The sequence below is a fragment of the Orcinus orca genome, chromosome 8 (genome assembly GCF_937001465.1).
Source record: "Orcinus orca chromosome 8, mOrcOrc1.1, whole genome shotgun sequence".
NCBI lineage: Eukaryota > Metazoa > Chordata > Mammalia > Artiodactyla > Delphinidae > Orcinus > Orcinus orca.
This window is the reverse complement of record NC_064566.1, coordinates 22276243-22327658: the sequence shown is the minus strand read 5'-3', so window position 1 is coordinate 22327658 and position 51416 is coordinate 22276243. Positions and strand designations below refer to the sequence as shown.

General features: G+C 39.7%; 1 protein-coding gene across 4 annotated transcripts; it reads right to left on the bottom strand.

The window, feature by feature from the left end:
- Window positions 1–6173: 6173 nt before the first annotated feature.
- TRAF6 (TNF receptor associated factor 6) lies at window positions 6174–34216 on the bottom strand. Of its 4 annotated transcripts, XM_033410889.2 has the most exons (9): window positions 33729–34215; window positions 31983–32039; window positions 29182–29388; window positions 27422–27742; window positions 23511–23661; window positions 22199–22357; window positions 20801–20872; window positions 11300–11377; window positions 6174–9953 (listed from the first exon to the last, which is right to left on the bottom strand). In XM_033410889.2, the coding sequence occupies exons 3-9, from the start codon at window positions 29214–29216 to the stop codon at window positions 9084–9086; spliced, it is 1686 nt and encodes a 561-aa protein (XP_033266780.1). In that variant the 5' UTR covers window positions 29217–29388; window positions 31983–32039; window positions 33729–34215; the 3' UTR covers window positions 6174–9083. The 4 variants fall into 4 exon arrangements, with proteins under 4 accessions (XP_033266780.1, XP_033266793.1, XP_004264064.2 ...); XM_033410902.2 differs by lacking the exon at window positions 29182–29388 and having other exon boundaries at window positions 33729–34216; XM_004264016.4 differs by lacking the exon at window positions 31983–32039.
- Window positions 34217–51416: the final 17200 nt, after the last annotated feature.

Here is a 51416-nt window from a genome sequence, read left to right as displayed (position 1 = left end):
GTTATGTTAATTTGTATTTTTCTATTTCATAGGAAAGATAACCCCAAAGGTTATGGCTTTATTAGCTTGTAAGACATTAACCAGTTTCTTCTGTAACCTAGCCATTTAATTCTAACATTCTTTTTTTGTTGTTTTGCAAATGCTTTTCCTGTTAGATTATATAAACTCTTTTTACCCAGATGCTCTTGGAATCAGCTTTACCATCTAATGGTTCCGTCATAAATTAATGAGCTGAACAAAACCTTTGACATAGTCTATATTTGAATGAGAGCCATGATTTTACCATCTTAACAATTATACTTTGATTTAGCTGGTAGACCTCAGATCATACTCTCTCCTTCCATCTCCTGTGAAGAGTCACCTGGAGAGCCTGTTTAGAATGCAGATTCCCCAGCCCACCGCTCAAAAAGTCTAATTCTGGGGGTTTGGCCAAGGCCCAATGATATGCATTTTAATAAGCACCCCAGAAGATTCTGAGGCTGATGGTCCTCAGACCCAGACACCTTGTGAAAGCCCCCAGTGAACTGCATGGTGGCGATGGTACTAATGCTGACTTGATTCCCACTGTTCAGCGAGGACAAAGATAACCGGGGTTAAAGGTTGAGGCCTTGGGATGTGCTAGAGTCCAATAGTCCATTTTCCTAAACTTCAACTTAGAGATAGCAGTTGATCTCCAATGTTCATCTACCCATTGGCTATATCAGAACAGGGGCAGAGGAGTGGGGGTGACCAGGAATCTGAACACATAAGTTGAGCCTCGAGAAATTGCTGATACTCAACTCTTTATCGACCTTACAAAAAAGGTGATTTTGTATGGGTCGACCTAATAATTCCTCAGGTGTTTCTAATTTGAAGCTAATTTGGCAACCAACCTGTGAATATGATAGTTGGGGGTGTAATTTCTAATATGGGGGAAAGTGCTTTGTAGCATTCATCAGACTCAAAGCAAAAAAAATTAAGGACTCTCTTCCCCTAAAAAGCCACAAAGTACAACTTTTTGCATATAATCTAGGGGAATTTATGGACTCCTTAAAAGTGCAAGGACTCCAGGCTAATCCTAGTTTACAGATTTCCTTCTGAAGGTTGCTTGCTTTAGGGATGAAGCTCTGCTGCCCCCTACTGCCAAATGAGGCTCCAGCTGGCTTTGCTCTACTCAGGCCGGTCTTTCAGTTTGGAGTTTTGTAGAAGCTAGAACCCGCTGTCATCCCACGCCAGTTGGAGCAGTCCAATTCTAGGCGGGAATGGGCCCCACAGATGTGTTTAACCATCAGTCACACACTGCAGTGAATTCTCGTCAGTGCAGGGTGCAGGGGCATTTTGTGCTTTGATGGAACACTATGCATTGTCTACTCCAAAGCACACCCTTCAGGGTTATGAGTCTCATTCTAAGGAAGCTACTTTACAGCTCTGTCCTGTAGATAACCTAGAGCAATGCAAAATGATTCTTATTTCTAGAAACGGAAATTATGTCCTGTGAGATTTGCTTGACTCCCCCTCCCCCGCCCCACACCAAGGAAGAAGCTGGGTTCGCTTCCATTTGGACATTCATGTAAATGTTCCTCGTCTCTAGGTGTGTCTGTTCTTTGGGTTCTCATTTGGACGGTTATAGCATCTGCCTGCTTCCCTCATTAAGAGTTAGAGAAAATCTTTAACACATGCTCATTTGATATCTGTATGAGAACCGTAATTTGACTTTTTTGAAAATTATCCAGGATCATATTAGAGATCTCTGATCCCCATCTGATTCCTTTCCTTGAAAGCTCATAGTCTGATTGAGAAGACACTCAGTGCTGCCAGTAACTCTTTGAGATATTAAGAAATCCTCCCCTCCTCTCCCTGTACCCCACCTGCCTCTTTCAGGTAGCATGCCACCTCTTTGCCTCAGGGGAGGGAGGTATATGGCAAAAGCAAAACAAAAGGCAACAACTGAGGATTTTGTAAATCTTTCTGGGTTTTGTTCTAGTAAAGCTTCAGCCCACAGAAGAGTTCAGAGGAGCAGTGGAGCAGGAGAGGACCTGAATCTTGGAGAAACAGGAAGTGGACTTTTCCTTCTACGGAACCATGGGGTTCCCTCAGGCTCAGAGAAGGAGAGGGAGGCAGGAGCATCAGGACCAGGCCCTGAGAGGCAAGGCTGCAGGGTTGGGGTGGATGGAACAAGAGCAAGGCACAGGCTGGAAGGCCCCGCTAAGCCCAGTGGACACGTGTGCGCGCGTGTGTGCATGCCTGTGTGTGGGAATGAATTTGGCCTCTAGCCTTCTGGGCTATTTAAAACCCTCAGATCTTGACTCATGAGGCAAGCTGCATTCTGTTAAAGTCGTTTGTGTTCTGGGGGCTACATTTTAAAAGTGAAGAAAGAACAGAAAATGTCAGAACGGATCAGGTGTAGTAAAAGCAAGTGTTTCAGAAACCTTTTGTGTCAGGTGAGTTGGTGTACATATTATTTATTCATTTATCTCTATCTAATTTACTGTGGGTAGTGAGAAAAAAAGATTGCAAAACTGATCCTAAAAGCATTAATAAACAGTCAATTTCTGTTCTATCGGTCTAGTTGTATTCAATAAACCTGCCTTCTTCCTCTTCTTTCACAATGGCTCCAAAGGAATTTCAGATTAGACTGGAAAAAATTTTACTTTCAGGCTCCGAACTAGTCTAAAGGGAAGGACTAGTTACCATCTTTAAGCACTTTTGGTGGGGCTTCGTCTACTTTAGCTAGACACCTCAAGAGAAAGGAGCAGCCGGGGGAAAGGAACCTGGGATTGAGACAAAGAGGCCAGACCTCCTCAGACAGAAGCTCACTATTTTTAAATCAACCCCTGCCTGCCAGTCAGGATAGAGCAGCCAGTGGGAAGGTGGGGTAAGGAGGGGAGGGATGATTTTTCAGGAGTTTGAGATCTACTTTTCAGCGCAGTTTTATTATTTATCTTTCAGCAGTATAAATTCTGTGAAGATCAGACTTGCTGACCCACTTTTGTATTAAAATGTACAAATCCCTACCCAGACCAAGCAAACATTCTGTGATTTTGCCTCATTTTCTGCCAAGGCTACAACTGTCACTTTATAAAGTAATCCTGTTCCTGCTGGTCCCTTAATTACAAAAGTTAATTTTGAAAATGTGACAACAGCATAACAGACATCCGTAAGAATGGACTAGAAGTAAGACGTGTTGTTAAACACAAATGAAGACCACACTTGAAAACTCTCTGAGCAGACACAACCAGTTTGGTCATACGAGAAAAGCTTAATTTAGCTTATTTTGCAAGACAAGCAAGGCTAACTTGACCTGAGTCACTTCTTGCTTATGCCTCTGAAAATCATAAGCAAAACTTAAATTGTTCCCCAAAATTGATATGAAGTAACCACTAACCAATTTCCTTTCATTTAAGAAAATTCTAATATTGTAACCAATGACTGTGAAGAATAAGCATTGTCTCCACACTAGATAAGCTGCATTATAACAATAGACAGGAGGGGTTAGGTGTGTCAGTCTGGCATTTGTTTTCATCTAAATTAATATTCAACAAGATCCCAATCAAGGAGCACTGTTTTGGTCATATCTTTGCAACCGCTACTAAGATGCTATCTACGGTAAAAACTCCAAGTGCCTTTGGAGATAAACGTGAATCTACATGCATCACCTGGGCTTAGAAAGAACAGAGCACACTCACCTGCTAAATGGAGAACAGAGACCCTGCTTAGCCCTTGGCCGACCCTGTAATTTCATCTCATCGACCTGACGGAGACCACCTGAGGCCGGGCTGGCAGGAGCAGGGCTGGTGCTGTGTGTGGTGTGGGTTGATGCTCGGGGAGCAGAGGAGGGTGTGGCAGTGCATCGGGATGACTGCGTTAAGCCCGGCCCTTCCACACAACCTGTTCTTAAACTGAACACTGATTTTCTATCTTTCTGTGTTGAATGTCTGCCTCCTCCCATCTTTGTATTCACCACCCCCCCACACACAAAATACATTATTTTCAGAGTTCAGATGGATTAGGAGAACACTCACAAATTCTGTGGCAATTGTAAGTTCTAAGCAACAGCGGGTTTTTGATAAGACACTTTGACCGTTTCCCATGCTTCAATTTTTCAAAAGTCAGAGTTCATTCCGTAGCTTGTCATACAGTTAGAGAATTATGAGAGCCTCCCCGGATTCACAGTGTATTTTTTCTTTCTTTTTAAAGTGTCTTTCTTAATAGATCCAAGCATTAATAAATGTTACCCATTACTTAATAATATCTAAATTTCAAATTCTAGTCCCCACTTTACAAGTAGATAAATGGACACAAAGAGAAGTGATTTGCCTGTGGTCAGTCAGGAATAAAATCTAAATCTCTTAGCTCCTAATTTACTGGTTTATACACTAAATTACCCTGCCTCTTCAAGCCCTCTGGGAACATAATCCTGGAACGCTGCATAAGCAAAATGGGGCCAAAATTGCACTCTCACCAGAGAAATTAATTGGATAATTAATCAAGTGTGGAAATAACATTAGAATATTCTGTATAATTGATCAAGGACTTTCAAATAATTCTATTATAAAAAACATCCCTTCAGGCAAAATAAATAAGATTGAAATTCAGCATGACAGATTTACAAGTTTAAACTAGCTTAAATTAAGGACTACAATTTTAGCTATAAAGCAAATATCATGTTTCCCGGAGGAGCTTAAGACAACTGAATTAAAGGTGTTCAATTATCTTAGCAGTGCGATTTTTAAAGAGAAACCAACCTTAATAAGTCTCATTAAAAGGAGCATCTCTGAAGTGGTAAGGCAAATGTAACAAAATGCTATTTGTGGATTCCAGTGGTAGATGGCCATGTTACAATTCTTGCAACAATTCTGCATGTTTGGAAAATTTCATAATAAAGTGCTGGGGGAAAAAAGCAAAATAAAAGTAACATTTATTTCTTATCACCGAAAACTCACATGACAAATAACCTGCCAAAAAGTGGTGCACCTCAACCAGTATTTTCACTAAATGTCCATTGTTAATATTTGAGTGTGTGCTGTGTGCCAGGCACTGTGCTAAGTCTGGGGTTTCAGCTATGGACAGAACCTTGCCCCTGCCCCTCAGTTGATGTTCCCCTCAGGGCCACCGATAGCATCTCTTCCTTGGAATACAGAAATCCATCTGCCCTTCTTCCCACTGGCATTCTATTTAGCTTTTATCCTGAAATCTATCTGGGAGAAAGCTGGGATAAATGCAATTCATCAGCAGAGGCAGGGAAGCTCTATCAAGAGGAGGTTCTCCCTTTGAGAGACCGCATCTTAGCGAAGCAACTGGGCATCTCCTTGCAGGTATTTGCCTTTGACTAAAAGTGACGGCTGTGATTGAACATCATGATCTGCAGAGATGCATCTGATTTGATTTCATCAGATCACCTTTTTGGATACTAGGAATTTGGAAGTGCCAACTCCATTCTAGACTCTACAATAGCGACTGTGAAACTAACTACAGCTTATCATATATATGCACCCGGGAATTTTTAAAAAATGTATTTCAAAGGAAAAACACAAATGACTATTGTCCCTTTTTCATTTCCTCAAGGCACTGCACTGCTTAGGTTCTATGGAACTAGGCATCACAAAAACACCTGATGGTATTTCTCATAAAACCGTGAGTAGAATTTAACTGAGGCAAAACAAGAACAGCAGTAACTGAATTAAGGAAAGCTATTTCAAAGCCTTAAGTTAGAAAAACCTCTCTAATAATTAAAAATGTTTTCTGGTCACCAGAGACTTGAGGATTCCCTGGATAAAGGAATGACAAGCAACTGCTCCTTTTTGGTGAGAATGTACTCTAACTGCATGCATAATTCATAAACATGCTCTTAGTTTACCTAAGACTTATGGTATAAAAACAGCAATGGGGGACAATTTTATAATTTTATACCTGCCACAAAAACTAAATGCTAGAGATCATTCAACATCTCTGTTAGTCCATCTTTAGGGGAAAAAACCCTCAATTTTCATCCTATTTCACTTTTTTCTATTCTATTTTTATTCCCCCCAATAAAAGTTTAATCATTTTGTAGTACAGCCAGAAACTGTCATTGCTGCAACCGCTAACGGACAGTAAAAAACTACCAAACTACCACAACATCCTGACTTTGTTTTCCAATAACAAAGGGTATGACCTGCAGCAAGTTTCATCCAACACTGGGTTGGACACCTCTGGGAAAAGAAAAAAACAATTTATTTTTAATTTAACAATGTCTAAAAGCAATGTCCAAAGATAAATGTTAAAAGGTTAATAAAACATAAATACACAGCTCAAATACTTGTTAGCCAACTGGGTGAAACCAGCATGTTTCAGAGTGAGGCAGGAGGTTTGAAAAATGAACGGAAGAGAGCCACTTTCCAGCTAAGAGTGGATTCTGAGTTGAAGTCACCAAAAGTTTATATATGGAGAGTTTGACCATTACTTTTACTCTATATTCACAATGAACAACCAGTATAAAATAAGTGGCAGGTTTATTACAAAATGCCAAATGTTGGGGGTTAAAAAAAAATGTTCAAATTAAAAGGAGACCCTAAATTGAAACTAAATTGAAGTATTATGTCAGCAAAAAAAATAAAGCAATTTTTCTACTGGCAAAATCCTCTTGTAGATATTGCCAACTTTCTGCTGGTTAGCACTTCATTTCTTAAAACAGAATTTTATGGTTGGCATGGACCTTAGAAATAGCTAAGTCAACTCCTTCAGGGAAACCTGAAGCTAAAAGTTGAAGTGAGGCAAAAAACTGTTTTTGTTTGGATTAAGGCTCCCAAGTTAGTAGAAAAAAATAACATAACCAAAGCAGGAAATGGCTCGCCTCAGTACCTAATGCACAGCCATGCTTTTAATAGAAATTTGACCAGGAAGCTTTTAAATGCTATTTCCTTCTCTGTGAGGGTTGAATGTTTTGTGGCAACATTTTTTTCTCCGAGAAAAGGACATGTTTACTGTAAAAAAATATAAAACATGTAAGAAAGCACAAAGAAGAAAATAAGTCATCAAAAAGAGTTTAGTATATTTCCTCCAGGCTTTTTTGTTTCTATACAAGAGTAACTGCCATTTATTTTTCACATGGAACTCGACAGCAATTTATTTCTGGAAAACCATCACAGGAACAGCAGCGGTGCTGGGCTCCTCACCTAGAGGGCCGTGCCGCAGTGATCCTCGGGAGCTGGCTGCAGAGCTCAGGGGCCACGGAGCACAAACTGTCAGCAAGCCAACTGTGAGCTAGCGACGGGCAGCTGCCGCTGATGGTGGCACTGGGAACAGGGTCCCTGTATGACCTTTTCTTTCCCCCACTTTACAGAATAAACCCACCAGAGCAGGAGCCTGGATGTGGGGTGGGTAAGGAGAGTAGACAGAAAAGTAAAGGGAAAGGTCAGAGTGGCACTTGCTGGGTCTGCCCGGAACCGAGACCATTCCTTTGCACGGTCTCTTGGCTTCCTCTTGAAATGAAGGCTGATCTTGAACACCAGCCAGGGGCTCTGATTTGGCCTCTCTGGAGTTGCAGGACTACCTCAGACAACTTTAAACAATCTTGTGTAAACAGCATGGTGTAGGGGTCCTCTCAGATTCTTCATAAGAGCCTGTACTAGTTGTGGGACTCCCTGAGAACTACATTTCACCATAATCTTTAGTATCTAAGGCTTTTAACAAGTATCTAGTGGCACAAAACCCATCCCTCCCTGTTAGGAACAACTGACCACTTCAATACATTCCACGTGATCCTCCTCAGGTATGAACTGTGGGACTAAAGCCACCCGCTCCAGCCAAGTTCTGATATAATCACTATGACTTCCAACCTTGGTTTGGTGACCTCTCAGGTACACCAATGATCTCCCAAGTATTAAGAAATTCTGCATTTAGGACAGCAATTTTCTTCCATTAATTGAACTAAACCAGAAGGTGTTCAAAAGAGCTGAAAATTTCTGGCTCAAATAGCTTTTCTCACCACCAATGAGCTGCCCTATTGGTTGACTAGTTGAGCCATTTAAAATTTTTGTTGGTGATTATGTGTGTGCATCTCCTTGTCCTACAACCATTAGGCAACAGAGAACATAGGTAGGGCTGTGGAATTCACTCTGCCTGGAATAGACAAAAGGGATTTATAGCATAACACCCAGCAGCTGGTTTCCACATGGTTCTCAGAGTTCTAAACTCTGGACAAGATGCTACTTTGTAGCCTCAAGTAAATAAGCAAGGTACAATGAAACAAGAATTATTCAACAAACAACATATCCACACTTAGTAAGCTTATATTTAGGGTTTAAACTAGTCCCTGAATATCCTTAAAAACACCCTGCAGGCGGAAAAAACAGGGTTAATGAGAACTTAAACTTTCCAAGGATTATGGTTCAAATCCTCTGAAATCTACAGGAGTTCAAATAAAATGAGAACTCAAGAATAATAATTATTCTCGCTGGCACCAGCGCGAGGTGGTAGTGATTCTCAAGCTTAATATATTGCATCTAACACTATAAGAATACATGGAAATTTTATGGAACGTCCATTATTATTAAAAGGTTTGAGCTTTACTACTCCTAACCTGGGTTTGACAATAAACCCCCCTGGAGCAAGAGCCCATGAAAATAAAACAGAGAGATATCCTACTAGACAAACAACTGCTGCCATAGGCCACAGGCACTTTGAGTGTAACCATTTTTAAAAGGCAGGGAACACGTACATTCCCGAGAAAACTGCTTCAGATATTTTTTTTTTTTTTTTTTTTTGCGATAACGCGGGCCTCTCACCGTTGTGGCCTCTCCCGTTGCGGAGCACAGGCTCCGGACGCGCAGGCTCAGCGGCCATGGCTCACGGGCCTAGCTGCTCTGTGGCATGTGGGATCTTCCCGGACCGGGGCACGAACCCATGTCCCCTGCATCGGCAGGTGGACTCTCAACCACTGCGCCACCAGGGAAGCCCTGCTTCAGATATTTTTAACAGGAAAGTGGCAAGTGACCTCTCTAACCACATTCACTGGTGGGTATACCTTCCCCATTGCTTTTTTTGTTTGTATGTTATTGAAAACAGGGCAAGTTTTCTCCAAATGTTTTTTCTGTTGTTTTGTTTCTTAAACAAATGAGGGGATGCTATATCCCCAAGTCAGTACTTCGTGGTTGAAAACCCTCCCTCCGAAGACTGCCCATGTCAAAGCGGGTGGAGACCTCACAGCGTACTAATAACGTGTCGTCCTTGATGAAGGTTCTTTGTCTTAGGGCTTCCAGATGCATAAAGGTCACATAGCCAAACCCTTTGGGGTTCCGTGGGATTGTGGGTCTCTGGAAGGCAAGCAGCTCTGGTTTGGCGTCCATTATCTCTTCATGGTTTTGCCTTACAGGTGCTTCAGACTGATCAAGGATGGTAAGGCGTATAGTACCCTGGAAGGGCCAAGGGAGGTGGCTGTCATACTCTCCTTGCATCGTGTGGACAAAGAGGGATATGTAGTTGGCACAGCGCTGTGCAGTTGGTAGCTGCAGGTGCAGGCGCATGCATAGTTTGTAGCCGGGTTTGCCTGTATAGAATCCGGGGCTGTGAATGACAACAGGTTTCTCCTCTTCTTGAGATTTCAAGTGCATCCCAAAATTGCCAATCTTCCAGATGTATATTCCATTGCACTGCTGTGCTTCTATTTCAGCAACTTTGTCCTCAAGGGTTCGAATAGTTCGTTTTAGCTCACTTACATACGCGCTCTGAGTTTCCATTTTTGCAGTCAGCTCCCGGATTTGATGGTCTTGTCTTACAAGGCGACCCTCTAACTGTTGAATGGTTTCTTGGAAATTCTGGACCTCTGAGTGACACCCAGAGGAAATCCGGGGCAGAGAGGCAGAATCACATGGCAGCATGCCACGCTGAGGTGCGGGAGCTATTGCAAGGCTTAAAGTCTGAACAGCCTGGGCCATCATTCTCATGTGCGACTGGGTATCCTCTTGCAGGTGGCGTGCCAAGTGATTCCTCTGCATCTGAAAATCATGCACAGGCCTTAGGTTAGGAACAGAGACGTGAGCACCAGGAAAGGGACCTAGCCAAGCCAAATAAAAGGTTTTTAAGCCATGTCATCACTTCCCTCAATCCCCTACAATCTTCTTTGATTTCATCAGATTCTCGATCCAGTAAGATGATCTTGCCTCCTAATTCCCTGAAAAACCGAGAGGCTATCTGCTGAATAATCGTTCAGGGACTCAGAAAAAAACCTCCCTCCTACCTGTAAAAGTATCAGGATCTATACTCATCCTTCTTTTCTGATTCAGAGCTGACTCTCCTCTTGTCCTAGATTAATGCTTCACCTGGGCTCTAACTGGCACCTGCCCCTTTTCAACACCTCAGAGATTCTGCTTAGCTATCCCCTTTCTCCTTTATTTTCAAACATTCTCTCCTCTTAACCCTTCCCCTCAGAACAGAATTAGTAGTCTTTCCTGTTTAAAAAAAGGGGCAAACCTCTCTATTGATCTTGTATCTCCCTCTAGCTAGTATCATTTTCTCCCTTCTCCTTTTATAACCAACAGGAGTCCACCTGCACTGCCTGCCCCCAATCCCTCACTTATTTTTACAAATCTGTTGCAAAGTGGAATCTTCCCTGTCTTCATACTCTTCTAAGATCATCAAGAATAGCCTGTTATATGAAAAAAAAATCATATAACAATTTTTATTGTAAGGGTAATTCATGTATATTACAGAAAAATAGGAAGTGTAGATGATCAAAAAGAAAATAAGTTACCTATTATCTCACCTAACTACCATTAACATTTTGATACATTTCCTTTAAGTCTTTGTCTCTACGCACACAAATACAGAATTTTCTCACAAAGTGTAACCATACTATACACTATTTGCTCATTTTATTTTTTTAATTATTAAACACATACTTACTGTAAAAAAGTCAGATAAAAAGGCACAGTGGAAAAGCCGAAGTGTAATCGCACTCTCCAGAAAGATCAACTTATCATAAACAATGCTCCCTCTCCGACATTTGACACAACTGATCGCTAAGTCTTGAAACTAATTTTGGAGATCATAACAATAACTTCTCCTTGCCTGTTTCATCAACGTCTGAGACTGTTCATTCATGGCTCCTTTCCTGTTCTACTTCTCTTTCCTGTACACTCTATATGATCCCAATCACACCTCCCATTATCATCACCAACTATTTCTCAAAATTAATATTCTGAGTCCCAATTTCTTGGAGCTTAAGACCACATAAACAATGTGTGTTGGCCATCTCCAATCCACTGGTATCCTCCACTACACTATATAACTTAATTTTCTTGATCTATATTCAAGAATTAAAAGGGAAAAAAAAAACCCTTACCTTTTCATGGCAACCAAAAGTACTGAATGTGCATGGAACTGGGGCTGTAGGACAGTCTAGATCATAATGATTAGGCATCTGAAAACCAAAACAAAGGTTGAAAAATATTTTACCCTGCATATCATAGTCTAGTTTGACAAGATCATACTTGAAATGAAGAGTTACACTTCATCTAAACAAAATCATATACTGTCAGTGGCTGACTTTGTTACAATGGCTGAGTGAATAGTTGCAACAGAAACCAGTTAGCCCACAAAGATTAAAATGATATTTACAGACATCCTCCAGCTGGATTTTAGCTTGGACAAACCACTCTCCCTGCCCCACTGTTGGTCCACCACTGGAAAAAATAATTAGGAACAATAAGATGTCACTGAAATACCTGTAGCTGATGAGATGATCAGATTGGCATTTGAAAAAGCCTGATTCAGTGTAAAATGATTGTGAGAGGATCAGCTTGGTACCTGGGAGAACAGCTCTGTGACTGGTAGGGTCTTGGTGCTCGGGTGGGTGTCAGGCCTGTGTCTCTGAGGTGGCAGAGCCAAGTTCAGGACACTGGTCCACCAGAGACCTCCTGGCTCCATGTCACATCAAATGGCGAAAGCTCTCCCAGGGATCTCCATCTCAATGCTAAGACCCAGCTCCACTCAATGACCAGCAAGCTACAGTGCTGGACACCCCATGCCAAACAACTAGCAAGACAGGAACACAACCCCACCCATTAGCAGAGAGGCTGCCTAAAATCATAATAAGGTCATAGGCACCCCAAAACACACCCCCAGATGCGGTCCTGCCCACCAGAAAGACAAGATCTAGCCTCATCCACCAGAACACAGGCACCAGTCCCCTCCACCAGGAAGCCTACACAACCCACTGAACCAAGTTTAGCCACTGGGGACAGACACCAAAAACAACGGGAACTACAAACCTGCAGCCTTCAAAAAGGAGACCCCAAACACAGTTAGTTAAGCAAAATGAGAAGACAGAGAAACACACAGCAGATGAAGGAGCAAGGTAAAAACCCACCAGACCAAACAAATGAAGAGGAAACAGGCAGTCTACCTGAAAAAGAATTCAGAGTAATGATAATAAAGATGATCCAAAATCTTAGAAATAGAATGGAGAAAATACAAGAAACGGTTAACAAAGACCTAGAAGAACTAAAGAGCAAACAAACAATGATAAACAACACAATAAATGAAATTAAAAATTCTCTAGAAGGAATCAATAGCAGAATAATTGAGGCAGAAGAACGGATAAGTGACCTGGAAGACAAAATAGTGGAAATAACTACTGCAGATCAGAATAAAGAAAAAAGAATGAAAAGAATTGAGGACGGTCTTAGAGACCTCTGGGACAATATTAAACACACCAACATTCGAATTACAGGGGTCCCAGAAGTAGAGAAAGAGACAGGGACTGAGAAGATATTTGAAGAGATTATAATTGAAAACTTTCCTAATATGGGAAAGGAAATAGTTAATCAAGTCCAGGAAGAGCAGAGAGTCCCATACAGGACAAATCCAAGGAGAAACACGCCAAGACACATATTCATCAAACTATCAAAAATTAAATACAAAGAAAAAATATTAAAAGCAGCAAGGGAAAAACAACAAATAACATACAAGGGAATCCCCATAAGGTTAACAGCTGATCTTTCAGCAGAAACACTGCAAGCCAGAAGGAAGTGGCAGGACATACTTGAAGTGCTGAAACGGAAAAACCTACAAACAAGATTACTCTACCCAGCAAGGATCTCATTCAGATTCGACAGAAATATTAAAACCTTTACAGACTAGCAAAAGCTAAGAGAATTCAGTCCCACCAAACCAGCTTTACAACAAATGCTAAAGGAACTTCTCTAGGCAGGAAACACAAGAGAAGGAAAAGACCTACAATAACAAACCCAAAACAATTAAGAAAATGGTAATAGGACCATACATATCGATAACTACCTTAAATGTAAATGGACTGAATACTCCAACCAAAAGACGAAGACTGGCTGAATGGATACAAAAAGAAGACCCGTCTATATGCTGTCTACAAGAGACCCACTTCAGACCTAGGGACACATACAGACTGAAAGTGAGGGGAGGGAAAAAGATATTCCATGCAAATGGAAATCAAAAGAAAGCTGGAGCAGCAATTCTCGTATCAGACAAAATAGACTTTAAAATAAAGACTGTTACGAGAGACAAAGAAGGACACTACATAAGGATCAAGGTATCAATCCAAGAAGAAGATATAACAACTGTAAATATTTATGCACCCAACACAGGAGCACCTCAATACATAAGGCAAATGCTAAGAGCCATTAAAGAGGAAACTGGCAGTAACACAATCATAGAAGGGGACTTTAACACCCCACTTTCACCAATGGACAGATCATCCAAAATGAAAATAAATAAGGAAACACAAGCTTTAAATGACACATTAAACAAGATGGACTTAATTGATATTTATAGGACATTCCATTCAAAGACAACAGAATACACTTTCTTCTCAAGTGCTCATGGAACATTCTCCAGGATAGATCATTATCTTGGGTCACAAATCAAGCCTTGGTAAATTTAAGAAAATTGAAATCATATCAAGTATCTTTTCGGACCACAGCACTATAAGACTAGATATCAATTACAGGAAAAAAATCTGTAAAAAATACAAACACATGGAGGCTAAACAATACACTACTTAATAACCAACCAATCACTAAAGAAATCAAAGAGGAAATCAAAAAATACCTAGAATCAAACGACAATGAAAACACGATGACCCAAAACCTATGGGATGCAGCAAAAGCAATTCTGAGAGGGAAGTTTATAACAATACAATCCTTCCTCAAGAAACATCTCAAATAAACAACCTAACCTTACATCTAAAGCAATTAGAGAAAGAAGAACAAAAAAACCCCAAAGTCAGCAGAAGGAAAGAAATCATAAAGATCAGACCAGAAATAAATGAAAAAGAAATGAAGGAAACAATAGCAAAGATCAATAAAACTAAAAGCTGGTTCTTTGAGAAAATAAACGAAATTGATAAACCATTAGCCAGACTCATCAAGAAAAAAAGGGAGAAGACTCAAATCAATAGAGTTAGAAATTAAAAAGAAATAACAGCTGACACTGTAGAAATACAAAGGATCATGAGAGATTACTACAAGCAACTATATGCCAATAAAATGGACAACCTGGAAGAAATGGACAAATTCTTAGAAAAGCACAACCTTCCGAGACTGAACCACGAAGAAATAGAAATTATAAACAGACCAATCACAAGCACTGAAATTGAGACTGTGATTAAAACTCTTCCAACAAACAAAAGCCCAGGACCAGATGGCTTCACAGGTAAATTCTATCAATTTAGAGAAGAGCTAACACCTATCCTTCTCAAACTCTTCCAAAATATAGCAGAGGGAGGAACACTCCCAAACTCATTCTATGAGGCCACCATCACCCTGATACCAAAACCAGACAAAGATGTCACAAAGAAAGAAAACTTCAGGCCAATATCACTGATGAACATAGATGCAAAAATCCTCAACAAAATACTAGCAAACAGAATCCAACAGCACATTAAAAGGACATACACCATGATCAAGTGGAGTTTATCCCAGGAATGCAAGGATTCTTCAGTATACACAAGTCAATCAATGTGATAAACCATATCAACAAACTGAAGGATAAAAACCATATAATCATTTCAATAGATGCAGAAGAAGCTTGTGACAAAATTCAACACCCATTATGACAAAAACCCTCCAGAAAGTAGGCATAGAGGGAACCTACCTCAACACTATAAAGACCATATATGACAAACCCACAGCCAACATCATTCTCGATGGGGAAAAACTGAAACCACCCCCTCTAGGATCCAGAACAAGACAAGGTTGTCCATTCTCACCACTATTATTCAACATAGTTATGGAAGTTTTAGCCACAGCAATCAGAAAAGAAAAAGAAATAAGAGGAATCCAAATCAGAAAAGAAGTAAAGCTGTCACTGTTTGCAGATGACATGATACTATACATAGAGAATCCTAAAGATCCCACCAAAAAACTACTAGAGCTAATTCAATGAATTTGGTAAAGTAGCGGGACACAAAATTAATGCACAGAAATCTCTTGCATTCCTATACACTAATGATGAAAAATCTGCAAGAGAAATTAAGGAAACACTCCCATTTACCACTGCAACAAAAAGAATAAAATACCTAGGAATAAAGCTACCTAAGGAGACAGAAGACCTGTATGCAGTAAACTGTAAGACACTAATGAAAGAAATTAAAAATGATGCAAACAGATGAAGAGATATACCATGTTCTTGGATTGGAAGAATCAACATTGTGAAAATGACTCTACTACCCAAAGCAATCTACAGATTCAATGCAATCCCTATCAAACTACCAATGGCATTTTTCACAGAACTAGAACAAAAATTTTCACAATTTGTATGGATACACTAAAGACCCCAAAGAGCCAAAGTAATCTTGAGAAAGACAATCAGAGCTAGAGGAATCAGGTTCCCTGACTTCAAACTATACTACAAAGCTACAGTAATCAAGACAGTATGGTACTGGCACAAAAACAGAAATATACATCAGTGGAACAGGATCAAAAGCCCAGAGATAAACCCACGCACACATGGTCACCTTATTTTTGATAAAGGAGGCAAGAATACACAACGGAGAAAAAACAGCCTATTCAGTAAGTGGTATTGGGAAAACTGGACAGCTATATGTAAAAGAATGAAATTAGAACACTCCCTAACGCCATACACAAAAATAAACTCAAAATGGATTAAAGACCTAAATGTAAGGCCAGACACTATAAAACTCTTAGAGGAAAACATAGGAAGAACACTCTATGACATAAATCACAGCAAGATCCTTCTTGACCACCTCCTAGCAAAATGGAAATAAAAAGAAAAATAAACAAATGGGATCTAATGAAACTTAAAAGCTTTTGCACAGCAAAGGAAACCATAAACAAGATGAAAAGACAACCCTCAGAATGGGAGAAAATATTTACAAATGAAGCAACTGACAGAGGATTAATCTCCAAAATTTACAAGCAGCTCATGCAGCTCAATATCAAAGAAACAAACAACCCAATCCAAAAATGGGCCGAAGACCTAAATAGACATTTCTCCAAAGAAGATATACAGATTGCCAACACATGAAAGTATGCTCAACATCACTAATCATTAGAGAAATACAAATCAAAACTACAATGAAGTCTCACCTCACACCTGTCAGAATGGCCATCATCAAAAAATCTGGAAACGATAAATGCTGGAGAGGGTGTGGAGAAAAGGGAACTCTCTTGCACTGTTGGTGGGAATGTAAATTGATACAGCCACTATGGAGAACAGTATGGAGGTTCCTTAGAAAACTAAAAATAGAACTACCATACGACCCAGCAATCCCACTACTGGGCATATATCCTCAGAAAACCATAATTCAGAAAGACGCATGTATCACAATGTTCACTGCAGCTCTATTTACAATAGCCAGGATGTGGAAGCTACCTGTGTCCATTGACAGATGAATGGATAAAGAAGATGTGGCACATATATACAATGGAATATTACTCAGCCATAAAAAGAAACAAAATTAAGTTATTTGTAGTGAGGTTGATGGACCTAGAGTCTGTCATACAGAGTGAAGTCCGAAAGTGAAAAACAAATACTGTATGCTAACACATATACACGGAATTAAAAAAAAAAAGGTTCTGAAGAACCTAGGGGCAGGACAGGAATAAAGATGCAGACAGAGAATGGACTTGAGCACACGGGAGGGGGAAGAGAAAGCTGGGACAAAATGAGAGAGTAGCATTGATGTATACACACTACCAAATGTAAAATAGATAGCTAGTGGGAAGCAGCTGCATAGCACAGGGAGATGAGCTTGCTGCTTTGTGACCACCTAGAGGAGTGGGATAGGGAGGGTGGGAGGGAGACGCAAGAGGGAGGAGATATGGGGATATACGTATATGTGTAGCTGATTCACTTTGTTACAAAGCAGAAACTAACACACCATTGTAAAGCAATTATACTCCAATAAAGATGTTAAAAAGGAAAAAAAAAAAGAGCAGCTTCCAAGATCACTAGAGTCTGGTGGGTCTAGGAACATGAGCCCTGTTGGTTTTCAGAGTCAGATATTTGGGGAGCTTGTCTCTCCAGTGTATGTCTTAAAAGTTGAAATGCCTGAGGAGTGGGTTTGGACCCTTCAGTCCTCAGGGAGAAGCTCCAGGGTTTGAGTTCCCTCCTGCTTGTGGGTATATGGTGAGATTGTTTCCTAGCCTTTCCTACCCACTTTGATGTGATTTTCTTCTCATTTGCCTAATGTGTAGTCATTACTCAGCCAGCCTTTTAGGTTTTTATAAGAGGAAGTTGTTCCATGTGTAGCTGTAGACTCTTGGGAGGAGGTGAATTCACAGGCATCATATTGAGTTGGCCAAAAAGTTCGTTCGGGTTTTTCCGAACATTTTATGGAAAACCCGAACGAACTTTTTGGCCAATCCAATACATAGCTGTCTTGAACAGGAACTGCAATATGATGTTCTTAACCAATTTTTTCTTCATTTTCAAATTAACTCCAGGTATCTAAGGGCCTCTTCAAAGCAATACCTGGCTGGATTTAGATTGGCTAGTGCATATATATAAAAGTTGTTTTGCAGCTCTGTTAAGCTTATTTTATAATTGAGACTTAGCTGATTTAGACTGGCTTTGCATCAACATAAAATGTATTTTATCAACTTAAAAAATGATATTTACTTCCAAAAGTCACAAAGGAAGGAAATATCAACGTCTCATACCATGCCCCCAAATCACTCAAAATTCATTTCAAGAAAATGAATTTATTCCTATTGCCAGGGAACTGGCACCCTCTAGCGGCATTATAAAGAAAAAGTACCTTCTGATGTCAACCATGACCCAACTAAGACTCTCACTGTGGTCCAGGCCACTGAATCCCTATTCAATAAACTATATACGTTAGAGCCACTGACTGCACCCTGTCTTTCCCTCATGACCACCTTTCATAAATCTTCTTACTTTTTGTTAACCTGCGCATGCTTTGACTACAATGGGGAGACTCAGATGTTAGAAGATATTTTAAGCACTTTAATAAAAGTTTTAAAGAAAGTCTCAGGCTTTGATTTGGGGACTCTAAATTCTTTAAGGTAAGATCCATTATGTAGAATCATGTTCTTTGAAAGTGGTACTAAATTTCCTTTAGAAATTTAGTTTAGCTGTAAACATAGATATTTCAAGCAGAAACAACATCAGAGACCATTTAATCCAGTCCTTCATTTCGCATAATCTAGGTGGTCAATAAAATTTTTTGTGAAGGGTCATATAGTAAATATTTTCAGCCTTGTAAGCCCTATGGAGTCTGTCCCAAGTACTCAGCTCTACCATTGTGGCACAAAACCAGCCACATACAACACATGGGCATGGCTGTGTTCCAATAAAACTTATTTTAAAAAGCAGGCAGCAGCCAGATTTGGCTGGTGGGCTGGTTTGCTGATCCCTGATCTAGAATGTCCACTTTCTTGTCAGAGATCAGTGGGCAAGTAGTGGCACAGTCAGGGTTAAAATCTAGGTTTTTCTGACTCTAAACCTAGGGTTTTTTCCTACATTAAGTTTTACTTTTGCTGGATTTTAGATGTGCTGTGTGGTTTCCTTTAAGTATTAAAACAGAGCAAAAAGCAAAACCCGGGAGATGAGACTTCACAAGCAAAAAGTTACTTACACCTTCAAATTAAGGCCCTGTTGGAAAAAAACCTAAAGGACTCTTAACAAATGAATGGAAAAGTTTAGTTGAGGGACAGGTTTTGCTTGTTCCTACTTAGTAAGGTAATCAATTATGATCTCCGGGTTTGCAGATTTCATGAGTGTATAAATATTTAGTGACTAATATTCATATTTTGTGGGTAAACCCTCCAAATGTCAGAAGATAGCAATCAGATGGAATTTTCCTTTCTCTATTAATAAAAAAAATGAATAGTTTTCTAATATAACTACTACTTCTGATGATGCCCCATCAGTGGTCTACAGGCAACTGAACAGAGGGGCTACAGATCCTGGAAATCTCAAAATCTCCCAACATGCCTCGGGGACATGGCTACAAATAACATCCTGCTACTGAATAGACTTGTTTCCTTCTATTTCATTGTTCTTACTTTTTCAACTGGTTTCTGGATACCTAAGATCCTTATTTCACAGAGTCTAAAGATATATTGATATTTCTTATAAAGTTTCTGGTGTTTAAATGAGCATTTTAAATTATTTTTATCTAAAAATTACTTGGCTTTGGAACTTCTATGAATATATATAAACACAGGTATTATGTTAATGACTTAGGAATTTTAAGTACTCAGGGCTGAGTATTTTGTTCTTTCTGAAATTATTCATTATATTATTTGAAAAAATTCAGTTTTCTTAAAATTGAAATACAGATTTACAATACTGTGTTAGTTTCAAGTATATAACAAAGTGATTCAGCTATGTATATATTTATATTTTTCAGATTACTTTCCATTATAGGTTGTTACCAGGTATTGAATATAGTTCCCTACTGTGTTATGTATATCCTTGTTGCTTATCTATTTTATGTATAGTAGTTGGTATCTATTAATCTATACTAATTTATCCCTCCCCACTTCCCTTTCCCCTTTGGTAACCCTAAGTTTGTTTTCTATGTCTGTGAGTCTATTTGTTTCGTATATAAGATTCATTTGTATTTTTTAGATTCCATATATAAGTGGTAACATAAAGCAATTGTCTTTGACTTACTTCACTTAGTATAATATTCTCTAGGTCCATCCATGTTGCTGCAAATGGAAGTATTTCATTCTTTTTTATGGCTGAGTAATATTCTATTATCTATATATATCACATCTTCTTAAACCAATCGGTTGTTTCCAAGTCTTGGCTATTATAAATAATGCTGCTATAAACACTGGGGTGCATGTACCTTTTCTTTTTTCTTTTTTTTTGGCCGTGCCGCACAACCTGCAGGATCTTAGTTCCCCGACCAGGAACTGAACCTGGGCCCTCGGCAGTGAAAGCGCAGAGTCCTAACCACCAGACCGCCAGGGAATTCCCCGTGTACCTTCTCAAATTAAGAGTTTTCATCTTTTGGGGATATATGCCCATGAGTGAGATTGCTGGATCATATGGTAGTTCTACTTTTAGTTTTTTAAGGAAACTCCATACTGTTTTCCATAGTGGCTGCACCAATTTACATTCCCACCAACAGTGAAGGAGGGTTCTCTTTTCCCCACACCCTCTCCAGAATATTATTTGTAAACTTTTTGATGATAGTGTGTGAGGTGATACCTCATTGTGATTCTGATTTGCATTTAAAATTCACATAGTTTTAATTCTTCTTCAACCTGTGTTCATTTTGCCTTACTGATTTAAATTTTCAGTTAAAAACCTAATTCACTTCTTTAACCTGTTTATGGAAATACTGATTTATGAAAGGGAATCATTATACCTGTTCTCTGATGAGCATGGTGTTGCAGTATTCACAGATGACATTTGCCAAAGGACAGTTCTGGTCATGAATCTAAATTTTATTAAAGAAATATAAGAAAAAAAGTGAGAAAACCTGAAAAGGCAACACCAACCTATTTTTTTTTGATGTGTGTCAAACAAAAATGTGAGAATAATCTATAAAGGTTATTTTCTCTCCCTTTGCCAGTGTAGTAATGAGATTCATCTCACCCTCCAGCTCTTTAACAGAATATGATAGTATACAAAAGATGCATCTGTGACTGTTTGACCATCATTTAACAACATTATAATTCTCCAAAGACACCTTTCCAAAAACTTCCAGCAGCAGCATGATTCAATTAAAACTCTTATCAGGAGGGTAAAGAACAGAAGCATGATTAGGGCAGGAGGCCCATGTTCTCAAAGGCCCCAGAAAGGTGAGCCTTGTTTTCTAGAATACAAAAAATTTAAGAAATAATTAACCCTTCTGGTTAGGTCCATTTAATTTACTGAAGTTTAAGAAGACACCAATTTGCTCTAATTATGCCTCAGACTTTTTAGCAAGTTAGCTGACATTTTTTTGAATAATTCATCAACTTAAAGAGCATAATATGCTTGATCTCATAAGAAAGTAGGGAAAATTAACAAGATAAATTTGTAAGAAATGAAGTTTAAGGAAGTATCTTAATAGTTACAAAAGAACATAAATTGTATGTACTCTATTTTAGTAAAAGGGACACAGGATACGGATCCAGGATCTAGGATCTCAGTGCTAGCTTTGCCATTGATAATATTAATATAAAATTACTTAATCTCTCTACATCCCAGTTTATAAATGGGAAAAATATTCTATGATCATGACGCTGTCAAGTGCCATGAAGTTTCTTTTTAAAAATAAATGTTTTAATTGAAGTATAACATAAGTACAGATAAGTGAATTCATCATATGTTTTGATGAATTATCACCAAAGGAACACACTTTGTAGGATTTAACTTAATCTCCTAAAAGTTTTAACCACTCATTCTCTTTTTTAAAGAGAAAAATATAAGTCTTATACAGTAATTCTTTTATTTATTTGTCTCTAATCCAAGACTGGTCATTAAAATATCACATAGGGAAACAGATCAGCATATACCTTTCCTAAAAACTTGTTACTTGTAGATCTACTACTGTAGTAAGCAGTAGAAACAATGCTTTCTCAGAAAGAGATGAAAATATAAACTCTACACTCATTTACTAGAATGGTTTATTGAACTTACTTTCTTAAAAAATCAGTCTTCTCACAACTTATAATACAGACTCAGAACTGGATTAACATCTTCATCTACTGCTAACCCCCTCCACTGTACATTAAAAAAAAAATAGTAGTGGAATTAACAAATCCAAGTTAGTACATGCCTCTTTATCTTCAAATGCCATCGATACAGCACAGTTTACACAAGAAACCTGTCTCCTTGGACACTCCTTGACAATGTGAATATTAAGTTGGCATTTTTGGAAGGGACGTTGGCATTGGGGACAATTCATAAGAGCAAACTCACAATGTGCTCGATGATCCTATGATGGAAAAAAATTATCAATTAGTATTTGCCAATCCTTAAGAAATCTAAATATAATCTCTTCAAAGAATATACTGTTCTCTTCTATAGAATTGTCCACTGAACCTACTCTGTTTAGTACACACCACAGAACCACAATATGAAGGCCTTAATGGGTTTTTTCCAAAGAATGGTTGTGAATGGAAAGTTTATACAAAGGATGTGACTTTTCAGGTTCATGTATCCAATTAGGGAAGAGAGTTGGAAAGAAGTCAGATTTTCTCATTATCAATTTAGTAGTGTCGAAAGGCCGCTCCTCCAAAAGGAGCTAAGTAAAGGGGGCAAGTTACAAATATATTTTAAATGCTTAATGTCAAATGGAACATAAGCAATATTTAACTTCTTGTAAAACTACCACACTAAGGACTGATTAATTTAAAAGCAAATTATTTTATCTCGTGGATTCAGTTAATCTCAAGCTATAGGAGAACTATATTATAGTTCATAATAAAATGAATAATTTAGAAAACCAGAGAAAAAAGTATGAGGGTGCTAAGACGATGGCGCTAAGATGATGGCTACATGTGACTTGCTGCTTATTTCAAAATGAGAGAAATGAAGCTATGGAATTAAAATGTGACACTTGTATTTAAAATGCTCTTCAGTTTTATTGCAGATAATGCTCACCCAAAAAACTTATAGAATACTGATTTATTTTTTTTATTTATTTTTTTTTTTTTGTGGTACACGGGCCTCTCACTGTTGTGGCCTCTCCCGTTGTGGAACACAGGCTCCGGACGCGCAGGCTCAGCGGCCATGGCTCACGGGCCCAGCCGCTCCGCGGCATGTGGGATCTTCCCGGACGGGGGCACGAACCCGTGTCCCCTGCATCGGCAGGCGGACTCTCAACCACTGCGCCACCAGGGAAGCCCCTGATTTATTTTTTATCATCACTGGGGCAAAGCCAGAGTAGATGGAAAAAGAAATTTCTAGTTTCTACTCATATTTATACTCAATAATGAAAGGGAAAGGGTTGGTATCAATTCAGCAAGAATTTGCTAACCAATCACTATATGCTAGGCACTGGCAATATCCAGATGGACACAGCAAAGTTCCTATTCTCTAGGAACTTCCCTGCCTATATGCTAACAGCTAGAAAATAACTTTAATACCTCAAGATGCCTCAGTTCCATCTTGTGCAGACAACCTTCATTTGGACACTTCACCATCAGAGAAAGAATCTCTCGTTTTGCAAAATTGTCAGGAAATAGTTGATTTTCCAGCAGTATTTCATTGTCAACTGGACATTTGTGACCTGCATCCCTAAAAGAAACAAATAAAATACATATTATTTGGTAGATTTTAAACATTCACATTAGAAAATACACACAACTTTAATTCACCACATATAAATTCTCTACTTATTTCCTATAGAAAATAAATGAACACATTATATTGTATAATATCACTAAAATAAACTGTCCTTTTACAGACAGTTTATGAACCATTCTTTTATGAAATGGATACAACTAGCACCATATGGATTATCTATCAAAAACTAGTATGGGATTTTAGATTGTGGGATAGATTTCAACCAAAAAATGAGAAATTGAATAAAATCATATTTTGAACAACACAAATGAAGTGAAAGTTAAGGATGGGAATTTTGGCAGTCTAGCAGGCCTCTATCAGCAGCTATTCAACATACTAGGGATATGTAACTAATTATATGCTGCTCAGAATATACTAATAACATGTCTATAGTTATTAGTCATAAGTAAAAATTAACCAATTAGCAGTAAGTAGCCCCAGGAGGCCACATTTTAAGGTTTACTTTGAACAGTCATCAACACTGGCTCACGGGCAACAAAGGTTTCCTTTATTTTTATGTCTAGGGTACATACAATGCAATCAGGAGTTAAAGGACCTCTATGTCCTGCTTCCCAATGGTTTATTCTACCTTACGATGGGAAAAACTACCCCAGGAAGCTTGGGTCTGTCATTCCCCTTTAACTTTTTGGGATGTTTCAATCTTCACTCACGAAATGTGGCAGGTCAGATAGGCTACAGAGCGTCAATCACTCAAACATTTGTTGCACACCTCCTACGTGTAAAGCAACAGTGGTGGTTCTTGTGCACGTGAAGTTGTTGAAAATGGGAGTCTGCTGTCAAATGCCTTAGAACTACAAAATGTGACCGACATAGTCAGTCTTTATAGGGCTTCTCTCACACTGCATGATATTATCCTACTGTCGAATATTTTTTGAGAACCAGGGACGTAAACAAGTTTATTGAAATATATTCCCCAAACGTAAGTGATGGATATCTAAGAGAAAATAAGAACCTTTCAAAGTCAACTGGAAACCATTATCCACCGCATTAGCAATCACTCCAAAGGAAAATGGAATTGGATTGAGATGCTGCCTTTTGATTCTCCGAATGACTATAACCGATGAGAAATTTCCGAGCCATTCCTTTAAGAACATTAAAGTTGAAGTAAGTGGTCATTTCTAGCTTAGAGGGAAATAGAAAAAAAAAAAAAGCCTCACACTTCCTTTTGTAGGTTTTACTTCCTTTTCAGACCATTGTTCCACTATTTTCATGAATATCTTGCTATTAAAAAACTGCTAAAGATTAGCTACCTTCCTGGGCATGGGTGACACTTGGGTTTTTTCTGTACATCTTCACCTACAGGAAAATCAACGATCCATAATATGGTCCTATTTCTACCTAAATACAATATAAATTGAAAATCATTATAAACAGAAAAAAAAGGTGAGCCTTTAACACTGCTCTCATGTATACCCTAAACCAGTGGTCTCAACTAGGGCAATTTTGACCACAGGGGACATCTGGCAACATCTGGAGACACTCTGGGTCTCACAACTGGGAAAGTGGGGCTATTTCACCATCCAGTGAGCAGAGGCCAGGAATGCTGTTAAGCACCCTACAACATCAGGACATTCTTCTACAACAAAGAAGTATCTGGCTCAAAATGCCAATAGTGTGGAGGATGAGAACACCAACTCTAGAGAGATATTGCCAATTCACCATTGGGTAACATATTTTTCCCCCAAATTGAAACAAGACACATGCTCCCTTGTAACTTAAGTTAAGCCAATTCCCAAGTATGGATGTAGTTACCACAAATTCAAATTTTATAGAAAAGTTTAGCTAGACTAACAAGAAAAAAAAAAGAGAGGACTCAAATAAAATCAGAAACGAAAGAGGAGACATCACAACTGATACCACAGATACAAAGGATCAAAAGAGACTACTATGAACACTTATATGGCAACAGATTTGACAACCTAAAAGAAATGGATAAATTCCCAGAAACATGCAACCTACCAAGACTGAACCATAAAGAAACAGAAAATCTGAACAGACTACATTACTAGTAAGGAGAGTGAATCAGTAATCAAAAACCTCCCAACAGGGCTCCCCCTGGTGGCGCAGTGGTTGAGAGTCCGCCTGCCGATGCAGGGGACACGGGTTCGTGCCCCGGTCCAGGAAGATCCCACATGCCGTGGAGCGGCTGGGCCCGTGAGCCATGGCCGCTGAGCCTGCGCGTCCGGAGCCTGTGCTCCGCAACGGGAGAGACCACAGCAGTGAGAGGCCCGCGTACCGCAAAAAAAAAAAAAAAAAAAGTCGAAAGAAAAAAACTTACAAGATGAGTGAACAGCCAGCTAACCTACTTAAAAATGATTTCACCAATATGACTAGATGCTTATTAGTTGAAGAACCTAAAATTCCCCCACTTCTTCCATTTTTTTTGTCCTGTATAGAACTCCTTAGTCACCTAAAAATATTCCCATCTAACTTCTGAATTATAGTAAAATGTATCTATTTCTTAGGAGATGAATTTTAATCATTTGCGGAAACCCCATCTACTTTTGTTCAGTTGATGCAATCATGACTTACTGAGCACCTACTATGTATCAGGTGCTACTCCTGGCACTTAGGAAATATCAAGAACTAAAATAGATCTCAACCCCTGCTCTCAAGGAGCTTATACTCCAGGTGAGCAAGCAGACAATAAACACACAAATTATCTATATTTTTAAATATGAAAAGTGTTAGAGAAAAAAAGAAAGGTAGGTAAGGGAGATAGAGAGTGTGGGAAGAGGTGGGGAAAGGCATGCTGCGGTATAAACAGGGTAGCCAAGGTACCTACGAGAAGGTGAGATCTGAGCCACACTGGAGGGAGAAAAGGGCACTGACTAAGCAGTTAACTGAAGTAAGATGCAGAGAGAACAGCTGAAGCCAACTCCCCAAGAGCATGCTTCACAAGTTCAAGGAACAGCAAAGAGTGAATTGGTAGAGGGGAGGGGAGCCTAATAGAGAGATGATCAGAAAATTTACGGACCTATCATATAAGGCCTTACAAGGGCTTTGGCTTTTACTCCCAGACGACCTGCTGCAATGCTCTGAGCAGAGATGACATCATCTTACTTATTTTGCCAGGTTCATTCTGGCTGCTATATTGAGAACAGCCTGGAAGAAGGCAAGGGTGGAAGTAGGGAGGCCTGTGAGAGAGTTGATGGTGATTCAGAACAGGGTGAGGCAGGGATTGAATTCTGGATATATTATGAAGGCAGAGCCATCAATCAATACTTTCTTTAAAAATACTGGTTATTTTACAGTTGTCCATAGGCAGCAGGTAGCAGACAAAATTTAATGTGGCTAAAATGAGAATAACGATTACTCATAAAGTCAGCATTATTTGTAATGAGATTATCATTGAGATTATCGTATTCTAGTAGGATCATCATTTAAGGTACATTATTTTAAATTATTTTCTTAAAGCTCAGAGACACACCCTAGTCTACAATACAACTGCTTTAAGTAGAAGTAGCTACTTATTGTTTATTTATCTGAGGGTCAAAGGAGGGGAGGACATAGTAATTACCTTTCATACTACAGTAGGAACTGGAATAAGAATGTAAATTTCTCAGTTTTCTGTTCAGTGTTCTTCTTCCTGAAGTAGCTTTTTATGTATAAGACTATTCTTGGGATGCCCTGTGTTCTATGTAATAATGTTCTATTTGGTTGTTATAGGTTCATTCTTATGCTCACGTACCTTATTGATTTGATGATGCAGGCTTTGCAGAACCTGTGGCCGCATGGTGTTTGCACTGCTTCCCGTAATGCCATCAAGCAGATGGGGCATTCATACTTGCTTTCCAGGGGTGGGTCAAATTCCACGTCATATCCCTGGATCTCTTCCATAAAAGAGCTGGAAAGATTCACTGTGCTGGCAGTTCCACTCACACTGTCATCTTTTGCTGCAGCACCACAGGAGCTGGCGGCCATGGCAGCACAGCAGTCGCTCTCAGACTGGCTGGATCCACAGCTGTTTTCCCAGTGTAGCAGACTCATAGTAAGGTGATTATCGACTGCTCTGAAGAAATAGCAAGACAAAAAATGCCTTCACATACACACATACATACACATACACACACACACACACACACACACGTATCATAGCTATCTATGCAAGCCACCTTTTAGTTGATAAACATTAGCTCTGTTAATATTATTTACAGAAAACTTTCAAAGTTTTTTCAGCTTTGCTTCATGACTACTATTTTACAAGTTAAGGAGTTCATGATCTAGTAGGATGGATGGAATATAAGGTTAAAAGAAGAAACATACCTCAACTGTAATAATTAGCATAATTATCTGTTTAAATGTCTGTTTTCTATGACTGCAGTTTCAAGAATGTTCATTTCCTCAGTACTCAGCACGAGCTTTCACCTAACAGGTGCTCATTAGGCAGCTGCTGAAGAACTTAATTATGCTGCTGAACTTCCTTCAAGTATCCAGAGCTGAAGAGAACAGCTCGACCAGCAGGCAGTGTGAGGACGAACAATGCACAAAGGATCAGATGATCATGAGAAACTATTAGTTATGTGATTTTGGGCAACTAACCATTTGGATCTCAGTTTCTTCTTCTAGATCTAAAACTCTATTGACTACAGTTGAGCCCTGAACAAGGCAGGTGTTAGGGAGGCCGACACCCGAGCAATAGAAAATCCGACTTGGCCCTCTGTTCCCAAAGTTCCACATCCTCGGAGTCAATAACCACAGATCCTTTACTGAAAAAAATTTGCATTTAAGTGGACCTGTGTAGTTCAAACCTGTGTTGTTCAAGGGGTCAACTGTACCTCCAAATGTTCAGTGTGGCAATTTCTATTACACAGAAAGAACGGAATTGAAAAAGTATATCTGTATGTCCTCGTGCCTTCAGTCATGTCAAGTGACTATGTTTCATTACTAATGACTGGAAAAACAAGTGAGGTTTTGTTTGCCTATGGAAAACTATTGCTTTCATGGTAGGTGGGATGCTTTCAAATTCTAAACCATTACCAGAATTTACAAGTGAGAAGCTAAGGTCTAAAAGCAGTTCACAGCCTAATTAACCAGGTCTCTCTTGTAGGTAATTACATGTATAGAAAATTCCCACTATGTACCAGATATACAGTTGACCCTTGAACACAGGGGTTGGGGTGCCGACACCCACGCAGTCAAAAATCCACATATAACGTTACAGCTTGCCCTCTGTGTCTGTGGTTCTATATCCACTGATTCAACCAACCTCTGATAATGTAGTGCTGTAGTATTTATTGGAAAAAATCCATGTATAAGTGGACTCATGCAGTTCAAACCTATGTTGTTCAAGCGTCAACCAGAGTTCTAGAAAACAGAATGTAAGCCTCCAGCCAATATGTTAGACAAGGTATCCCCCGCCTGTCTCATTCTTATATAAAAATCCTGGCTGCCACCATGTCAAATAGTGGGTTAAGACAGTAATCCTCTATTTTTTACCACTATAGATACCTTTTTCTTCTTCTCAAAAAGATTTTGAGTAGCATTTGACGACCACCTACAAAGGATGAAGCACTGTTCTGGCTGGAGAGGCAATATCATGAAGTGGTGAAGAGCTTAGATGCTGGAATCGGATGATCTGGGTTTAACTCTTGTCTCCATCATTTGGTGTATGACCTGGGCAAACTATATAACCTTTCTGTGCTTCAGTTTCCTCATCTGTAAATGGGGGTAACAAAAGAATCCACCTCAGAATTACCGAGAGGATTAAATGTGTTAATATGTGCAAAGCACTTAGAACTGTGCCTGGAAGTAAAAATGAGTTGTTATTATGTGTACCTCTATAGAGTTATTTTATTTAACAATTTTATTGCCCCCCCCCCCCCGGTTATCAAAGTGGAAACTCTGAAGCTTTAAAAGGCTAAGTAACTTGCCAAGGATTACCCAACTAATAAGAAACAGAGTTAGAATCAGAACCCAAGACTACTTCACCCAGAGCCTGTGCAATTTGTACTATCCTATGTTTGTCTATGTTTTGATAACTTTGTCTATAAAGCTGAATTTAAAATTTCTTTCCATTTATTTTTATTACACTAGACTAAGATGCTGACCACAGCTTCTGTTAAACATGAGCTGTCCAGTGTTATCAGGTTGGGTTGACAGAATTCCAAAAAATCAGTAAAGAAAAACTCATGTTTTGTTCTACTTTTTTAGTTTCGATAATATTTTTGAAAAGTTAAAAACAGTTTGCAAAGCCTTGTTATAACTAATGCAGAATCCCGTGGAAGACTCAGTACAAGTTGATAAGGAGGAAGGGATGGCAAGATAATGGCAAAGAGCAGAACTAGTTATTACGCCTGTGCTCCAGGATGGGGTTATAAGGCCCCTGTTATACCCTCCAAATCTGTTGCTAGATAACACTGTAATGCTATACTAGGGTTTATATCCTTTGTTATTTTTCTTCCCATATACATTTTTGTGTTCAATTACTACCTTAGTTAAATTTCTTAGAAGTAGAATTATTAGGTCAAAAAGTATATAACTTTTTATAGTTTCTGATAGATGCTGGTTATCCAATATGATATGTTTTGATATCCAATATCAAAGGCTTTATAATTCCCACTCCCAAAAGCAGAGTAAGTATGAGAACACATTTTATATACCTTTGATAATTCCAGGTATAGTTACCTTTTTTTTTTTTTTAACATCTTTATTGGGGTATAATTGGTTTACAATGGTGTGTTAGTTTCTGCTTTATAACAAAGTGAATCAGTCATACATAAACATATGTTCCCATATGTCTTCCCTCTTGCGTCTCCCTCCCTCCCACCCTCCCTATCCCACCCCTCCAGGCTGTCACAAAGCACCGAGCCAATATCCCTGTGCCATGCGGCTGCTTCCCACTAGCTATCTACCTTACTGCGTTTGTTAGTGTGTATATGCCCATGACTCTCTTTCGCCCTGTCACAGCTCACCCTTCCCCCTCCCCATAACCTCAAGTCCGTTCTCTAGGAGGTCTGCGTCTTTATTCCTTCTTTACCCCTAGGTTCTTCATGACATTTTTTTTCTTAAATTCCATATATATGTGTTAGCATACGGTATTTGTCTTATAGTTACCTTTTGAAACTTTAACCATTTTTTTTTAAAGTAAAATCACTTTTGAGAAATTAATATTCGTTTGGTTGTACAGCATATATCAAAATGCTAGCCAGGAGACAAAAGCAAAAGTCCCTGAGCTAAGTTTACCTTTTCTGCCCAAATGTCCAGTTAAAATTCAGTTTATTGGATAGTCGATAAACTGCCCTCTTGCTATCCAGTCCAAAAGACTTGCAGGTCTTTAGATTTAGAGACCTTTTATAGCAAATGTGTTACTAAGAAAATCTGTCCAATCAGTCACAATTCCTTAAAAGGAACTCCACTGCAGGAATGCAGTGTCAAGACATGAAAGTGAGCACTCTTAAAAATATAGATGCCATTATTTTTCATGCTTTAATACAGAAGCTTTTCATCTTTCCAATAAACTTTTTTAGGTAGTCACTCTGTCTACAGTATGTAGTCCCATGTAACTATACTACAAAGGGAAAATTAAGCTAAAGCAGTATTCTGAGTGCCATTCAGTATTTTTAGGTTTACTCTTTCTTTTTGGCAAGTTAAAACGTTTTTTCCTTTTACTTTTAGGGACTGCGATGACTTAATTGAAAATCACTTTCTTAACTACAGTGAGTAACTATTTTAATTAACACCAAGAAAAAACCCAAAAAGTGCTTAGAGTCAGCTATAGAAGATGGTCTGGGGGGGTTCCCTGGTGGCGCAGTGGCTGAGAATCCACCTGCCAATGCAGGGGACACAGGTTCAAGCGCTGGTCGGGGAAGATCCCACATGCTGCAGAGCAACTAAGCCCATGGGCCACAACTACTGAGCCTGCACTCTAGAGCCCACAAGCCACAACTATTTAGCCCGCGAGCCACAATTACTGAAGCCTGCGCACCTAGAGCCTGTGCTCAGCAACAAGAGAAGCCACCGCAATGAGAAGCCCGTGCACTGCAATGAACAGTAGCCCGCACTGGCTGCAACTAGAGAAAGTCCTCGTGTAGCAACGAAAGACCCAACACAGCCAAAAATAAATAAGTAAATAATTTTTTAAAAAAAGAAGATAATGATGATCTGGCAACCGTGTAGAAAATACTATGCTTTATTAGTATTTTTTTTTTTAACCTCATATGGTGCCTTAGGTATCCACTTCATGAGATGCTACAGAGGTACGCTTGGCTTTACATAAGCTAAAATAGATAAGAGTAAACAGATATTCTTACCTTCAAAGATTTCTTTGGCCTCTTTTCTATTCTAACATTCAGAATTCATGTGGCTTTCTATATGAATTAATGGAAGAGACAGCACAAAGGTTAAATGGTTCCTTAGTACGTTAAGAGCTTCATGACTGTAATTCCCTCTTTGTAATTGTGAATCTAGTACAGTAAGCACTGAGTTAATTAAATATTGTGGGATGTAACCACTGCCAACTTATTTTGACTGCAAAATGAATATCAAAAATAGCCTTATAAGAAATCATGGCTTAAATTCACCTATTAGTATGGGGTTATATATTATGCTCCAAAGAGTATACTGTTAAGTATCTTGTGGGAAGGGGAGTAGAGCGATACACAAAACTTTGTTCCTTTAAGATCAACAGATGCTAATGAGAGAAACGTACCAAGCTAAAAAATCAGTAAGTTATGTCTTGAACTGGTCAATTTTAAGTTTTAAAGTAAAACCACATAATACAAAACACTGAGAAATTACCTTTAATTTGCTACTAGCTTTAGAAACAAGAACTATTTACCAAATCCTTAAGATCTATTCTTAAAATTGCAAAGACCTGCAAAAGAGCTGCAATGGCGAAGGTGCTGCAAAAGAGTCAACTACTATGCCTTATTTTTGAACATAAATTTGAGGGGACATTCCCTTTCCTAGGGATGATTTGTTCTCCTCCAGGAGGCAAAGATTTGAACTTCTTTCAAAATCTAAGTGGCCAAAAATTTATCAGCATCACGTATCCAAATTTGTCACAGAAAAGACTTCAAGTTACAATTCTTAAATACTGTGATGTATATAGTGCGTGCAGGTTGAAACTCTGATCATCACATGGGCAACAAGGGCCTGAGACACATTCCTTCCTTGAGTCACAAAAAAAGCCACAGCGTCCTCACCCCACTCCCATATCAACATCAGAAAAGCCCCTTCTCCCTTCCCGAGTAATCACAAGGGAATGGATAAAATACCAGTGGCCAGGTTCACAAGGCCAACACTCAGAATTTCAAGTTTTTCTTGTTTCTATGCCTGTGTAGCAAGACATTTAGTGATTTACACTCCCGAGAAACCAGAGAAAACACGCAAATACTATACGTTGTATGAAGCTCCTAAAATTTGTAGGTGCTTTCTGTTCACATTCAAGACAGTCCTAACTCAGCTGGAGTTCCCCTGAAGCCAAATACTAGGAACAGCTTTATCAACCCAGCGTCTGGAACAATCGCTAGAACTGCCGCGTGCAAGGGCGGGGGAGGAACATTCGTGTCAGCTGAACCTTTTCTTTCAAAAAAAAAAAAACACTTGCTGCCTGGGACGTCTATTTGAGTTCAACAGGGAACCCAAAAATAGCTCTCCCATGACAGTGACAGAGGGAGTCGCTGAGAACCTAAAAGGGATTTTTTTAAGCCGGTACCATCCGAGCAATAGGAAAATACAGGAGGCGATTTCCTTTTCTGGGAAGGGGAATGCGCGGGGTGGGGGAAGTCGGGCCGAGAAAGTTGGCGCGAGATTCCAGCTGGGGGATGGAGTGAGCCGGGGAGGTGGTCCCCACCGGCCGGCGGAGCAGAGGTGAGGGGACAGGGGGCGGCGTCTCCAACCTGTGGGAACCCAGGGGAGAGGAGGCGGCGTCCCCAACCCGTGGGAAGCTAGGGGCCAGGGGCGGCGTCCCCAAGTGAGAAACAGGAGAGGAGGAGGCATCCCAGCCCGTGGGGAGAGAGGCCGCCACCGCCGGGAGCCGTCAGAAGGAGACTCACCACTCCGGTCCGCTGGGCCGCCGACTACGCCCGGCCGCAGGACTCCACTCAGCCAAGGTGCCAGGAGAGAAAGGCACCGCACTCCAAGCCGAGGGTGCCAGGACGCCAATCTCTTGACCCGAAGGCCGCCGTTACTGAATCCCCCGGAAGCCCGAGCCCCATCCGCGGAGGCCCCTACTTCCGCCTTCTCCGCTCGCGCGGGCGAGCGAGGGGCGGGGAGCGGGCAGGGGAGGAGACAGAGCGGCCCAGCCGGGCGTGGGCGTCCCCTGGCGGCGGTCCTCCACAGGCGCGCGCTGCGGTGCCGGCGCGGGCAGGTCCAGCCGTCAATCTAGAGCTCTCCCGCTGCGTTTCCGCCTCGCTTGGGTGCGAATCCCACCTAGGAATTCCTTACCCTGCAATCCTGAAGTGAGATCTGTCCCGGAGTAACTGTGATCTAGTGAGCAGCAGCAACAGCAGTAATCCCAAACTGTGTTTTTATAGTTTCCCAATCCAAGCAGGAGAAAAACCCCAACTCGGCGAGATTACTTGACCTTCGAAAAGCCTTCACTCCTTCCCTAACTCCACCCTCCTTGACAAGGAAGTTTACATGATATGTAGAGCCCTCTCTTATCACCTGGTCCTTCCCCTTCAACAAGTCCAAGGGAGTCAAACCCATATATTTAAATATTTCTTTGAAACTGCTGCCAAACACATCATCTCTTTTTCGGTCAACGTCACAAGAAAGCTATTTTTAATTCCCTGTTTAACTGCATGCAAACCTCTAAGGAATGTAACAAGAAGATGCGTGAAAGATTTTGGCTCACCTCTGCAAATCTGACTCATCCTTCACCTCTTGGGGGAGGTATTACAGGGTGTTGGGTTTCATATGTACATGTCCTGAAACCAGAGTGCTTCATTCCAATCTAGTTTTTCCCCTTTATAAATTATTTGACTTTAAATAATTTACTTAATCTGACTTCAATTTTTTCATCTCATTAAAATAAGGATAATGATAGTACCTACCTCATTGGTAGCATTGTTGGAAGGGAAACATAAGTTAGTACGTGTTAATAAATTATTTAAAACTAGGACATAGTATGTGCTCAATAAATGTTAACAATACTGTATTTCCTGCTTTCTGGCTGCTGATATTCATAAAAAATACTTATGTTTTTAAGATAAGAAACTGTCACAAGTTTTCAAACTCACTCTGCCACCCCTCTTTTTAAAAAGTACTTTGAAATAGTTAAGACATAAAAAGAATTATACACACATCTGTGTGCTCACCACCCAGCTCAATAAATAAAACATTGCCGGTAGAATTGCCAGCTCTTGTGCATCCCTCCCCACTGATTCCCAGGGCCGTGTAAAAATAAATCCCCTATGTGATGGTGAAGAGATCATGATATAAAACTGAGAGATGGCGAAAAAGAAGAACAAGGGAGGTAGACTTTCCTCCACGTATTAATATGTGCTCTGGGGCAAGTTTTGTAACTTCTACGAACTTCAGTTTCCTAAACCATAAACTAGGGGATAATATTTACCTTCCAGGCTGTTGTCAGCATCAACTAATAAAAATGTACGTGAGAGAACCCAGCACTGGGCTTTCAGAAAGATTAGGTGTTGTGCGTGTATTTCACGATTTTCACACGTGTCCTTGAGGGGCTTCCTCCTACTTCTACAGATTCTATTCATTCTTCCCTGTTTATACTGGTAGAGAGTGTTGGCGCTCACCCATGCCCTGGGCACACAGGAGACTTACACTGTCCCCTTGCAGTCAGACAGTGCCATGTGACTAGTTCTGACCCACAGGCTGTTCAGGGCAAGGGAGGTGTGTCATTTTAAGACCAAAGTATTTGATTTTCATTGAAAGACCCACTTCCCCACGTGACAACCATGGGGCAGCTGTAAGAGGCTGGATCGCTAAATTGCTGTATGGAGGGCAGTTGCCTTGGAAAGTCAATCCACCTTCATTGGACTTACATGAGCAGGAAACAGATCTCTGTTGTTTCGAGCCATTGAGATGTTAGGGCTGTCTTTTCTGCCGCACAACCCAGCCTATCCTATGCAAATTCCTCCTTAAAGTCTCCTCTGATCATTCACACCCCTACTGGACTAGGAATCAGAAAACAAAATTTTCCTCTTGGCTCTGCCTCTTATTAAAATTGGACCTGGTCAAGTATCCTCATCTGTAAAGTTGGAATAAAATCCATCCTGTCTCCTTCTCAGAGGCTTTATTAGTTCAAATGAGATATATGTGAAAACTCTTTGTAAACTAGGAAGCTCTATACAGGTGGCAGGAACTGAGTATTCTGACCAGTAGGGTTATCTGATATGTACAGCGACCACAGTACCTAGGTTTCCTGAAATGTCACTAATTTAAAATATTTTCCAGTGTCCTATATAAGTATTCAAAGTGGGCAAAAATATCATCATGGTATCATTTCTGGGTTGCTGTTTTTCACACTCTATTTGAAAACTGAAATAAGATTCACCTTGTAGGCTGTCCCAGGTAGGAGTGGGAGGGTGAGAGATTTTCCCCCATTTAGAAAAAGGATGGCTCTCTAAGTTTTAAATGATAAAAGTAGAACACAGTTCTTTAATTCAAACCATATTTACTGAACAACCATCATGTATGTGTGGCAGTCAGCCTTGAAGATGCTATTTATACCCATATGTGATCCCCTTGCACAATGAATAGGGTACAACCAATAGGATGCTGTGAAAATGACAGAATGTGACTTCCTAGGCTAGGTTGTCTCCAGCGTTCCAAAGGAACCAAATAAAGAATTCATAGCTGGCAAGGGAGAATTTCTTCGTGAACAAGGACAGATTCAGGAAGAAATATTCTAAGTGATTCCATCTTATTTTATTTAGGTAACAAACTCAAAACAAGTCTCAGTGCTCTATCATTTCTCTCTCTCCTTTCCTTCCTTCCTCCCTTTCTTTCTTTCACATCCATCCATTTGTCTATCTACCCGTCTATGTGGATATCTGAAATGTCTATTTTAGAGTTAAAATTCATAATTGAGATGGTTTTCATGATGCATATTATTAGATTTATTTTGATTGAAAACTGATGGAGAGTGAATCTGATTGGTTGAAATGGTTTGTCAATAAGGACTGGCTTTATTAATTAGGTTGTGTAGTAGATTTCCTCCATAAATGGAATGAGACTTGAATGAGCTAAATGTGCAGAGTTTTGTCAAAAAACATGTACAGACTTGTAAAATATACAGTATGGTAGAATTACATCTTTCGCAATTATTTAAACTTAACATAAAAAAATTTACACATGCCAACCTAAGAGCATGCAATGGAATATATCATCTTACAAAAGCACTTTAGAGTCAGAAACTTTCTCATACCAGAAGCAGGAAGAGCAAGAAAGTAAATATGTTATAACCTTGGATAAAATTACAAACCAAGGAAGACTGAGTCAGTCAGAGGAGGCATTAGATATGACGGAACCTAGAAAAGGTCAAAGAGATCCAGTCGGGCATCTCCCATGTACATTCAGTTTGGGGGAGGAAGTGTCCTGTATCAAAATCTCCCTTTAGCTATCCATGTTCAAAGGCAGGAGTTTTGGAGATGTCCTGATGTCATTAATCGTTGAGTTGCAAAAGCAATTTACCTACTGAATGATTTCATGGTCACTAACAGTAGCTAAGTGAAGCCAGAGGAGCACAGGAAGGAAGCTTACCCAACAGAAGGTTCCGGTCTTGGAATATACTCCGAGTACAATAAGTTTCAGGGTAGCCTCCTTCACCGTTTCTGCCTCTCTCCTCCCACCCCACTCCACCAAAATAAGGGAAAGTTCTCAGAGCAGAGGAGGGCATGGGTGATGAGAAGTGAAGGAGATGGGCAATAAAGGAAGATGAGTGAGGTGTGTGGACATGTGGGTGTGTATGGGGAGGCTCCTAGGGAGACTGCAGACACTAATAACAGGATTTGGGACTATACCCTTGGCTCATTTCACTGTCTAGGTTGAGAGCAGACTCTGAGCCACTAGGAGGCAGAAGCTTAGTTTTGGAACCCACCTTGGAATCTATGGAATTTCCCAATATTGTCCATAGCAGAGTTTTCTTTGGTAAAGCCTACCCACTGGCAAGGAGTGAAAGTACTCACCATTCCTCTCCACCCTCTTCCCAAATCCCAAGCAAGAACCTAGACTTTTTGTGGCCATACTCATTTTTCCTGCTCTTGGAGAAAGGAGGAGATCTTTTTCCGCCCTTCATTTGGGTAAATGAGGAGGGTGGGGACATTTCCACTGCATTGCAGCTAGATTTTCCTAGCTAGTTTCACTAGAGATCATCAAGCAACATTGAGATGGTAAGTGGACCCAGTTTACTGCTTTCCTTGGGGGAAAGAATGTACCAACCATAGAATATAAGAATCTGATCTATTCATATATTTTTAATGAAAACAAATTGCTTTTGTCTGATTTGTAGATTTGCTTCCTGCGAGCTGAGTTAGTGTATAGGCACACTGGGTGGGAAAAAAAATCAGCTTTTGAACTTACAGAGCTAAGGGTCAGAGTATTTCACCAAGGTAAACAATACCTTATGATTTCTCTTGGTACAGTCTCTTCTAAACACTTTAAAAAGCATTACTATGGGGCTTCCCTGGTGGCGCAGTGGTTGAGAGTCCACCTGCCGATGCAGGGGACATGGGTTCGTGCCCCGGTCTGGGAAGATTCCACGTGATGCGGAGCGGCTAGGTCCGTGAGCCATGGCCGCTGAGCCTGCGCGTTCGGAGCCTGTGCTCCGCAACGGGAGAGACCACAACAGTGAGAGGCCCGTGTACTGAAAAAAAAAAAAAGCATTACTATGAAGAAAAATCATCCAAAACCTGAAATAAAGTAAGAGGAAGGCAACAGTGACATTGTTTAACATGTTTGCCTAATAATTAATTATCTATGTCTGAGAATTCTCCTGTTTGACTTTGCTATTTTACTATTTGATTAGAGACCAGACACTGAGGTTATACATTAACTCATAGATTTCCTTCCAGTAAAAAAAACACACACCCTGAGGTTAATACACTATGGGATATTAACTAATTTGTATCAGCTGGTAAATTTCAGCATTCCTTTGACTGACTGTAATATCTCTGTTTCTCCAAACTTCCTTTGGACCAGCTTTATCATCTTACTAATTCTCTCATTAATTAATGGGCTGAATAAAATCTTAGAATGTGTTCATTCTCGATTTCTGTGGCAGTCTTGTGTTGAAGTTTTTGAAAATTGTACTTTATCATTACAACATTCTTGCTTAACTCTGCTTCTATACAACATCTGCATATTGAATGAATTTCTCAGTCAGATTTTTGCATGGTTGATGTTTGAATGGAAGAATGTTAAACCTTTCAGGACATTAGGATCCTTAAAAAACAAAACAAAACAGAAACCTTAATCGTGGCACTGGAACACAAAATCAAAAAAGTATAGTTAAGCGTTTGGCTTATTTATATTTTGAAACAATAGAGGATTACCATTCAGGAAGGCTCTTGAGTTCAAAAGTCTCTTGTGTGAGTTCCTGCACGTTGCCAGGTGTAGAAACTCTCACAGAGGCAGTGGAAAGCAGAGAAAATCTGAAGCACGAAAGAGGAAGTGTTCAGAACTGTGGTGTGAGCTTGCTTGGTGGGAAGAACAGGAGATATATTTCCACTGTTCCTCATTAGATTTTATAATATAATTTCCCCAAAAGACAGTTAAATAAATAAATGTTTAGTTTCCCTGAATTGCCCACAATTGAAGTTGAAATAATGTGTCTTTTATGCAACAGTATTATTTTCCATAATTGTATCTCTTTCACTGCAAACATTTTTTCAGATACAGTATGAGTCAAATAGTCTTTTGTGGGGCAGACAGCGGTGGGGAGAGGGAAAGCCAGTCCCAATTAATAATATTGTTTTTATAGAATATGTAGTTTGTTGCAAATAACTCAATAAAAATGCTTTGGGGAGAATATACAATTCTTTTATAGGTTGGAAACAGCCTAAATGAGGATTATGACAATGACAAAATTAAGTAAATTAAAAGCTGCTTTACTATGAAAGGGAATGGAAGGGGTGTGTGTGCTTGGGGGTTAATGCTGTCACTCTAAGTTTTTCATCACATAGAGTAGGACACATTCCAGGTTCCTGAAGCCTGTGTCCACGTTTGCCCTTTTCATATGGTGCTGTTGTTAATGGCTTGTGATTGTTAAGATGAAACAATTTTCAGTTTCAAATTGAACTTTCAGCATTTCATCCACCAAAAATATCATACTTTCACCTCAGTTTCTGCCAGAACAGAATATATTTCTTTCTGGATTTTCTAAATAAAACATTGCTTTGATGAATAACATGGGACTGACTACTTTCTTATAACAAAGTAATCTTCATGTTCTGAATGATAGCTAATCCTCTAGGCTTTCCTGAAGGAGTTTCTGTAAGGGGTACAACATGTAAGAATTCTGTTAAATTAATAATGACCTTTGAAGATTCTACATGTGCACATTGGAAGATTTCCAAAATGGTTTCTTGAGGATGGTGGTGGTAATTTCTTCTCAAGGCATTTATTAAGGGTCATTTGCATTTTTTGTTTTCTGCACCAGTGAACTAGGGATATAAAGGGTCAACACTAGAAATCAATAAACGAGAGATCATTTTGCCCATGACCAGAGAGGCATTGTTTTCTGAGAGGAAATTCCTCAAAACTAAATTAGGAAAAGTGCCAAATAACAGACTCCAAAGAGGAAACAAAGTATTAGAAATTGGAACACAATCGGAAACTGGAAATGATTCATCAGCTTTAGTTCTTTTGCCCATAAAATAGTTTATATTGATCTCATTTCTTACATCAAGCATTTCCTAATTAATTAAAAATGCCTCAAGATAATATTAAAAAATGTGCAGTTTCCTATCTAAATGCCTGAATCTATAATAAATTAACTATTCCTCTAAGTTTGAATATCAGATTATTTCTATTATAGTATTTGCTTTTATAATGTGTCAGTGAACTTTTGTGGATGAATCTTTGCCCACATTTCAAACTACGACTTTAAGATGGGTTTCTTCAGTGGAAATTGGTAGGTCAAAGGCTATGGATATTTATGACTTCTGTTTCAAATGACTTCCCAGAAAGACTGTCAATTTTTGTTCCATCTAGTTCTTGGTATGTATCTTACTCATTCTCCCCAGGATTCTAGGTTAGTGTATTATTTTAAAAAACAAAAGAACACACACGCATATACCACATACCCCAATAACTGTAAAAAGAAATTAAAACTCACATACAAGATAAAATATTCATTACAGAAGGTAAAAAATATAAAAGAAAAAATGTCCCCTTACATTTTTGAAACTCAGTTCTACTTTCCTGAAGAAACCACTGTGAAGGAAAAAAAATGACTAACTTAAAGTTTTTAAACATGGCCTTGCTATCTATATGACTACATTCTGGAAGGAGGAGAGTGCTTATTGCTCAGACCTGGGGACCACTACACCCCAGCCCCTGCATTCATCAATGTCACAACACTTTAATGCGTACAATCTAAAGCCACCTTTAGGAATTGCCTAGCAGCTTACTGACATTCCACTGGGGAAGATGAGACCCCAGGACATTCAGACCGGAGGGGAATGTATACTTTGGAGACATAAGTTGGCAAACTTGAAAAAGCCTATTTAAAGGTACTGAAACAGGTCACAGTAGCTGATCAGTAAAATGTTTAAGATTTATAAAAAGTTTACAGCATTTATCTAAAGGACTAGAAAAGGAGATAGTGTCTGTCTAGGCAAATAGGACATTAAAGATTCTTAGTATGGGACAGAGTTCATAACTACTGATTATGGAAGCTGTTTCCCTCATCATCACTCTTGCCTATTTGCTTATCTTTCAGGAATGTTCCATGTTGGCTGGCTGGCTTGCTCAATCTCTTTTTCCCTCGTTCTCCCCCCTCCCTTAATTATTTGAGAGTTTAAAAAAAAACTTATTTATGAATTACTTGAGAACTAGTTGCATATTATCATATTGTCCCTAAATAATTCAGTGTACTAAGAACAAGGACAATTATATAGGTTCCTATATAACCACAACGCCATTATCACACTCAGAAATTTAACTTGTACAATAAATATTATCTAACATACAACCATATTTAAATCTCCTCAGTTCTACCCCAATAATCCTTTAGAGATGTTACTTTGGTTTGATTTTCCATCCAGGGTCCAGCCCAAGTTTGCAATTGCATTTGCTTGTCATTATATAATCTTTAAAAAAATAAACTTTAATTTTGAGATGATTGTAGATTCATATGCAATTGTAAGATATAATACAGAGAAATCTCATTTATCCTTTACCCAATTTCCACCAATGGTAACATCTTGTACAACTATAGCACAATATCACAATATCTTGATATTGATCCAGTCAAGATACTGAATATTTCCATCACCACGAGGATCCCCCATGTTGCCCTTTTATAGCCATACCTAGTTCCCTCCTCCTTGTACCCTCCTTATACGCCGGGAACCACTAATCTGTTCTCCATTTCTATAATTTTACCATTTCAACAATGTCACATGAATGGAATCACATAGTATGGAAACTTTTGCATTGGAATTGGTTATAAACATTCCTATAAGGTTTTTTGTGTGAACATAAATTTTAATTTATGTCCAGGAGTACAATCACTGAGTCATATGGTATTTGTATTTTAGCTTTTTAAGAAACCGCCAACTCGTTTTCCAGAGTGGCTCTGTCATTACACATTCTCACCAACAATGTATGTGTGATTCAGGTTTCTTGCATTAGCCTTTCTGATAGATGTGTAGTGATGTATGACTGTGGTTGTAATTTTCACTCCCTTAATGGCTGATGATGTGCAGCACCTTTCCCTGTGCTTATTGCCACCTGTACATTCTCTTTGGCAAAATGTCTCTTCATGTCTTTTGCCTATTTTCTAATTATATTCTTAGTCTTTTTACTGTGATCCATTTTGAATTAGTTTTTGTATAAGGTGTGAGACTAGGTTTCTTTCTTTCCTTCCTTCTTTCCTTCCTTCCTTCCTTCCTTCTTTCCTCCCTCCTCTCCTTCCATTTCTTGCTACTTTCTTTCCTTGCCTTTGGATGTCCAATTACTCCACCATCACTTGTTTAAAAGGCTATCTTTCTGGGGTTTCCCTGGTGGTGCAATGGTTGAGAGTCTGCCTGCAGATGCAGGGGACACGGATTCATGCCCCGGTCCGGGAAGATCCCACATGCCACGGAGCGGCTAGGCCCGTGAGCCATGGCCACTGAGCCTGCACGTCCGGAGCCTGTGCTTCGCAATGGGAGAGGCCACAACAGTGAGAGGCCCGTGTACTGTAAAAAAAAAAAAAGGCTATCTTTCCTCCATTGAATTGTTTTTCCACCTTTGTAAAATAAATGAGTTGGGTATATTTGTGTGGGTCTATTTTGGGTTCCTTTATTCTATCCCATTGATCTGTATGTCTATCTCTGCAATAATACCACAGAGTCTTGATTCTTGTAGTTATATATTGTCATGAAATCAAATAGATGAGGTCCTCTTACTTTTGATTTCATTTTAAAAATTGCTTTAGCTATTCTAGTTCCCTTGCTTTTCCATATAAATTTTAGAATAATATTAGCTATCTGCAAAATATTTTACTGGGATTTTGATAGGAATTGTGTTAAACCTATGTTTCAATTTGTGGGAGAACTGACATCTTTATTATGTTGAATCTTTCAATTAATGAACATAGTATGTATCTATTTACATCTTCTATAATTTCTTTCATCAGCACTTTGGACTTTTTCAACTTGATAGAGTGTTTACAAGAACCTACATCTAACATACTTAATGGTGAAAGACTAAATGCTTTCCCCTAAGATTGGGAACAAGGCAAGGATAGCCAATGGCACTGCTCTTATATTACATAGTTCTGGAAGTTGTAGCCAATGCAATAAGGCAAGAAAAGGAAGTAGAAGGCATACAAATCACAAAAAAAGAAATAAAACTGTCCCTACTTGCAGAAGATGTGATTATCTATGTAGAAAATCTTACAGGATACACACACACACACTTCCTAGAATTAAAAAAATGAGTCAGGAGATCTCAGGATATAAGATAACCATTAAAAATGTTGTATTTCATTATGCTAGCAGTGAGCCTGTGCACACTGGAATTTAAAATATAATATTATTTACAATAGCTCAAAAAACTGAAAAACCTAGGTAAAAATCCAACAAAACATGGATTAAGAGCCTGCACGTCCGGAACCTGTGCTCTGCGACAGGAGAGGCCACAACAGTGAGAGGCCCAAGTACTGCAAAAAAAAAAAAAAAAAAGTCCTTCTTTTTTAAGGCTGCATAATAATATTCCATTGTATGTATATATCACATTTTGTTACCCATTCATTCTTTGATGGAAACAAGGGTTGCTTTCACCCCTTGGCTATTGCATTATCTTATTGTTTCTGTATGTTAGGAATTCAGGCAAGGCTTAGCTATACCCAGGGTTTCACTGGGCTGCAATTTCATCAGAAACTTGACTGGGGAAAAATCTGCTTCAAGCTCAGGCTGTTGGCAGAATTCAGATCCTTGAGGTTATAGGATTGAGATCTCTGTTTTCTTGCTGGCTATTGCCTGATGGCCTGCTCTCAGTTAAGAGAGGCTGCTGGCCTTTCCCTGTCTGGCGACATTCTCCATAGGCCCTCTTGCAATGTGGAAGCTTACTTCTTCCAACCAGTGAGGAAGAAAATTTTCTCTCTCTGAGCTACTAAGACAGGGTCTTATATGATGTAGCATAGTCAAAGACATCATTATCACCTTTGCCATATTCCCTTGGTTACATCAAGTCACAGGTTCTATCTGAATTCAAGGGGAAGAGATTTACACATGAATGTTTTTATGCACTCTCCTGTATGTGTAATATATTTTATAGCACATTAAAAAAATAAGTTAAAAAGAAAAGTAGCATAGATAGATAAAAGGATGGAGTCAGTCTGTTTGTCTATTTATCTATCATCTATCTATCTTCATCATCATCATCTATGGTAAATTAAAAACAAAAATAAACCAATGCAGGGCAGCAAGAGTTATCCTAACCACAGTAGAAATCAAGGAAAAAGCATAACTGGCATAATGAAGGTCATTTTATATTGATCATATTTCTTAACTTTTCCTTTTCAAAGGTAATTTTTTCCCATGAATGGATATTTTCATGATCTTTATTATTCTTTAAGTGTTGACATTTTAATAGCCTACACTTTGGAAGAGATCTCTCTGTTAATTATCTTTTTCAGAGTATGGTGATGAGCTCTCCTAGAGCTAAAGCTTTGTTTAGTGCTGGAAAATTCAATGCTATCTTGAGTAATGCTTTTATTCCACGTGATCTGACTGGATTCAATTATCTTTGGGGGAACACCCACCATTCTGTGTGTTTCATTTCACTATTTCACTTATTCTATAATATCTATCCCTAACCTTTTCCTCATTATTTTCGTCTCTGCATTTACTTCCTATGTGATCTCAGAGTTTTTCTCCAGTTTGTTTTCTATATCAGTAAGTTGTAAATTTGTCTCTTATGGCATCCAGTGTATTCATTGTATGTCTTCTCCTTGGGTGTTAGTTTCATTACACATGCTTCTTATCTTGGTTTCTTCTCATCAAGAACACTGCTTGTTCAACAGAGGCAATTCCTTATAGGAATATAGGTAAATAAATATTTTCCCTTTTGTCTTCTGTTTCAGAAAAAGCTCATCCTTTGAAGCTTTGGTGCCAAGCATTGACTTTTCCTCTCTAGCTATGAAAGTCTTAGTGGCATCTTCTTCCAATATAAGGCTGTTTTGTCTACCTTGAAAATCTGTTGTTTAGTGTAGCTACCTTAATTATTTACCTTAGCTAGATCTTCTGGATAATTTGCTGCAGCTTCTACATCAGCACTTTCTGCTTCACCTTGCACTTCTACGTTATGGAGGTGGCTTCTTTTCTTAAACCTCATCAACCAACCTCTGCTAGCTTCAAACATTCTTTCTGCAGCTTCCTCATCTCTCAGCCTTCAGAGAATTGAAGAGAGTTAGGGCCTTGCTCTGGATTAGGCTTTAGTTTAAAGGAAAGTTGTGGCTGGTTTGATCTTCTATCCAGATCACTCAAACTTTCTCCATATCAGCAATAAGGCTATTTTCCTTTGTGTGTTCACTGGAATATCACTTTTAATTTCCTTCAAGAAGTTTTCCTTTGCAGTCACAACTTGGCCAACAGTTTCATGTAAAAGGCCTAGCTTTAGACCTATCTCAGCTTTGACATGCCTTCCTCACTAAGCTTAATCATTTCTAGTTTTTGATTTACAGTAAGAGACATGCAACCCTTCCTTTCACTTGAACACTTAGAAGCCATTGCAAGGTTATTGATTGGCCTAATTTTGAAAATTGTCTCAGGGAACAAGGAGGCCCAAGGAGAGGGAGAGAGGTGGGAGAACAGCTGGTTGATGGAGCAGTCAGCGTACACACAGCATGTATCAATTAAGTTCACTATCTCATTTGGGCGTGGTTCATGGAGCCCCAAAACAATTACAGTAGTAGCATCAAAGATCACTGATCACAGATCTCCATAACGAATATGAAAAAGTTTGAAATATTGCGAGAACTACCAAATTGTGACAGGGACACGAAGTGAGCCAATGCTGTTGGAAAAATGGCACTGATAGACTTGCTCAATGGAAGGTTGTCAAAACCTTCGATTTGTAAAAAACTGCAGCATCTGTGAAGTGCAATAAAGTGACGTGCAATACAAATGAGGTTTCCCTGTAAGAAAAAACAACGGTAGCTTTCTTTCCAAACTTAAAGCTCTTGAATGCAAATGCAAAGAGCCTCAGTAAAATTGTTCTTACTTGATTAAAGGGTTCTTATTTGACAGGATAAGAAGACAAATAGGGATAGGTTCCTGGCTTATCGTATATTCTGCAGGCTCCTTTTAGTTTTGTAACATAGTTTTAGTATGGTAAGACAAATACACCATCATTGAACTGAGAAAACTTTTATATGCCTCTAAAGCTGTGGTTGGGCAAAAGGGGTTTTAGGGAGAAGCTTCATGAGGGACTCCTTAACCTGTCCCCTCTGCCTGATTTCATGGCTAGTGCACTGCTGCTTGCCTGAAATGGATTTTTATTCTTGCCTTTGGAGTTGGCTTCTAGATACTTGGAACAGCTGCTTCTCGAAGCTGATTCTCTATCCTGATCCTTGCCTTTCTGCTTTGGGCAACCCTGTTCATCAGGGCAGCCTCCCTTCCCATCTCCAAGTTGGAAGGTATCCCTGAGGCTGTCAAGAAGGGGGCTTCAGGTCAATCCTCAATGAGCTTTCCCTTTCCTCCCTTGTCTCCTCCTCCCCTCCCTCCCCCTTTCTTGACTATTTTCTTTCCAGACTATTTTCTCTGCAAAAATTGAAGAGTGCATTGGAACCCTGTTATGGACTGAATTATATCCGCCCCCCAAATTCACACGTTGAAGCCCTAACTGCCAATGTGGCTATATTTGGAGATAGGGCCTTTAAAGGGGTAATTAAGGTTAAATGGGATCATGTGAATGGACCCTAATTCAATTGGACTGGTGTCCTTTTAAGAAGTAGAAGAGACAGCAGGGATTTGTAAGCACAGGGGAAAGATCATGTGGGGACACAGCAAGCAAGTGGCCTGCAAGCCAAAGAGAGAGGTTCTGGGAGAAACCAATGCTGATGACACCTTGATCTTGGGCTTCCAGCCTCCAGAACTGTCCGAAATAAATTTCTACTGGTTAAGTCACCCAGTCTGTATTTTGTTACGGCAGCCCTAGAAAAGTAATACAGACCCTATCATCATTCTGCTCATCTGTAGAGACTCCTTCTGGGGATCTTGGCATATGTCTAATTTTTATCACTTATATCTCATACTGCTGAAATGTTGTATGATTTTGTGGGCACTTTCATTGGGCATTGGGAAGAAGGGCTCCCTTGGCCTTCCCTCAATCTCCTCTGAAACCTTATATTTCTCATGGTCTCTAGCATGTAATTTAGCAGTTATGCCCCATCTGTTCCATTCATTGATAGCGACAGTTTTAATATCATCTGCCCAAATAACCTAGCTCGCAAGCAGCAGGTTATTAAGTTTTTTAATCTCTGTCTAACACAATACTTATGCTTAAAAATGCTGAAGATTTGGTTGATTGGTTTAAAACCTCGACTTGGATCCAGGGCACAGGGATCTTCTTGATCCTTTCAGTTTCCTATGTTTAAATGGTGAAGGCAGATTCCATGAGGAGTGAAGGAACTGGGGGCTTCTTCCAACAAATTTGTGTATTTTGGAGCCCCCAGTCTGGTTTCCACATGAAGTGATGTGCTGGTCTGTTGTTTTCCTCGGGGACCTCGAGGCAGATGTAGACAAACAGCAGATGAAGAGGAAGGGCTGCGGGCAGGCTGAGAGCTGTAAACAAGGGGAGCTATATTAAGAAAGGTCTCCATCTACAGCACTGTCTCAATCCTGCCACCCACTGGGCATGTTCCCAAATTGACTTTCCGCAGTCAGCGGCTCAGCGACGGGTGTGCAATGGTTTGTAACAGACACAAGTCTCAGCTTCTTAGAGTTGGGAGGATTCTCAGACACCACATCCCCTGACGTTTAACAAAGTCTCATTGCGGTGCATGAAATGAGTTTAGGTAGCACACAAGATGACTTCAGGTGAAGACATATTAACACTGGGTGCAGGTTAACGCTGAATTGCTTTTCCAGTTTTCTTTCAATCCTTTTTAATTTGGGAAGGAAAAAGTGTCTATTTGATGCCAGTAAACCTTGACACTCACTCACCTTTCTTTCTAACAGTGAGAGCATTTTCCTTCCTACATTGTATTTCTGCTACAAACCTTTGATAACGTATAAAATCCTTCTCTAAGTAAATTGATGTAAGTAAACAAGGTAACTTCATTTAAAGACAAATATTAAACAAATAATAGTGCAGGTGGTATTTGGATAAGGCAAAAATCGTGAATGTGGTACAGAGTGAAATTATAAAGATACTGGCATCCCATCCCCTCCCTTTTGCTTCTACAAATGAAGAAACTGAGGCCTCTTTTGTAATGTTTCACTGGGAGGCTGAGTTGGGAGAGTCGAGATAATTGACTAGTGGCACCTGTTATGACCAGTATGCCCAAGAGGAAAAAGAGGCTGCTCCGGAAGTAACCAGAGCTTGGCATTGGACCTTCACTATGGCAATGCCTGACACACAGGGAGGGTCTCTGGCCAGCCACCCTTCCACTGGTCTCTTTGCTAGGAGAAAGCATGTTAGTATTTGGGAGTGTGGTCTTCATGGCATTAAGAGGCATGAGAAACCTGGTACTTTCAGTCATATCAAAGGGGCATAAGAGCTGGCGGTGCTGTGTGAAGGCAATAGAGCTTGGTGTCAATAGTTGAACTTGGGGCCTTAAATTATATTTTTGATTTTTCCCTTTTAATTCATCAATCAAATAATTATTGTTATAAATTTTATTTACCTTCAATGTAGAAAAATATGAAAAATGGAAACTATATATACAATCATGTGCAGAGCAGTTACACAGTTCAGTTGCACATAAGTGAATGTCTACTTTCAGAAGCCAGCAGCCTTACCACTAGGAGCCCCCATTCAGTCCAAAGACAGGAAAATTAATCTAAACAATGCCTGTCATTTGAGATGAAACTAGCCAGTCCTTGTGATTTTCTCTCTTGTTCTCTCTCTCCTTCTTCCCTGGTGGCTACTACATGTCTGACATCATGGCTGGAGATGGAGGGTAGGGACCTGGCTGACATCTGTTCAGGTTGTTGGGTGTGATCTCGATCACATCCCAGAATCTGCAGACGTAACTCTTTTTCATCACCGGTCATCTGACTCTAGCTCAGCCTTCTCCTCCTTGTGGTGGTGAAGTCCTCTCTTGACCTGTCTGTGTCCCTTTCACTGTTCCAGCATCAGAGAACCCGTGCCTTGTCTCCGACCTCTGATCCCCAGCGCCCCACACGGTGTTATCAGCTCTGCTGTGTGACCTCATGCAATCATGCAGCAGTGAAACTGTGGGAGTTTGCTCATTTTCCCAGGCTCAACCCAGGAAGTTACTCTGTGCTCTCAGATCCCAAAACTTATTGGGACGTGGTTCTATTCTCACCTCCCCTCCTTCTAGCACTTAATATTTATTAAGTACTTACCAAGTGTCAGACTCTTGGGCCAGGCATTTTCATTTAATTATTTGATCCCCCAGGGATGCTGGAAAGTAGGTGTTACCCATTTTTATAGAAACTAAACTGAGAAAATCCTCACTCGAGTGGTTACATGAATGGTTCAAAGTCACACAGTCCATAGTGACAGAACAGAAAGCACATCTCATATCCCTTGACTCTTGACTCTCTATCTCATTATCTCTATCTACCCTACCTACTACTCCAGGTCTATCTTAATTCCACATTAGACTGCAAGTCCCTAGAAGTCAAAGGCAGCTGTGATGGTTAATTTTATGTGACAACTTGACTGGATCACAGGTGCCCAGATATTTGACTAAACGTTATTTTTAGGTGTGTCTGTGAGGATGTTGCTGGATGAGAAAATCATTTGAATCAGTAGACTGAGTAAAGCAACTTGCCCTCCTCAACGTGGGTGGGCATGCACCGTCCAATCTGTTAAGGGCCTGAATAGAACAGAAATGTGGAGAAAGGGAGAATTTGAGCACTTTCTCTCCCTTCCCGCCCCCTCCTCTCTCTCTCACTGTTTGAGGTAGGACGTCCGTTTTCTCCTGCCCTCGGACTGGGTCTTACACCACTGGCTTTCCTGGGTCTCTAGCTTACAGATGGCACACCATGGGACTTCTCAGTTTCCACGATCATGTGAGCCGATTCCTCGTAATAAACTTCTCTCCTAGATAGCTAGGATAGAGATATCTCCTACAGGTTCCGTTTCTCTGGAGAGCCCTAACATGGCGGTGTCTAATCTAATATTTCAGGCAGAGAGAATAGCAAGTAGCAGCATATATGGACTTTTTGAGGACCAGCACAGAGGCCAGTGTGTCTGTAGTGAAGTGGGTAGAAGAAGAAATGCTCCTTGTTAGTCCTTGTGAGGTCCTTGTCTTTTACTTTAACCCAGGATGGGGAACAACAGGAGGATTTTGATCAGAGAAGTAAAATGAATAAGATGAGAATTTGGTGACTGATTGGATGTGAGGATTTAGAGAAAGAAAGAAATGAAGGATGACTTTAAGAGTTTGCCTTGAAATGGGGATTTACCTTTGATGAAAAAGGTTGTGGCTCCGGAGGGTGGTTTTGAGCGGCAGGATTGGGGGTTCTTGAGGCAACGTTGTGCTTAACAATGTGCTAAGCAGCTTACATGTATTAACTCATTTAATTCTCCTGAGAACATTACCAGGTACATATTATTATTCCCATGTTTAAATGAGGAAATGGAGTCAGAGAGGTTAAGAAATATACCCAAGGTCACACAGCTTGCAAGAGGTGATGCTAGAATTTAAACCCAGGTTTATGTCACTCCAAAGCCTGGGGTACTCCACACCAGAGCCCAACATTATACAGATAATAGTGGCCATGATAGCCATATTTGCACATTAAGACTGAGGTCCAGTGAGCGTCCTCAGACTTGACCATCCAAAGAAACTCTTCCTCCTTGAGTGGATGAGTGAAAAGAGTGTACAAGATGAGAGACTGATCTCTACTTTCTTAGTCTTC

Bases quoted from the DNA above. Each gene is read 5' to 3' on its own strand.
- TRAF6 (XM_033410889.2), bottom strand. From the start codon at position 29,216: ATGCTACTCAAAATCTTTTTGAGAAGAAGAAAAAG. The intron at 20,873-22,198 runs GCATGTACTAAC...AATAAAATTTAG, and splicing joins TGGCATTTGAAGATAAAGAG to ATTCATGACCAGAACTGTCC. The intron at 9,954-11,299 runs GTAAGGGTTTTT...CATGATTTTCAG, and splicing joins CTTTTGGTTGCCATGAAAAG to ATGCAGAGGAATCACTTGGC.